We start from the raw sequence: 70,979 nt of genomic DNA on the forward strand, positions 1-70,979 counted from the left end.
ATTTATGGAGGACTGCCGTGTGGAGCGTGGGTGGTGTAGGCTTGTGGGCGGAGCTTTGTACAAAATCTTACAACTAACCATAATTTCAGACATTTAAAACCTCTTCAGACATGTTTTTGATGAAGGAACAGCGTTAAAAAGTGGGAGACATTTTTCAGAATACCTCCTCCTCTTCACCGCCTTTACACCGCCCATGGTCCGAGGTGGAACCAGGGCGTTATCTTCATCTAAAGTCTCTTATCTCCGTGTGTCAGCGCTGATCTCATTCAGACTGATAAGAACTGAAGCCACGGCCGAAAGTGAAACGAAAGCAAACCTTTGTTTACTGAACTCTCTCCTGATCCTCAGATTTGGTCAGATGTGATTTCAGGCGGCTCTTTATATCACAGCTTCATAAAGGCCCCGAGCTGCTTTTATTTTTTAACCGTCCGATAATCAGGAAGTGCACTGTTAGCATGCTAGTTGTTGTTAGCTTAACTGTAAACTCCGCTCTGGCCTCTGAGAGTTGTGAAAAGTGCTTATAAACTCATCATGGTGAGTTTATAGAGACGCAGTAGAAAAGTCTGGTCCCTCGTCGCCGTCGTCGTGTTAAACATGTAGCGTCTTCCTCTTATGAGCGACTGTTTACTTACCCAGAATCCCCTTGGGCCTCACCCAGGACATTCCCCCTCCCTCCCTCCCTCCCTCCCTCCCTCCCTCATGGGACCTCCTCACTCTCCTCCCTCGGTTCTTCCTGTTCTCACCACCTACCTTCCGTTTTCACCTCTCCTCTTCATCCCCACCCTCTCTCTCCTCCTTCTCTTCTCCTCCCTTCGCTCCCTCAGTCCCCTCCTCTCATTCCCTCTCCTCCTCTTACTCTCTCCTTCCTTCCTCCCTCCCTCCTCTTCTCTTTTCTCCTCTCCTTCTCCTCACCTAGTCCCTCCTCTCCTCCGTCTCTTCTCCTCCCTTCCTAAGCTCCTCTTCTTTCCTCTCTCCTCTCTTCCTAGGCTCCTCCTCTCCTCCCTATCTACTCCTCTCCTCCCTTCTCCCCTCCTTAAGCTCCTCCTGTCCTCCTCTTCACCTCTCTCCTCTCCTTTCTCTCTTCTTCCTGCCTCTTTCTCTAAGCTCCTCCTCCCGATTTGCTCTTCCTCTTCTCCCTACGTCTTCCTCCTCTCCTCCCTTCTTACATCCCTAAACTCCTCCTGTGCTCCTTCTTCATCTCTCTCCTCTCCTTTCTCTCTCCTCCCTTCCTCTTTCTCTAACCTCCTCCTCTGCTTCTCCTCTCTATAAGCTTATCCTCTCCTCCTCCCTTCCTAGGCTCCTCCTGTCCTGCTCCTGTCCTCCCCTCCACTTTTCTCCTCATCTTCACCGCTCCCCTCCCTCCCCTTCCTCCTTCTCTCCTCTTCTCCTCCTCCTCTTCTCCTCTCTATAAGCTCATCCTCTCCTTCTCCTCTTCTCTCTCCTCCCTTGCTGGGCTCCTCCTGTCCTCCCTCCCTAAGCTCCTCCTCCTCTTCTTCTCTTCACTTCTCTCCTCCTGTCCTCCCTCTTTCGTGTGAGACCCAAACCAGGAGCAGAGGAGGAGCAGAGGGAGTCAGAGATAAAGACAAACACAAAGGCTGAATTGTTATGGTTCTGTTATGTAAGTGCAGATAAGAACTGACCCCTCCAGGACACCGTAGTGCAGTAAATACACTCTTTATAACACAGACTGACCCCTCCAGGACACCATAGTGCAGTAAATACACTCTTTATAACACAGACTGACCCCTCCAGGACACCATAGTGCAGTAAATACACTCTTTATAACACAGACTGACCCCTCCAGGACACCATAGTGCAGTAAATACACTCTTTATAACACAGACTGACCCCTCCAGGACACCGTACGGCTCAGTAAACTCTTTATAACACAACAAACTTGTTTTTCATTCACACAGTCTCTTTGTTTAGTCCTATAATTTAGATTTAGGTCAGGATAAAGATGGACTAGGCCAGGACTAGGCCAGGACTAGGCCAGGACTAGGCCTGGACTAGGCCTGGACTAGGCCAGGACTAGGCCAGGACTAGGCCAGGACTAGGCCAGGACTAGGCCAGGACTAGGCCAGGACTAGGCCAGGACTAGGCCAGGACTAGGCCAGGACCAAAATCAGGATCAAAACAGGACCAAAACCAGACCGTCTGTGCGTCTGTGTGTGCGTCTATGTGTGTGTGTGCGTCTGTGTGTGTGTGTGCGTCTGTGTGTGCGTCTGTGTGTGCGTCTGTGTGTGCGTCTGTGTGTGCGTCTGTGTGTGCGTCTGTGTGTGCGTCTGTGTGTGTGTCTGTGTGTGGAGATGTGATCTGAGGAGGAGGTGGAGGTGGAGGAGGAGGTGTGGCTCCCCAAAGACCCGACGCTGCGCTCTGATTGGCGCAGGTCTGCGGTGGGCGGGGTCTCTCGCCGACAATAACAGAAGTGCACATGTGAAACTCTAGAAGAGGAGGAAGAATGTGCTCGCAGGGTGGTTTCCGTGGCGACGGCGAAAAACAAGATAAATCTGGACTGTGTAACTTTCCCGTTGGAGGATCCACAACGTGCTTTTTGTGACCGGAATGTTCCCCAGTGTAGCATTAATCTCACATTATGGGTCAGAAGGACACTGTGAAAATGCAGTTACAGAAAATGTATAAAGTTTTTCTGATACACGCTGTGATCGGAGTACTGCATTCTGAATACTTGGAATACTTTTACACAGAGTTGTTTTTAAATATAATATAAATGTGGATTAAAAACAGACGTGTGTTTTTGTTTCGGAGAAGGAAAAATCGGAGTTTGATGTTTTTTTCTCACCGTTTTTTGTGTCGATTTTAGAAAAGTAACTGTACTCTGAATACTGCCAAATGAAAAAGTAACTGTACTCTGAATACTGCCAAATGAAAGAGTAACTGTACTCTGAATACTGCCAAATGAAAGAGTAACTGTACTCTGAATACTGCCAAATGAAAAAGTAACTGTACTCTGAATACTGCCAAATGAAAGAGTAACTGTACTCTGAATACTGCCAAATGAAAGAGTAACTGTACTCTGAATACTGCCAAATGAAAGAGTAACTGTACTCTGAATACTGCCAAATGAAAAAGTAACTGTACTCCGGATTACAGTTACTCAAAAATAACATTCAGAATCCGCACGAAAATATAATCAGAATCAAGAATCGTTAGACTTTTATTGTCATTTTCGGTGATAAAGTGCAACATAAAACACTGAATAATAAAAATAATATAAAAAACTAGAAATACAGCTGTTATAAATACAAATAAGGACGTGCGTAAAGTTAAAAAATATATGTTTAAAAGTAAAATAGTCGCTAAAAATGTGGATTTAATTATTATTATAATCCATTATCATTATTATTATTAATGATTTATATGTTTTGTTTTTTTAGGCCCGAGCGTAAACGCCATTAAAGGAATAAAGTGTTTTTCAAAGACAGGGGGCAGTGTGTGATCTCCACAGACCTGACTAGTCCCGATTTCTTCCTGTGGGCCGATCTTAAAGAAAAGATGTTTGTGAATAAACCTCAGACGACTTAATAAACGACTTAAAACGTGAAATCGAGGATCAAATAAGAGACATAAGCCGGAAATGATTTAAATGTGACGCAGAGTGTGTTGGATCGGGATATAACACAAAATGGCGGAATGGTTAATAGAAGAAATTTTTAAAAAAAGAAAAGAAATAAACTTTTAAAAAAATAACAAAAAAAATCTCAAAAATTGCAGAAAACAGACAAATAATAAAAATAATAAAAAACTGAAATAGACATAAAACAATGAAATAAAAGTTTAATATATATATATATATCACAAAAATTACAGAAAACAAATAAAAAAATGAAATCAAAGTAAAAAAAAATCACAAAAAATACAGAAAAGAAACAAATGATAATAATTTAAACAAATGAAATAAACTTTTTTTTAAAATGAAATAAAAGTAAAAAATGGCGGACACTTAAAAAAACATTATTTTTTAAAATGAGGTCATTTTTACCTCCTCTAGTTTAAGTCGTGATAAATTCAAGTTTAAGTGACAATTAAAACCGTTTATATCGACAAAAATCTCAGACAGTTCAGTTTATCTAAGGGTAAAATTTGGTGAGTTTAACTTAAGAATTATAGGAGCGACTGAAGATTTAAAAGTGTCACTGACTTTTGGGAAGTACAAACATTTTCTGATCAAAATGGAGCCGTAAACACGATCCACTGCTCCCACAGGTTTAACCCAGAGACACCGAGGGACGGGTCAAATGCAGAGGACAAGTCTCCCCGTGGGGACAATGCAGTGTGCCTTAATCTTCACTTTAGCCCGTGCGGTGGTTTCATACGTCGCTGTTGTTTTTAGCCCCTCGTTACATTTGATCTCATTCTTGTCCATTGTCCCGTGGAGCAAAGACACGTCCCCAGACCCACACGTCCTCAGCTGTTGACTTTGGCTCTGACTCACTTTTACATAACAGGGAACGTGCGCTAACATCATGCTAACCTCCCCCGTGTCCATCTACATCCCGAAGGTTGGAGGATCGAGTCCCACTCGGACCAATTTCTCTCCTTAGGCAAGACACTTCACCCAAGTGGTGTGTGTGTGTGTGTGTGTGTGTGTGTGTGTGTGTGTGTGTGTGTGTGTGTGTGTGTGTGGGGGTGTGTGTGGGGGTGTGTGTGTGTGTGTGTGTGTGTGGGTGTGTGTGTGTGATGATTGCTGCAGATTGCCATTAGCTAATGCTAATGATTACACATGATACACATTTGACCCACAATTAAGTCAATAGCAGAATAAACCACACTTACCGATCAGGAACAGCATCCAGTCCATCCGCACATCAGGTCCTCTGCTCCTCAGTCCACAGTGAGATCTTCACTCGGTTCCACGAACCGCTCCGGGTCCAGATGTCTCTAGTTTAACTTGTACAAACATCCACAGTGTCCTCGGTCGCGTACTTCTTTTGTTTTGTCCGTTTCGTCATGTTTAAAACGCAAAACTGCTGCGTAAAATTACGCAACACGCGTAATTTTACACGCGGATCTTTATATCCAGTCCCGCGCGCGGGCCGTCGGAACGCTAAGTGGTGAAATTGTTGGCGCTCGAGTGACGGAAATGTAACCGAGAGAATCCGGTCATTTTTCAAAATAAAAGATTTTTCAAAATAAACGATTGTTCAGACTCAGATAATAAATACATCGGAAATAATTATTTATTGGACGGCCGGTGGCCCGGTACCAATTGATCCACGGACCGGTACCGGTCCACGGCCCGGTGGTTGGGGACCACTGGGTTAATGGTCCCTAAACCGTAACCCTAAACTTTAGGGTTACGGTTTAGGGTTAGCGTCTAGGGTTTAGGGGTACGGTTTGGGGTTTCAGATCCTACATTATTTAAAAATATTCTCATGAGCGTTAAGTCGTGTTCTGATGCTGTTTCCTCCTCAAAAACAGACCTGGAGTCGTGTTTTGTTTAATTTATTATTAGTCTGTAACATCTCCAAAGCTCAAAACGCTCTGTTCCACCTTGTGATGTCATCAAGTGGCAGTTTTTCCAAGTTCCTTTTACCTTTAGTTCAGTAGAAATTGTCAGTTATTCCGGGGCTGAAATGATCCAAACGATTCTAGAAATGAAGGTGTGCGGAGGAAGACGACTTTATATCAGATCATAAAAGGCGAACAGTCCAACCGCGAGTATCATAGCAACCAAAGAGCCAATCAGGAGCGAGGATGTTGAAAGTAACCCCCTGCACCACAACGCTGGTTTAAAAGGGAGCGGGTGCTTAACAATGCTATCAATCAAACCTGCTGCTAACGCTAACGGGGGGAAGAAGGCGCCTGATTCGTCTGTTATTAACGTTCATATCTTGCGTTACGGACACAACGGCTAAATAAAAATACGAACTTTTTAAGACCAAAATGACGAGTCTGACAGCAGCAGTTACAGAGAGTCGATGGAGCAGGAAGCGTGTGCATGATCACTTCCTGTTGGGAGCGCGGCGGCGGCGGCTAGCAGGTTAGCTTTGTACATTTATATAATCAGACAAACAAAATCCTGATAAAACCTGATTCGTCCCGGTCCGTCTCTGTTATTTAGTCCTTTTTTGTTGAGACCTTTCTGTCTGTTTTGCTTCTCCTAAATCTGCTTATCTCACGAACAAAACGGCGGAGACGAGATTCCCGGAAAGTGTTGCCAAAATAGTTTATAAAAGCATCTGCAGTTCGGTCACATTTGTTACAGAATCAAACAAACTCTACCTCAGGGTCATGTGTTTACGGCTCATCGGCTCCTCGCTCTCATTTCCTCTTTGATAAGAACGAACCTTCCCGAAATAACAACCAAAAAAAAAAACGGCGTTAGAAGTGCACTTTGTAACTTTTCGCTCGTCTCCATGGAGATTTTACGTCCGCGCCTTTTCCGTGTAGCCTTGGAAAGCCGCGCAGAACGGCTTTAAACCGGTTTATCTCCGTGGAGACGAGCAAGAGACTCGACCAGACCCACATAAACTACGCGTGTTTTTCAAGGTATTTCCAACTACCTCGAGATGAGTTTAATGCCGTACTGCGTAACATTTCAGGCCAAGCTGTTGCACTAAGCAGATGGGGGACCGTCTATCAGAAAAGTAGCATAGTGCAGCTTTACAGTAAACGTAAACAGCGTCTTTCCTCTGTTTGAAAACGCCGTGGCCCTGCCTGACCCGTGCGCCGTGTGTAATCTGGTGGTTTAAATAAAGTTATGCTAAACCAGGGGGCTAGCCGGATGTTTTTGTGTATAGCATTTTGGCTAATCTGGGTAAAGACCTTTGTGAGAGCGGGCAGCGACGGGGGCTGACGACGTAAACAAACTAAGAACACTTGTAAACAACCTGCTAGCCGCCACCACGCTCCAAACAGGAAGTGATCATGTGCGCCATCGACTGTTAGCGTTAGCAACAGGCTTGATTGACAGCGTTGCTAAGTGGCCGCTCCCTGCTAAACCGGCGGTGAAGGCAAAGGATCTGTACGTGACGCTCGACGACTCATGGATAAGTTACACAGAACACAGTTACACAGTTACACAGAAGGAAAGAGGGAAAAGAGAGGAGAGAGACGAGAGTGAGAGAGGAGAGAGACGGAGGAGGGCTGAGAGAGTAGGGAAAGAGAGAGGGGAAAGAGAGGAGAGAGCCTAGAGTGAGTGAGAGAGAAAGAGGAGGATTGAGAGAGGAAGGGAGAGAGAGAGGGGAAAGACAGGGAGAGAAAGAGAAGAGAGAGAGGGGAGAGACAGAGGAGTGTTGAGAAAGGATGAGAAGAGAGAGGAAAACTAAAGAGTGAGTCAGTAAAACAAATCTGACTTTTAAACATTAGAGACGAGGTTCAGTGTTTTGCCAAAGGAAACAACAACAGCAGCGTCTGTGGGAGTCGGACCTCTGCATTTAAAAGTGTCCTGCCCAAGAGCACAACAGCAGCACGGACGGGCTCGGGCTGGACCTGAACCACCGACTTTGCGCCTAAAACACTAGTAGTATTTGAGTATTTGAACAGGGTTTCGATGCTAAAAAAAAAAAAAAGTCCATCAGAAAAGTTACGTAATCCATCTTTAACAACAACGGTAACGTAAAAAAACTGAAAAACATGACCTTACATAAGTGTTCACGAGTGTGTAGTTTTATAACAACATAATGGCATGTTTTTAAGTCTGAGAGAAGCCAGTTTAACCTCTGAGTGCTGCTCGGGGGCCAAAACAGAGCTTTGATTGACAGCTCGGGACACCGTGTACGGATCCGGCGTCACGCTAACACATGCTAACGCTAAAACAATGACCAAAAACGAAGCAAAACAAAGGATTTCCCCCCGAGATGTTGATGTTTTTCAGAGGGCAGAACGTGACGGAGCGACACGTCTACAGCCTGCGGTGAAACAACACACTTACAGCTTATTTATTTGACTCTTATTCACAGCCGTGCAGCCACAGGGTTCCTGGTTTGATTCCCAGATCGTGTTACGTTTGTCTAAGGTACATCGCCCCCAAAAACACGTCACGGCGTTTGGAGTTGTTTTGGTTCGACGGAAAACGATTGAACGCTGACAAAACAATCACAGCGAGTCCTTTTTTTACAATAACAACTCAAATCTACAAATCCAATCTTCAAATACCTCCAGTTTAAAGCTACAGTGTGGAACTTTCTGGGGGGAGGCGCGTCACCCGTATGATCCCACGTAAACGCAAAGTCGAAACCATTCGAAAATTCTCCCTGGAGATAGAATTATGCAGTTTTTTATGCTGTACTGTGGAATATTACAGCCAAAGTAACATGGCTAAACAGGAGTCAGGTTTGTGGAGATGCGAGCCCACACACACACACACACACACACACACACACCCCCACCCCCCCACACACACACACACACACACACACACACACACTGTACAGACGGACCCTTGTTTTTAAATGTTTTTCAGTGGAATAAACACATTCAGAATGAAAAAAAAACATTTTATTTTTGTTTTTTTTAGCTAAATTTTGTAGCATAAATAATAATAATAATCTTAAAAGTAGCACTTCACATAAAAAAAACAGCAAAAAACTCATAAAAAAACAAAAATCCTGCCATTCTAAAGGTAAATGTTTTCTAGTGAATTTGCATTTGACCTTTTTTGGTTTAGTTTCATTACTAATCCATTTGTTCTTTGTTAAAATGACCTGTTTGTTTTATCGTTTACCTGAATAAAAAGCACACAAAAGACAGAAAAATAGACTGACTTTTTCTTTTATTATCAAAACTATTACAAAACTTTGGCAAAAAAGAGAATCAACATTGTACAAAAATACATTCAGATGTTTGTCTTTTTCAGTGCGGACCTGATTGGCTCGGCTCCTTCTCCGGGTTCAGTCTTTGGAAGTCGAGGAGAAGCGCCTCCGGTCGGATTTGGAATGTCTTTGAGTCCAACGGTTTAAGTGGCATCTCCAGCGTAAAGCACCACAAAAAAAAAAAAAACAAGGCAAAATCGCAAAAAATCTCAACTCATTTTTGGTTTAAACTACGATCTTTCATGTCGTTAGCAGCGTTGAGAGTCCACCTGCCTTGTGTGCATAATCCACCGCCCTCCTCCATCTTTACCGTCCTATACGTCGTCATTGCGCTAACGTTTCATTAGCGACGATAGCGTAGCGTTCTTGAAACAAAAGGCAAAAGGTGTTTGTGTAGCCTGGCCAGCAATTCCCCCCCCGATTCTTACAGCAAAAAAATCGTACAAAACACAGATTGAGCTCACATTTTTTTTTATTTTGGCTTCACGATTTCAGACGTAGGACAAGAACTAGCGTACGTCAACGAGCAAGGCACTATTTTTTATAAGAAATATCCTGAAATACGTCGCTAGGCCCGGTAATTTATCAAATCCATCTGCATTTTGACTGTTTAAAATGCAAATTAAACCACTGAAATGTGACTTGTCCCCTTTTACAGCGTTATAGCACCATGTAAACGCAACCTTTTTGTACAAAATTAAGCTAAAAATCAACTATTGCCAAAATTCAAAATGGCCGACAGTAACAACTCGCGTAAAAACCAACGCATCAGGCTAACAGCATTGATTTAAAAAGAAAAAAAACATACAAAAAACGCTTCGCACTACCTTCACTTCGCTAGCGAATGGGTCCGGCTGGCCAGGCTATGCCATGCTACACTAGGCTAACTCATTTAACTCATTTTTTTGTTCGTTACATTCATCTCTCCGCGTCATGCAATCTCGTCTGCAGACTTTAAGGCATTGAGTAAAATTTCCCTTTAGCATAAAACATGTGTTACTCCATTAGCATAACGACAGGTAAATTACTCCGTAGCTCTACCTTCACATGTTTTCAAAAATGTGCTTACGTAACAGTAGAAAAATCATCTTTACTCTTACGATGCATAGCGAAGAACGGTTGTTAATGTCTACTGCGTGTCGTCACGGTTACAATTGCACCATTTAACGCCTTCAAAGTTGCCAAAACGAATGACAACTCATCAACAGCGCTTTGAAAAACAACCCTAACATCAACTCTTAGTGATTTTCCCCCCCACCGACGTCCGTAGAAACCTTGATTGGGAGAATGCTAATTTTAATCGGAGCCCAGAGTTTTAAATCACTTTAAGAAGGCGGGAGAAAGAAGTCGCCGCTATCCTCCACTCTCGGACGAAAAATCCTTCGTTCCTCCGCGAGGCCCGGCTTATCCGTAGGGGGCGCTACAGCGCGGTGCCCACGTCCGTCTCGCGTTCCAGATCCAGAGGAGAAGGCAACTCTCGCGTGATTGGTGTGTTTGAAATCAGCTCGTCTCTCGGAGCGGCGCCGCGTGGTTCAACAGGTCATGCAGCGAGGACGGATGTTGTACGGCTGTGGGTTTGGGTCAATCTGGAAAAAAACAACAAAAACACAAAACATAAATATAAAATAAGTCTTAATAACTCGTAAAATAGTAGGTTACGAGTAAATTGGCTATATCGTGACGTAGGAGTGAGCGATTTGGGGGTTGGGTTATGTTCAAAGTTCACATTTTAAACACGTAAAAAACAAAAAAAAAAACCCAAAAAACGGAAATCCGACGTGACAAACTAAAACAAAAATGACGTTTTAGAACAAGTTTGTACAAATCTAAACTATACTGAACTTGGAGAATAGGATTTAAAAACTGCTAATTCGTGTAAACTACTGCTAGCGGATGTCGTCGTTACTTACCACGCTGTAGACGGGCGGAGGTCTGAAGCGGAACTCCTGCACAAAGGCCTGCAGGGGGCGCTCTAGGATGCCGCTGAGGTCCTCCGCGGGCTGAGGGGGGGAGGCGGAGTTCCTCTGCTCGGCCTCTTCATCGCTGACCACGGCGCTGTACTCTGGAGGAGCTGCGGGCCGAAACACAAGAGGCACGTTAGCTTTAGCACGGTTAGCTTTAGCGTCATTTCAAAAACAATTTAAAAAAGACACGTAGCTTTGTGTTATTATGCCAACGTGCAATAGAGCTTTGTTCAGGAGCAGTTGGTATTTTAAAAGTAGGATTTTGTTTAAAGTTCACATTTTAAAAACCGTCCGGGAAGATTAGCATTCGTTTCTTTTTGCGTCAGATGCCCTCCCTGTGCGTAGGATGTGCGTCTCTCAAACACGAATCCGCTTGGACGGGTTTGAAATGTTGCACCGTGAACCGATTCTTGATTTGTAAACATTAACAGTCATTTAGCCTTTAGACATGTCCTAGCTTACGCCCACGCTAGCACTTAGCCTAGCGGTGATTCATTTGCCGACATGAGTTTCATTAGGTTTGTTTAGGCTACAGGGCTGAGTTTGGAGCCAGTGGAACTTTGGTCAATAAATGATTTCCATCCGTTTTCTTCCGCTTATCCGTGGGTGCGATGCTAACTGAAAGCACTGCTCTGTCAGAAGCTGATTTGTGCCGTTAAACAAGTCTCCCGCACATAAAATTACAGTCACGAGCTAGCTAGCGTTAGCCAACAGTTTTCCACTTAGTCTCTCTGGCCTTTTCGTCTCGTTTAAATCCATTTTCTATTTTTTTTTCCTTGAGTTTTCAGATCTTAAAAACTTTTTTTTTTTTTTCCCCCCCAGACAACGTTTGCTAATGTGTGCGGCGCGTTTCCGTGGTAACTGCTGAACTTTCTACCATAGACGCGCACGTAGATCACGGGTCGAAAAAGCAAAAACCAAAAGCGAGACTGGGAGACTGTTTTTCCCAAGTTATTTTTAAAACAGAAAGTGAAAATACTGGTTTATACGGGGGATTTTTGAAACAACACGAGGAACGACGCAAACTAAATTAGTCACCCAGAGAAAATGAATCATCAAAACCGACAATTTTGAATCCGATTTTCATCTGAACAAATAAATATCAACAGGAAAACTTGGGATTTTGGAACATTTTCTTGCTTTTAGTTATATTTTGTACAGGATGATTAAAATGTGCCCATGTTCTATCCATTAGGACCGTTGCCATAGTGAATTTCAAACTGAACATCATACGTTTGTCGGTAAAAAGTGACAGATAAACAAATATAAACTCACGCTCGGGCTGTTCGGGGATGGCCATGCGGAGCCAGTCCAGGTTGACGCTGTACTGACTGGACACGCTGGACGTCCTGCTGCCGAAGGGGTGCAGGGGGATGGTCCCGATCACCAGGGGGAGCTCCAGGCACAGCTTAGAGGTGCCGGGTACGTCCACGCACACCTGAGGAAGAGAAAGACGGGTTTGTGAAGCGTAAAAAAAAGAAAACCGGGAGAGTACGTTACATTTAAACCCGGGAGCATCGAACCGTCAGAAATGACCGTCGCGAATTTGAATCTAAAAACGTTGGAACGGAAAGAACGGGCGCGTCGACTTCCTGTTATAGTTTGGATATTATAAAAATACAGTGTAAATAGGAAAAACAACTAAAACGGCGTATTTTCTGCACTATAATTCGCACTTTTTCATAGTTTGGACATGTTTTTTCCTTCATTATTATGCATTTTTTGGCTGGTGCGACTTCTTATACGCCGGAAAATATGGTAAGTGTCGTCTAACCTTATATACACAGACATATACACGTTAAACGCAGATTTAAAAAAAACACATTATTACTCAAAACGTGCAGGCTAAAGACGAGCCGCACCAAAACTGAGACGGGAAAACAGGATTTTAGCCGTTTTGCTTCGGAAAAATGTAACACATTCTCAAACAAAAACAAGCAAAACTGGAGATTTTCGTGACAAAAATCGCAATTTAATAAAGCGTTAATGAACTTTTATCCACAAACCCGCTTCTGTTTTTGAAGTTTTATGCGGACGTTTTGTTTTTTTTCCCCCTCGACAACAGTAAAACAAAACACCAGTGACCGTCGTTGGGTTCCTCTGTGTAAATAAATCTTGAAATTGTGAATTGACGGACCCAAGAACTCGCCGAAATGCAACAGAAATCCGCCTTTTAGCTTCCGCCGTACGTCTCAAATATGATTGGCCAATAGAATATCATGATGTCATGCGAAACCGAGCCGCCGCAGCGTACTCGAGTATCAGAGTCGGCCGTTTTGACCCCGTCTTTACCTTGAGCATGTACTCCACTTTGATGATGCGGCACTGCAGGATGGAGGGCCCCAGCGGCGGGATCTTGATGGCGCGTCCGTGCCACGTCTCTCGGCTACGGGCGCCCACGATGTCGCCGCACAGGGTCGCCACCACCGACCGCTTCTGCTTCATGGTCCCCCGGGCGATGAACGTCTGCGTCTGCGTGATGTACGCCTTGGGCACGATGGACCGCGAGGTAGAGTTGTCGAATTCGGCGAAGACGGGGATGACCTCGCCTGGGGAAACGAGACAGAGATGAGGATTTACAAGAGTTACACGCAGGTAAAGACGCACTGCGGAACTTTACGGGTTTGTTTCTAGGGAGAGGTGTCTGCGGGGAGGTTATATACGTTTCTGTTAATGCAAGAAGCTATTGCCGTGGTAAATTACGAATCAGATCTGTGGAAGGGCCGCTCAGCTCGCAGTAAGAATCCACGTTTTCAAAGTATTTACAGCATTTTTAAGTATTTAATAAACCTGAGACGGAAGACAATTTATCACGATACTGTTAAACGTTTCAAACAAAGCAACAAAATCTCCACGGAGACGAGCAGGAGACCAGAAAAGTTACACAGTGCAGCTTTAAGAAACTACTTAACGAAGTGTTGGAAAATGGTCAAAATGTTGATATTGTTGTTATTTTCGGGGCCATGTTCTGTCCGTGGCTTTCAGCGTGGGTAAAAATTAGGACCGTTGCCGTGGCGATTAACAAAATACTAGCTCTTTTGTAAAAGTCATCAAAATGTTGCATGTAACAGGAAAGGAATTAAGCCGAAACTCGTGAAAAGCATAAATAAAAATCTGAATCAGAATCCTTTTATTGCCATCAGTGGTGAAAAATACAGCTGAATGGATTTTAACGTTTTTTTTCTATCGAATATTTGAACTGAAACATTGTTGACGCTCACCTGGCGTGTATCCTTTGCGGTCGATCTTTGCCGTCACGTTCACTTGACCGAAGTTTCTGTACCAGGCTCGGGCCATTTTGTCCTTGGTGCCGGCCTGAGGCGCCTGAAAACACAGAAAATCTCATCAGCGCCACATGAAAAAAAGACCAACGCGACGAAACACGTCCGGGTACAACCGTCGTTTATACCGCGAGCCGCACAGACGCACGCTTCTGTAGAAAGTTTAAATATCGTTTGGAAGATTACAATTTTTTTAATTATTTGTTTACAGCTGTTTATTCCTGATCTAACTCGCTCTAAAACTAATACTTTTTTGTTTTTTTTAACCAGTACTGCAGGTGTGTTTTTTTACCAAAGACTGTATAAATAAATGGACAAAGCTAACCTGCTAGCCGCTGCGTTCCAAACAGGAAGTGATCACGGTTCGGTTTTGGTCTTAAAAGTTCGTATTCACCCGCTCTACATGATCCTGCGCATTTTTTAAAATTTCACTATTGCGTCCGTAACTCAAGATATGAACATAAACAACGAACAAATCAGGCACCGTCTTTCCCGGAAGTCGCTCCCATTAGCGTTAGCAACAGGTTTGAGTGACAGCGTTGCTAAGTGCCTGCGGTGCTGGTTTAGTAAGGCGCTCCTGATTGCTCCCGATTGGCTCTTTGGTTGCTATGATACTCGCGGTCGGACGTCCTAATACGTGACTCTGCTTCAAATTAGCCGCTATAACTGCTAGCCTCGATGCGCTTCCTTCGTCTACGGTTATTTCTGCCCTCGTTTTCCTCCTGATTTACCAGCAGCGCCGGCGTGTTGATGTCGATGGGCTCGATCACCGTAAACTCCTTCTTGATCTTCTTGACCGTGGACCAGGGCCGGTGCAGCTTCGCTTTGACCCAGTATCTGATGCTTCCGTGTTTTCCTTCGAACGACGTCACCAGCGTCTCCTCCGGGAGCTGGAAACTGAAGGGGAATTCGTGTCTCCCGGCCATAAGCACGGTCAGCTGTCCGTTATCTGTAAAGACACGAAAACACATGGAACACATCAGGATTTGAACTGCGGGAATGAGGAGCTGCATAGAGATTCTGGACATTTAAAAGTAAAATTAATCACTTTGGAGGAAAAAAAATAGTTTAAAAATGTTCTATACTGTATAAAAAAAGTAGATTGGCCAGTTCAAGTACGGTTTGCTCATCTTTTATCTATAGTATTGCATCTTAGCATCTGAATTATAATCACGTGACCTTATAGGGCTCTTTTCAAAAAACATTAAAGCGCGTCACATGATCCTGTAAAATCAGACTTAAAGGGCCAGTACTCCATTTATTCGTGTGTAATGGAGTAAGAAATAAACTGTACGAGCAGCGATTCAGGTTAAAATAAGTCCACCGTGTGCCGTCTGCATCTGATTACAAAGCGTTCCATTGTCCACAAACCAGGAAGTGCACCGTTAGCATGTTAGTTGCTGTTAGTTTTACAGTTCTGGTCTCTGAAAGTTGAGAAAAGCGCTTATAAAAACTCATCACTGTGAGTAATTAATATGCTCAGAATGTAACTTTGGACACTTTGAGAGTTGGTCAAGTTTTACCATCACAGTTAAAGTTTAAATAGACCAAAAAAAATCCCTTTGAAATTCCCATAAAAGGTGTTGGACTGAACCGGGACTGAGCCGGGACCGAACAAGGATTTCAAACAAACTTAAACCAGTTCTGAATTAGGACTAAACTAGGTCATGGACTAAATCTGGAACTAAAACCGACCTAAATTCCAAGTCTTCTTAAGCAGTTATGAGATAGTACTAAACCAGGTCCAAACCAGGTCCAAACAAGGTCCAAACCATGACTAAACCAGGTCTAAACCAGGTCCAAACCATGACTAAACCAGGTCCAAACCAGGTCCAAAAACAAGCGTTAATCTGTCACCTTTGTCATTTCAGAATGGATTGGTATTTGGATTCTTGTGAAGTTACAGAAACAGTTTCAGAAAACGATTGCACAACCTCATCTAATGTTACGCGACGCCTTGTGATGCAACGCCAGCGTCATCTTAAACATATCAAAAAAAAAAAACACACACAAGGGAAGTCAGAACCTGTTTGGGGAAAGCGGGTTTAGACCAAGGACCCGGCGCACTGGAAAAATATTCAAGGCTGTGGAAAATACAGGGAAAGAATAACAATGATAATATACGGCCATTTTCCACATTAAACGGTCCATCTCGTCTGTGCGTCTTATACGTGTCCTGAGCTCAAAGATCGTTCTAAAAGGTTCACTTCTGTCCTGTCAACGGGACTCTTTTCGTCCTAGTTGAAGTATCGTTTAGCGTCCTGACTCCTGACACCCGTCGACGCCGCTGCAGGACGTACAAAAGCTGTTGAAATTGGGTCTTATTGAGCTTGGCTCGGCTCCAGGGCGCAGAGATCACATGGCGTTCCTTTTGGCTCGGGGTGGGCGGGTCTCCCTCCATTGAAAACATGTTTTTGCCCGGATCAGTTACACGTCGTCTCAGCCCTGCCTCCTTCCAGCCCTTAGCACGTGTAGCCAGCCGAGCGCGCTAGCCCGGCTCTGCTGCCTTCACTGGGGAATTAGCTCGATGCTAAGACCCCTGCGAAAACGTTCTGCCTTCTCTCTGTCTCCACGGCGTCTTGTTGTGCATAAAAGCCGCTAATCCTGTAGTTTAAAGCTTTACAAACATGTTCTGAAATGCAAGGGATTCTGGGATTAGTTTGGCACTTCAGATTTCAGTTTTTAATGCTGTTCGAGGTCTGCAAATGTGTCAGAGAAATGGCATTTTTACAAGTTTATGACCTAAAGCGTGTGCGTAAGCTGGTTCCTTATAGCGTCTGCGATTCCAAAAATATCACCCCGTTTTGCGTTTAAATTTGCCTGTAAATAAACGAGCGAGGAGACAAAAGGAGGCTTGGCCGTGGGCTTCCTGTGAGCGCGGCCCAGCTGCACAAAAACAACTTTCTTCGAAGGAGGAAAAGCAGAGGGAGGAGAGTGAAAGAGCTGAGCGAGCAAAAGAGCAACGTTTCCACAGGAGCAGCCAGGACTCTGTGTGCCAGGGCTAAAGCAGGACTGAACCGGGTCTGAACCGGGTCTGAACCGGGTCTGAACCAAGGCAGAACTACGTCTAAAGGAGGACTAAACTAGGTGTAAACCAGGGCTGAACCTGGTCTAAAAGAGGACTAAACCAGGACTGAAACAAGTCTAAACCTGGACTAAACCAGTTGGCAAAAGTATGTTTCCATTCAACACACCTAGAACTCTGCACCAGATCAAAACTGGTTCTAAACAAGGACTAAACCAGGATTTTACTGAAACTAGGTCTAAACAAGTTCTGAACTTGGACTAAACCTGGATCTAAAACCAGCCTCAGGTCCAGGTCTTAGCAGGTTATGAGCTGGTACTAAACCAGGTCTGTGAAGTAGGACTATAGGGTCTAATAAGGACTAAACCAGGACCAACTCGGGACTAAAACAGGTCTAACCCCTGGTCCTGAACCGAGTCTAAACTTGGTCTTAACAAGGTCTCAAGTAGATCTAAACCAGGACTCCCACGCCCACTCCAAAGCTCATAAAACTTTTCCTCATTAGCTCAAGCGCTTCGACGGCCAAAATAGAAAAAATAAAAACATTTTGTGCGTTTGTAAAGTGCCAAGATTTCAAATGCAGTTTAGAACAAAAAAAACTCAAACTCCCATGATTCTTAGAGCCGAGTCCGAGCTCAGAAACAGCAGCTGCAGTTGGACTGGCCCAGACTAACAAAAGGCTTGTTTTGACACATCCACAAAGACAGGAAGCTGTGTTTACCGCAGGTTTAAAAGGACAGTGAAGTATCTCGGGGTTTTAAATGAGAAAGTGAAAGAAAATAAAGCAGCGTAAAAAAAAACAAGTCAGACCTAAAGACGTCGTTTTACTTCTACAAAAGATGAACTCAGCATCTTTGAAAATATTTAAAAGCAACGAAACTGGATGCAAAAGATGAACACAACACGTCAAATAGGTCGACTGTGCAGGACTAATGTGGGACTAAACCAGGTCTAAACTCGGACCAAACAAAAAACAAGGTCTTGACCCGAGTTTAAGGAGAAGAAACTGAAACCAGGACTTAACCCGGACTATTAAAAACAAAAAGTAAACCAGGATTAAACAGAAGATAAAGGAGATCTTAACCAAAACCCCAGAAATGCACCAAAACTAAGATTAAACCAGAACTAAACCAGGTCTAAACCAGGACTAAACCAGGTCTAAATGACATCTTTACCAAAACTATTCAGAGCCAATTTATATCAACCAAACTGCATCAAAACAAGGACTAAACCAGGACTGATCCAGGACTAAACCAGGACCTAAAATGGGTCTTAATAAGGACTATAACAAGAACTAAACCAGCTCTAAACCAGGTCTAAAGTAGGTCTGAAGTAGGTCTGAAGTAGGACTATAAGAGCCAAACCAGGTCTAGATCTGGTCTAAACCAGGTCTAAAGTAGGTCTAAACCAGGTCTGAAGTAGGACTATAAGAGCCAAACCAGGTCTAAACCAGGACTAAAGTAGGTCTGAAGTAGGACTATAAGAGCTAAACCAGGTCTAAACCAGGACTAAACCAGGTCTAGATCTGGTCTAAACCAGGTCTAAACCCACCATTTGCCCACCCTGGCTCCATAAAATACCCTTGCAGCTCCTGCAGCTCTCCCCTCGCCTGCTGCGCCTGTTGCGCGTGTGTCCCGGGACAGGCGGCTCTCCTCTGGACTGACCTGCCTGCAGGAGCACCTCTCTGCGGTTCAGGTACTCCACCTCGTCGCTGTAGTTCTGGGTGTAGGCGGTGCTGGAGCCCGCAGACCGTGACTCGGTCCAGTGCACTTTGGCGAAACCCTCCGCGTGAAGCTTCAGCGACTCCACGCGCATCACCCCCGTGACCTCCAGCAGCACCCTCCCGGACACCACATCCCCGCTGCTGAACACGGGCGGACAGTCCAGCTCCGGGGAGTCAAACAGCACGTCAAACTTCCGCAGTTTGTCGAAAATCATGTCTGCGCTGCGTAAAACCAAAGTCCTGCTGTTGTGTTCAAAGTCCTGGAGCTGCGTCTGGCTCCTCTCGTGCGTCTTTGTCCGCTCTGAGCGTGTTGTTTGTCTCTCCGGAGGTGGGAGGCCCCTTTTTGGAGGCTGAGAGAAAGTGGGCGGGGCGCAGAGGTTATGTAAGCGGTGAAGGAGCGGGGCGAGCGCGGCCTGGGACTCTGCGGGGCCCCGGGGACGCGCCACCGCCGCCGCGTTCAAGGCCCCGCCCACTGCACTTTTTCCGCTGTTTATCAAAGCGCAGACACTTCTACTGTTTCAAGTCGGATTTGGAAACTTGAAGCTTTGTTCACGCCAGATGCCCTCCCTTGTTTTAAGTGTTAATCCTCCGGACAGGCTGGAGGCGGATAAAAGCACAAACAGGCGCAGAAAAGTGGGTTTTTCAGAGTCAAACTGCACAAACATCACAAACTCTGGATCTGTCTCATAGCAACAGCTGGTTTATAAGATTATAATGAAGAAATAATGTAAAATACTTCACCCCCGCGGCTCTGAAAAACGGACAATCCACAAATGAAGCCGTTTAAAAGGTTAAAAAAATCACACGATATTTTCTCTTTTGAGCTTTGACTCATGTTCTAATGTTGTTACGTCATCAAAAACAGACTGGAGTTGTGTTTTGTTTTATTCACATGTTTGAGTCACACTTTATTATTAGTCTGTAACATCTGCAAAGATCAAAACGCTCTGTTCCACCTTGTGATGTCATCAAGTGGTAGTTTTCAAAGTGAACAGAGACATTTTACCTTTAGTTCAGTCGAGATAAGTGTCAACTCCAGATTCACTGAAATGATCCAAATGATTCTAGAAATGAAAGTGTGTGGAGTTTAAAAACACATGATGTCATCATGTTTCACCACATGATGACATCACCAGGTGGAACAGTGTGTTTTCAGGGTTTGTGTGTTAAACGTGTGAAAATGAAACAAAAAACACAACTCCAGGTCTGTGTGTGACGAGGAAACGACTTTAGAACAGATCAGAAAATAGAACAACATGGGCCCTTTAAAATAAGACTCAAATAGAACAACTGGGACTAGACCAGGACTAAACCAGGACTAGACCAGGACTAGACCAGGACTAGACCAGGACTAAACCAGGACTAGACCAGGACTAAACCAGGACTAAACCAGGACTAAACCAGGTCTAAACCAGGTCTAAACCAGGACTAGACCAGGACTAGACCAGGACTAGACCAGGACTAGACCAGGACTAGACCAGGACTAAACCAGGACTAGACCAGGACTAGACCAGGACTAGACCAGGACTAGACCAGGACTAAACCAGGACTAAACCAGGTCTAAACCAGGACTAAACCAGGACTAAACCAGGTCTAAACCAGGACTAAACCAGGACTAAACCAGGTCTAAACCAGGTCTAAACCAGGACTAAACCAGGTCTAAACCAGGTCTAAACCAGGACTAAACCAGGTCTAAACCAGGACTAAACCAGGACTGAACCAGGGCTAAACCAGGACTAAACCAGGTCTAAACCAGGACTAAACCAGGTCTAAACCAGGACTAAACCAGGACTGAACCAGGACTTACAAAACCAGTAAACAAGAGAAAACAATGGCTCCAGACACGAGTCCAGAGACTTCAGTTCAAACACGTCCAGAGGCTGCAGCTCATGAACCTGTGTGTGTCATATGTGTGTGTGTGTGTGTTACACGTGTGTAATATGTGTGTGTGTGTGTCATATGTGTGTGTGTTACACGTGTGTAATATGTGTGTGTGGTGTGTGTGTGTGCGTGTTTCTTCGTCTCTGTGTCTTAAACTTGTGAATCACTTCAGTCTAAACAGATTCAGTAAAGACTCATTTCTGTGACTTTTTTCGTATCGATTCCTGTGAAAAACCAGGATCTAGTTTCGATATTAGCTTTAGTATCGATTCGTATCTGATCTTCGATACTTCGGACAGCCCTAGAATTGGGTAAAATGAACAAAAATGTTGATTTAAAGACGAATAAATGTAACTTTAATATTAAATTCACGGATCAAGACGGAACCAAAAAAAAAAAAAAACACTAAAAATGATTAAAAATAGTTTATGTCTGTGCTTTAGTTTTAAGTTTCAAAAATATTTCAGGTTTTTTTTGGCCAGTTTGAACATTTTGGGGAAAGAAAACAACAACAACAACAACAACAAGTTTTTTTTTATGTAATATTTGATTTAAAAAACACACAAAAGTCCTTAAACGTTTCCTTTTGAAGCACAATCCTCGTCTCGTTGTAAAATCCTGGACACACTTCCGTTCTGTATATTCCGTATATTCCGTTTAATCTCGGTTCTTGGCTAAAAAAAACAGCGTCATTCTCAATAACAAACGCGGGACGAGCCGGGGCAGGACTTCAGAACCGGTTTGACTTTAACCTACTTTCAATATTTACACCTAAAGCTCCTGCGGCGGCTGAAACCGACCTGGGTCTGTTTTGACAACAACTCCACAAATCAGGGAAGTTTCAACCCGATCAAGTTCGTGTCGGATTCATCGATTATGTAAATGACGAGGGACGGGTTTTTTAACGCCTGAACCGGTGTGATCTGGGATTTTAATCAGGACTAAACCAGGACTAAACCAGGACTAAACCAGGACTAAACCAGGACTAAACCAGGACTGAACCAGGACTGAACCAGGACTAAACCAGGTCTAAACCAGGTCTAAACCAGGACTAAACCAGGTCTAAACCAGGACTAAACCAGGACTAAACCAGGTCTAAACCAGGACTAAACCAGGACTAAACCAGGTCTAAACCAGGACTAAACCAGGACTAAACCAGGACTAAACCAGGACTGAACCAGGACTGAACCAGGACTAAACCAGGACTGAACCAGGACTAAAGCAGGACTAAAGCAGGGCTAAACCAGGACTAAACCAGGACTAAACCAGGACTGAACCAGGACTGAACCAGGACTGAACCAGGACTAAACCAGGACTGAACCAGGACTAAACCAGGACTGAACCAGGACTAAACCAGGACTGAACCAGGACTAAACCAGGACTGAACCAGGACTAAACCAGGACTGAACCAGGACTAAAGCAGGACTAAAGCAGGGCTAAACCAGGTCTAAACCAGGACTAAAGCAGGACTAAAGCAGGACTAAACCAGGACTAAAGCAGGACTAAACCAGGACTGAACCAGGACTAAACCAGGACTAAACCAGGACTGAACCAGGTCTAAATGTGTGTAAATGTGTCGTTTAAATCCCGTTCTCTTTTTTCAGTATTGGACAAACATAAAGCGCCCGTCCCTTTAAATGAGCCGCAGGTTAAACTCGTGAGCGACGCTGAGATTTCCCGAGTTTCCCTGAACGCGCCTCCGCACACAGACCAGGGCGTGGAGTCCAAGGAGCAAAACAAGTCCAGCGCTGATTGATAGTTCCAGGTTCCTCGAGGAAAAACAGCGCTACTGAGCATGCTCAGTGCAGACGGCGGCGCTGCTATAGGAAACAGTTTACGCAAAGATTTAGGTTAAAATAGTTTTCCTTAAGGCTAAACTGTTAAATATCCAGGACAAATTGTTAAAAAAAAAAAAAAAAAACTTTGCGAAAAATAACAGAGCAACATTAAAAATTATTCAAATTTTATTCCTCACAAAAACAAAACGTCTGAGAGGTAAAAGTTTGGTAAATATTTGAAATTCAAGGCAAAATTTCAGCGATTTTTGATGTAAAACATGAAAAGAATAAAGTTTTAGAGGAACTTTAATAATACTGAAAAACAACACGGCGACTTTAAAAGTTTCTGCCCCAAAAGAACAAAGTATTTTTTAAATTTTGAGATAAAAATTGTGAAAAAAACGTGAAATTTTAGGCAAAATGTGGCAAATGTTTGAGTTAAAGTTGCATTAAGTAAGAGATAAGTGTTAAAAAAAGGGGGATTTGAAAAAAAGTAAAAATAAATTGAAATTCCTTGAAAATTTGTCAATATCTGACTATTTAATTTAAAGCCACAGTGTGTAACTTTCCAGCCAAAAATAGTTTAAAATAAAATAATGTTTACAGTTATAATTACTTTTTATTCATGTATTATTATTATTGTGTTTATCATCGTTGTTGTTGTTGTTGTTGTTGTTGTTGTTGTTGTTGTTTGTTTCTCTGTACATTTCCACACTTACAGGACTGGGCTCGCATTTCCACAGACCTGACTTATTTGTCCTGCTCCTGTTTGTTCATGTGGAAATTTCCCTTGAGCTAAAATCTTCCACTGTGTGAAATAAAACTCTCTCCACACAGAATGTCCCGGACTGTGTCTTTAACGTTCTGTTTCTGTCCTGCAGGAGACGTGATGTTACAGAAAGTTACACACTGTGGCTTTAGATTTAAATGTCAGGAATTTGGACAAACGTCTGAAATTCTGGGGAAATTTTGGCTTTTAGAAAAAAATGAAGTGTAAAAAAAGCCGACGTTCACAAATTTACAGAAAAAACCCAAACTGGGTCTTTTTTTGCTGTTTTGTTGTTGTTTTTATTCTGATGATCCGTGGCAGTTTCTTTCTTTCTTTTCCGACTTTATTCATCAGGAAAAACCAAAACAGGAAGCGACAAAATAAACTTGTTTACTCCTTTTGCTCAGGCGTCTCTGCGGTGCCACACTGCCCCCTCCTGGACACACACAGGCACTTTAAATAAAACATTTAAATAAAACATTTAAATAAAACATTTAAATAAAACATTTAAATAAAACATTTAAATAAAACATTTAAATAAAACATTTAAATAAAACCCTGCGACGGGACGGTCACAGGTTTGGTTTTCACACTCCACAGGTCATGACCTCATTCTGCCACATGTACTACATTGTACTTCATGTTGTACTTCATGTAGTATACATTGTACTTCATGTTGTACTTCATGTAGTATACATTGTACTTCATGTTGAAATATCCAAAAGTAAAGTAACAACTGGCACAAACTTCTTTATAAAAATACTTTGTGAATGGACTCGGGGACAGTACACAGTGTTTCAGGTAGACAGTGTTTCAGGTACAGTGTTTCAGGTACAGTGTTTCAGGTACAGTGTTTCAGGTACACAGTGTTTCAGTACACAGTGTTTCAGTACACAGTGTTTCAGGTACACAGTGTTTCAGGTACACAGTGTTTCAGGTACACAGTGTTTCAGTACACAGTGTTTCAGTACACAGTGTTTCAGGTACACAGTGTTTCAGGTACAGTGTTTCAGGTACACAGTGTTTCAGGTACAGTGTTTCAGGTACAGTGTTTCAGGTACACAGTGTTTCAGGTACACAGTGTTTCAGGTACAGTGTTTCAGGTACAGTGTTTCAGGTACAGTGTTTCAGGTACACAGTGTTTCAGGTACACAGTGTTTCAGTACACAGTGTTTCAGTACACAGTGTTTCAGGTACACAGTGTTTCAGTACACAGTGTTTCAGTACACAGTGTTTCAGTACACAGTGTTTCAGGTACACAGTGTTTCAGTACACAGTGTTTCAGTACACAGTGTTTCAGGTACACAGTGTTTCAGTACACAGTGTTTCAGGTACACAGTGTTTCAGGTACACAGTGTTTCAGGTACACAGTGTTTCAGGTACAGTGTTTCAGTCTCTCCAGTTTCAGGCCTGTTCTGAAACTGGAGAGTGTCTCGTTTCAGCTCTGAGGATTATGGGTAACTGAGTACACAGTATTTAGTGTATATTTCACTACAAGAAGCAGCAGTACTACAATCCATGGAAGTACTAGGATGATGGGAAGTAGGCAGGAGTAGTTGTAGTAGTAGCCTTAGTAGTAATTGTAATAGTAGCAGTAGCAATAGTAGTAGTACCAGTAAGAGTAGTAGTAGTAGTAGTAGTGGTGGTGGTACAAGTAATAGTAGTAGTAGTAGTAGTAGTAGTAATACTAGTAGTAGTAAAAGTAGTAGTAGTAGTAGTAGTAGTAAAAGTAGTAGTTGTAGTACTGGCAATAGTACTAATAGTAGTAGTAATAGTAGAAGTAAAAGTAGTAATAGTAGCATTAGTTGTAGGATTAGTTACTAGAAAGGGTGGTAGTAGTAGTAGTAGTAGTTTTTGTTGGGCAAAACAGTAAAATACAACTACTACTACTACAACTACTAGTAGTACTATTACCAGTACTACAACTACTACTTTTACTACCACTACTACTACCTCTAGTACTATTACCAGTACTACAACTATCACTTTTCTTACTACTACTACTACTACTACTACTACTACTAGTACTATTACCAGAACTACAACTATCACTTTTCTTACTACTACTACTACTACAACTACTACAACTACTACTTTTACCACTACTACTACTTCTGCTGCTGCTGTTTGTCCTCTCAGTTCAGTGCAGCTGTTTCCTCACAGACTCCTGTTTATTCCTCAGGAGGACAGTGCCCCCTGTTGGCCCCGTGTGTCCCTGCAGGTGATTTCAGATGGAGAGTATGAGTCGGGTCTGCGGAGCGTCCCGATGTGAAAATCTGTGTCTTTTTTAAAAAACACTTCACTTCCTGTTTGTGGCTCAGTAAAAACTCAGGTTTAAATAAAACTAAAGATTTTCTGACCCAGTTTATCTCATGACAGAGTTTCCGCTCCATTTTCACTATTTAACCCTACAGATATTCACTTTACGACGGAACATTCTCTGGGGGCGTGATGCTAACTGAGGCACTGCTCTGTCTGAAACACTCTCAGACTTTAATCTGAGCTTTATTTTAACACAATCTGAACACAACGAGCTGATTTATCTGAACTACAACACATGATTTGTCCTTTTAAATGAGTCCCTCTAACATTAGCATTAGCATTAGCATTAGCCAAAAGTCCCATCCCATTCATTTCTTGTCTTTATTTTTACTACTTTCTACTTACTTTTTACACACCTACAGCAGACATCTCCCTCTCTTTGCTCTCCGTGCTACGCCCCTCCCCCTTCAGAGCACCATCACAACACAATCAGCTGCGTCGCACTAAACTACTGCACATCACACCAGGTTTGTGAAGTCGTAGTGCACAGTTTGTATCATGTTTTTCTTGTTATAAAAAAAACAGATATGAAAACGAGAGAACACACGACAAGAAAGAGAAAAAAACAGATGTGAAAATGAGAGAACACACGACAAGAAAGAGAAAAAAACAGATGTGAAAATGAGAGAACACACGACAAGAAAGAGAAAAAAACAGATGTGAAAATGAGAGAACACACGACAAGAAAGAGAAAAAAACAGATGTGAAAATGAGAGAACACACAAGAAAGAGAAAAAAACAGATGTGAAAATGAGAGAACACACAAGAAAGAGAAAAAAAAACAGATTCTAACATTACAGCCACAAGCTAGCATTAGCATTAGCATTAGTATTAGCCAAAAGTCCCATCCCATTCATTTTTTGTCTTTATTTTGACTACTTTCTACTTACTTTTCCCTCTCTTTGCTCTCCGTGCTACGCCCCTCCCCCTTCAGAGCACCATCACAACACAATCAGCTGCGTCGCACTAAACTACTGCACATGGTACTTGTGGGTTTCATTTATTGCGGGTTATTTTTAGAACGTGACCGTCGAGATAAACAATGGAGCGGCGCTGATAAAGACGAGGCAGAGCTGTGGAGCTGCGAGGCGGCGCGGCTGCGGGGCCGATAAGAGCCGAGGTGACGTCAGACTGAATCTGAGACAAACACAGACCCAGAACAAACTGTTTCTCCAACAAGAGCACGGTTTAGATTCAGTCAGCACAAAAGAGAAAGAGGAAGAGAAAGAAAAAGAGATGTGAGAACGAGAGAACAGACGACGAGAAAGAGAAAAAAACAGATGTGAAAATGAGAGAACAGACAAGAAAGAGAAAAAAACAGATGTGAAAATGAGAGAACACACTGAGGAATAGACTCGATATTCGATACCGATACCGATACTACGATGAAAATAATAAAAACTCTTTATTTAGACGATACGTGTGATTTTCTACTTTAAAAAGGAGAGGAAAGAGAGAGGAAGAGGAGAGAGAGAGAGGAGGAAGAGGAGAGGAAAGAGAGAGGAGGAAGAGGAGAGGAAAGAGAGAGAGAGGAGAGGAAGAGGAGAGAGAGAGGAGAGGAAAGAGAGAGGAAGATGAGAGGAAAGAGAGAGGGAGAGGAGAGGAAAGAGAGAGGAAGAGGAGAGGAAAGAGAGAGGGAGATGCTGCTGCTCTGCCTGTTCGTGTTCCACAATGTGGCATTAAACTTAACCATGGAGACAAGCAGGTGACACGAGCAGGCCTATTTACAGGTCAGATCTGTGGAGAGGAGGGTGTCATTCTATTAAATCTAAAGAAAGTGTTTTTATCATTGTGGAATCGGTATCGTGTATCGAGTATCGAGTATCGAGTCTGTTCCTTAGTATCAAACCCGGGTTTGATTTTTTTTTTTAAATCATCAAACTGAAATAAAGGTTAAAAGTCTCATTCTCTCCAAACAAACGAGGAGCCTGTTGTTTTATCAGATGAATGGAGAGAACCGGTACCAGCCGCAGAAGAGAGAGAGAGGGGGGGAGGAGGAGGGGCTGCAGAGAGAGAGAGAGAGGAGGAGGAGAGGAAGAGGAGAGAGAGAGGAAGAGGGGCTGCAGAGAGAGAGAGAGAGAGAGGAGGAGAGGAGGAGGAGGGGCTGCAGAGAGAGAGAGAGAGAGGGAGAGGAGAAGGAGAGAGAGAGAGAAAGAGGGGCTGCAGAGAGAGAGAGAGAGAGAAAGAGAGAGAGAGGAGGAGAGGAAGAGGAGAGAGAGGAAGAGGGGCTGCAGAGAGAGATAGAGAGAGGAGGAGGAGGAGAGGAGGGGCTGTAGAAGAGAGAGAGGAGAAGAGAAGGAGAGAAGGAGGAGGGGGGTGGTCCAGCTGTTTTCCTGTCGTCACGGTAACTGGGCACTGCATTTTTCAAACAGAGTTCTTTCCCTCTCCTCCTCTCCTCTCTCCCTCTCCTCCTTCTCCTCCTCACTCTCCTCCTCCTTCCCACTCTCCCCCTGTTGCTCTCCTCCTCCTCCCTCTCCTCATCTTCCCCCTCTCTCTGTGCTCTCCCTCTCTCCTCCTCCTTCTCTTATTTTATTTTTATTTTAAAGAAGTGAAAGTGTTTTTCTCCGTTTCCTGTCGACAGAAACTTAAATCTGTAAAATCAAAGTCTAAACTGGAAAAGAAAGAAGCGACCACAACCGTGAGCCGTAAGAGCTGCAAGAGCCACAAGAGCCGTGAGTCTGAAAGAGCCGCAAGAGCCGTAGGAGCCGCAAGAGCCGTGAGTCTGAAAGAGCCGTAAGAGTCGCAAGAGCCGTAGGAGCTGCAAGAGCCGTGAGTCTGAAAGAGCTGTAAGAGTCGTAAGAGCTGCAAGAGCCGTGAGTCTGAAAGAGCCGTAAGAGCCGCAAGAGCCGTGAGTCTGAAAGAGCCGTAAGAGCCGCAAGAGCCGTGAGTCTGAAAGAGCCGTAAGAGCCGCAAGAGCCGTGAGTCTGAAAGAGCCGTAAGAGCCGCAAGAGCCGTGGGTCTGAAAGAGCCGCAAGAGCCGTGGGTCTGAAAGAGCCGCAAGAGCCGCAAGAGCCGTGGGTCTGAAAGAGCCGCAAGAGCCGCAAGAGCCGTGGGTCTGAAAGAGCCGTAAGAGCCGCAAGAGCCGTGGGTCTGAAAGAGCCGTAAGAGCCGCAAGAGCCGTGAGTCTGAAAGAGCCGCAAGAGCCGCAAGAGCCGTGAGTCTGAAAGAGCCGCAAGAGCCGTAAGAGCCGCAAGAGCCGTGAGTCTGAAAGAGCCGTAAGAGCCGCAAGAGCCGTGAGTCTGAAAGAGCCGCAAGAGCCGTGAGTCTGAAAGAGCCGCAAGAGCCGCAAGACTCTTACTCTTTAGGCATGCAAAAGAAATATTCATCTTATTTTTTTTCAAACATGCATTCTTCAAGGAGTTGGTGACGTGTCCACTAGGGTGGACAACGCGCATTTGAACAATGAATGAAATATGTGTTTGAGAAAACAAATATTTAAAAAAAAATACTGAAAACACTATAAAACATGTTGTTGTATGCTCCCTAACATTGTGTTTATATATTTGAGCCTGAATAAGTGGAATGGCGCAAAAGAAATTGTCAAAAAACACCTTGTGATTCTTTTGCTGTATGTCATCACAAAGGTGCATGACAACATCTGCAGCCATTCCCAACCCACTGGCCACACCAGGCCCAGCCAAAGCCTGACACACTTCAAATCTGAGCATGTATCCAGAGCTCCCTGCTCTAACCCACACTTTCACACCCCAGGGTTTGGGTTTCTTTGGGATGCACTGCTTCAGAGATAAAAGTCCCTTGAATGGAATGATCTGTTCATCAATTGGTTAACAGAATTCTTTGGGATCCACAGCTAAACGGAAAGTTCTTTTTAGTGTATCCAACACTGGCCTGATTTTGAATAGCTTATCACTATTTCCCTGCTCCTGTGAGAAGTTATCAACAAAGTGAATGTATCTCAGAATCTGCTCAAATCGATTCAGTGGCATGGCATTTGCAATCAAGACGCAACCCTTCCTCTGATGACCAGTACATTCTTGATCTTGGGTATCTGAGGTATGACATGACCAAAATGATCCCTAGAAACTGACTCATTTGACCATTTGTAATGGCCAGATTTTCTTTGCCTTTTTGCAATGCATAGAGGTTTGATCTGAGCACTATTTCATCTATCAGCTCCTCAGGAAATAGATGCATGAAGAAATCTATTGGTTTTGTTCCTTCAATATTCACCTTCCACTCTCCTAAAAAGGAGGCAAGTCTTCCTCAAACTCATTATCTTTGGGGTTTTTTTTTAGACATGTCTGCTTTTTTGTGTTCTTGAGCTCTGTCAGGTAGGACATCCTGAGCACCCTCAGCTTCTTCCTCAGCCTGAACTTCCTCAGCATCCTCTGCTCCTTCCACATCCTCAACTTCACTCTCACTACTGCTGCCATTTGCCAATTCTCTTTTCTCTAGTAGCCATTCATCATCACTGCCACTAACATCATCTTCACTTGAGTCAGATGGCATTTGCTGGACTATCCTGTAGGTTTTGGTAGCATGATCTGCACCTGACCTCTACATAAACACAAGGACAAAGATAATTACTCTCATGCTAGAACTAATATCCACAAATTATTGCTATAATATAAATTAAATTGATTTTCATCGAAAACATTACTGCAAATGGTGAATTTAAAAAAAGAAAAAGAAAAACAACAGTGACAGCAATACTATGAATTGTAGTCTAAATATAGCTAGCGATGCATGATGTCCAATTTAGTGGACACATGATTAATCACAATTTCCTCAAATCACAAAATCAAAACTTGGATATTTTAACAATTATATTGTTCCTTAGTTGTTGCTTGATGTCCTCATATTTTTTTTACCTGCAAGGGTCTCCTAGAATAGAAGGAATTGACAGAAATTGCTCCCCTGCGAGGCACATGTGCTCTTCTGTCGGCCATCTTGTTTTAGAGATTTTTTTTTTACTCTTGCCAAAGTTCACCAGTGGGTGGCAGTGTATTGTGTGACACATAAGCGTCCACTGTAGTGACTGATGTGCAACTGTGATATTCAAACTCACTTATATAGGAGAAAACAACAATTGAATAGCTGTCCACTGTAGTGACCACTATGCATGAAAGGGTTAAACACTTCCACTTCCTCCTTCCACAGAATCACGTGACGCAGTTTTAAATATCACACGTTTCAGAGAGATGTGAACTGTGCGTTGTTGCCGTGGCATTTAAGGATTAAAAAAAAACATCATATTTGATACTTTGAAAGGGTGAAAAGTCCTCAAAATGGCGCCTTTAAACACAAAGATGAAACTCCATGTGCTGCTGAAATAATCCTGTGTTTAACGTGGTCAGACCTGCTCCAAACGCTTTAAAGTCTCACACGCCGCCCCTTTAAGGTCACACAGGCGCGACCTCCTGACCTCCTCCTGACCTCCTCCTGACCTCCTCCTGACCCGTGAGGTCCCAGAGGTTCACCTGGGGCCGGTCTCTCACACTCTTTACGTTACATAATAGCTGTGTGTTTGGAGCCGCCCGTCATTAAACTCTGACAGCAGCTGCACCGCCCCGGGCCCCTGGAGCGGAGGAGGGGCCCCTGGAGCAGAGGAGGGGCCCCTGGAGCAGAGGAGGGGCCCTTGGAGCAGAGGAGGGGCCCTTGGAGCTGAGGAGGGGCCCTTGGAGCTGAGGAGGGGCCCCTGGAGCTGAGGAGGGGCCCTTGGAGCTGAGGAGGGGCCCCTGGAGCTGAGGAGGGGCCCTTGGAGCAGAGGAGGGGCCCTTGGAGCTGAGGAGGGGCCCCTGGAGCTGAGGAGGGGCCCCTGGAGCAGAGGAGGGGCCCCTGGAGCTGAGGAGGGGCCCTTGGAGCTGAGGAGGGGCCCTTGGAACTCAAATGATGCGTGTGGTCAGTGGGGTTTACTCAAATTTGGCTCAAAATAAAATATATATCACAATAATTATTAAATCGAGGTTTACAGTTTTTTAAAAAGTCACTAAAACATCAGTTAGCTTAAATTTCCGACCGCTCACCTGAACATGAGCCGCGCCCGCTAAAGTTTAACAGAAAAATACATTTTATTCATAAATGAGCCGCGGGTTTTATGTCGTAACACGAGAAATTTACGCAGAAAGACGCGACATTACAGTTATTCAGATTAATTCATGACGTTGTAAAACCCTGCGCCGCTGTTAGCAAACTGCGCTAACACCTGTGCAAAACGCTGCTCAGCTAGTGCTAACCTAGCGATAGCAAAGTCGACACAAACACAGATTCAAACAAATCCAAACTAACACAAACTACAGTCGATAGTTTATTTCTCATGGTGTGTTATTTGTGATGGAGATTTTCAGCTTAAGTTTGGACGTTTGTGTCGTAAATGTGCGTCTGGAAGTTGTCGCTCATGTAAGTTTTTCATGTTTTTCAAATCCATAATAACTCCACACATCAGACTTCACCTTCTTCAGTGGACGATAGAAATGAGACCCACTGCCCACGAGCCACAGGAGCAGAAACATGTGTCACTGCTATGACAGAGCGCCCCCTTGTGGACAAACACCAGAACTAACATTTAAACATTGAAACCAGAAAACTGAGTCAGTCTGTGCAACGATCATGATTATTAAAAAATGCCACAAACAATTAGATGGTCCTGGTTTGGTCCTGGTTTAGTCCTGGTTCAGTCCTGGTTTAGTCCTGGTTCAGTCCTGGTTTAGTCCTGGTTCAGTCCTGGTTTAGTCCTGCTTTAAGTTTAATGCCATACTGTGGAACATTCCAGGTAAAGCAGCTTTAAACAGCAGATGTTTCCAGTGATTCCATCTCAAACCGACCGGATCAAACATGAAACAACAAACTCCAAATATTTATCGACAATATTACATCATCACCAGGATCCAGAACACAATTCAACACTTTAACACTTTAACACTTTGACACTTTAACATTTCGACACTTTAACACTTTGACACGACTCTGCTGAATCCACCTATTCAGATGGGAGTGATTGACAGGTGGATCAGCCAATCAGGGACAGGCGTCGTTGGACATGTCATTTTCACAGTGTTAGATTTAAAATGCAGTAAACTCTGTGTCCACTGGGGGCGCTGTTCACTCAGGTGTTTGATCAAATATTAACAGTATTTCACCCTCTGCTCTGAGGGTTTGTGTTACCGCCGAGAAGAAGAAGAAGAAGAAGTGTCCAAAAACATCACAGTGAAACAAAACGCTCAGACGTGTTTCCTCCCCAGAAGCACGAAGCTCCTCCCACTGCGGAAAACTCTAAACTCAAACTCTAAACTCTTTCTTTCTTTCTCTCTTCTCTCCTTTTTTCCTCTTTCTCTCTCCTCCCACCTCACTCTCTTCTTTCTCTCTCTCTCTTCAGTGTCTCCATGAAACAGTCCAGACAGAGCCCAGCACCTCCTCCTGTCACTGCACCTCCTCCTGTCACTGTACCTCCTCCTGTCTCTACACCTCCTCCTGTCTCTACACCTCCTCCTGTCACTGCACCTCCTCCTGTCTCTACACCTCCTGTCACTGCACCTCCTCCTGTCTCTACACCTCCTCCTGTCTCTCCTCCTGTCACTACACCTCCTCCTATCATTCCTCCTGTCACTGCACCTCCTCCTGTCACTGCACCTCCTCCTGTCTCTACACCTCCTCCTGTCACTATACACCTCCTCCTGTCTCTACACCTCCTCCTATCATTCCTCCTGTCACTGTACCTCCTCCTGTCTCTACACCTCCTCCTGTCTCTACACCTCCTCCTGTCTCTACACCTCCTCCTGTCACTGCACCTCCTCCTGTCTCTACACCTCCTGTCACTGCACCTCCTCCTGTCTCTACACCTCCTGTCACTGCACCTCCTCCTGTCTCTACACCTCCTCCTGTCACTCCTCCTGTCTCTACACCTCCTCCTGTCACTATACACCTCCTCCTGTCACTGCACCTCCTCCTGTCTCTACACCTCCTCCTGTCACTATACACCTCCTCCTGTCTCTACACCTCCTCCTATCATTCCTCCTGTCACTGCACCTCCTCCTGTCACTGTACCTCCTCCTGTCTCTACACCTCCTCCTGTCACTGCACCTCCTCCTGTCTCTACACCTCCTGTCACTGCACCTCCTCCTGTCTCTACACCTCCTCCTGTCACTATACACCTCCTCCTGTCACATTATCAGGAGGTCGACTCCGGAGGTGGAGTTTAAATAAAATGTCACAGCTGCAGAACAAACCACAAACTGATCCACAGGAAACAAAACTCACGTCTGCTCAGAATCAGACTAAACTCAAATGACACCATCAAATTCTCCACATGATTCTAGAAACGAAGGTGGAGTTTAAAAACACGGTGGAGCACTTCCTGTATCGCCACATGATCACGTCACAAATCACAAAACCTGGAGTAGTACGTTTGTTTCATTAATCCACAAATCCAAACTCGTCTTCTCTGAGCCTCAAACATTCACTGCATTTTTCCCGGATTGTTGCGTCACAGACAAAACTCCAATTGCCTCCTGCTCAGTTTTAAGCCCATAAACCATCACTGGACTCTGCGGTCAAACTGTGTCCACAACAAACGCATAGCTCTGTTAGCATAGCATCCACGGACTCCATTTGTTTACTTTTTAAATGTTCATTCCTGTTGCTGACAGCAGAGGGCGCTCCAACGCTCACACGCCTCATTGGAAACAGAGGCGAAGTTTATAAAGTAGATTTTATAATATTTAAAGCCAGAAAATGTGAAGTACTGAAACCAAAGAGGCTAAATTAAAGCCAGAAGATTTGCGTACATGTTCTTTAAGTCGAAAAGTGTGTTCAAACGTGTGTGCGGCAGTGACCTCTGACCTCTGATCAGGTGCTGTCTCTTCCTGAAGTAGGTGACTTTGGAGGTGTAGTCGTTGTAGACGGAGTTCATCCCTCTGTTCTCCAGCCAGTGCGCCGTGGCCACGCCCCTGCTCTGGGCCTTCAGAGAGTTCACCCGAGTATCCCGCCGAAGCTCCAGCACCACCCGCCCGCGCACCACCTCCCCCCCGGTGAAGGCGGCGTCTCCGGGTCGGTCCAGCTCCACCGAGAACGAGCGGATGGAGCTCAGCGACATCTCAGCTGCAGACGACGCAGACGGGACATTACAAACAGGCATATCTGAACCCTTCTTACAGTCAGTCGGATGATCCCGTACGAGGCTCCGCCCACGAGCCCACGTCACCCACGCCCCCACACGACAACCCTCCACAAATCTACAAAAAACATGACACAAAACTGTACACTACGACTTCACAAACCCGGTGTGACGTGCAGTAGCGGCTTATTGTGTTGTGATAGTGCTCTGAAGGGGGAGGGGCTTAGCACGGAGAGGGGAGTAACAGCTGAGTTATAATCTTAAAAACCGGGACAAATCAGGAACGATTCTTAAATATAATTATGTTTTATATTTTGCGGTGAAACGTCCAAACTGTCACAAGTCATAAGTTTCAAGGAGCGCTCCTCCGTCGTCATAGCGATTAAGCAGATCAAATATTCTGTCTATTTTTTGTTTTCTGTTCTAATGTTGTTTCCTCGTCACAAACAGACCTGGAGTTGTGTTTTGTTTGTTTCATTCCCACATGTTTAACACAAAAAACCTGCAGAATTAGACTGAGTTCTTCTCTCAAACTGAAAACACTCCGTTCCACCTTGTGATGTCATCATGTGGCGATACAGGAAGTGCTCCACTGTGTTTTTAAACCCCACGCGTCTTCATTTCTAGAATCAACCGGATCATTTCAGCTCCTGGAATTGCCGCGTACCTCGACTGAACTAAAAGGCAAAACGTAGCCGTTCGCTTTGAAAACGACCACTCGATGACATCACAAGGTGGAACGGCGCGTTTTTGAGCTTTGGAGATGTGGACAGATTAATAATAAATGAAACAAAACACCACTCCGGGTGTGTTTTTGACCTTCACGGTGTGAAGTCCAGCCGCGGAAACGTCCCGTCGTATTGTCGTACAGTTTATCTGCGTTGTGTTGTGAATAACTGGCCGGTACACGGTGCGGTTCTTCGTAGTTTAATCTGTCCAGCCAACGTAAATACTGTGTAATAACTCGTAAACTGTACAAATAGTAGCTCGTAAATGTCCCAGATTATGTAATTAATGTGGCAGTCATTATACAACGAATAATTAAACAAAAAAACACAATTTATAATGACAGAGCTGAAGTCAGTGACCCCCTCCTGCCCAACGCTCATCAATTTATCACTGTCACCACCAGAGGGCGCTACTCAATCACAATAAATCTGCCAAATTAAAAGTAATGACAAGTGGAATCAAAAAAACATTTAATCTCTGCCACAACAGCACGTGACACAACAGGATTATTTCGCGTTTTACTGTTTAAAAGTCGCACGGCTCTGATTCCTGACGCAGGACACGCGGGACATCTGGATCCTGCTCTAAACATAAACAGTCTGGTATAAACGCGCCTTTGGTGACAAGATCAGGTCCGGGTCCCGGTCCAGATCCAGGTCCAGCTGTGGATGGATGTTTTTTTATTCTAGGAGACGTGTCGTTTGAGCAAAGGGAGGAGGACAAAGGCGTAACATTTAAACATGTCTTATCTTTAAAAAGTCTCCGCACTCACCCTGTGCGTCGGGCCAAACGGAGCAGCTGCTTTTGTTTAAACTTGAGATAAATCCACGCGCCGTTTGACACGTCCTGCTCTGGTCCTGCTCTGGTCCTGGTCCTCCTCTGGTCCTCCTCTGGTCCTCCTCTGGTCCTCCTCTGGTCCTCCTCTGGTCCTCGTCCCGTTCTGTCCCCCTGCGCGCTGGTACGGCTGATTACGCACAGACGCTGCTCTTTATAAAGGCTGACGTCCTCGCCCGCGGCTCTGGTCCAATCAGGGACGTCGCCCGGAGACAAGCCCCGCCCCCTGCCAGTCGCTCCGGACCGCTGCGTTGTCATGACGACGGCGGAGTGACGTGAGGACGCCTCGTGCGCAGATGTGTACAGTGTAAATACTGAGGCTTCAACTGTTCACAACAAAACATAAACACGAGGGATGTTTGAGAGAGACATGTCCCAGAGCACCCACAGGGCACCCCAGAGCACCTCCAGAGCACCCCAGACCACCCCCAGAGCACCTCCAGAGCACCCCAGACCACCCCCAGAGCACCTCCAAAGCACCCACAGAGCACCTCCAGAGCACCCACAGAACACCCACAGAGCACCCACAGAGCACCTCCAGAGCACCCCAGACCACCCCCAGAGCACCTCCAGAGCACCCACAGAGCACCTCCAGAGCACCCCAGACCACCCCCAGAGCACCTCCAGAGCACCCACAGAGCACCCACAGAGCACCTCCAGAGCACCCCAGAGCACCTCCAGAGCACCCCAGACCACCCCCAGAGCACCTCCAGAGCACCCACAGAGCACCTCCAGAGCACCCCAGACCACCCCCAGAGCACCTCCAGAGCACCCACAGAGCACCTCCAGAGCACCTCCAGAGCACCCCAGACCACCCCCAGAGCACCTCCAAAGCACCCACAGAGCACCTCCAGAGCACCTCCAGAGCACCCCAGACCACCCCCAGAGCACCCCAGAGCACACACAGAACACCCCAGAGCACCCACAGAGCACCCCAGAGCATCCCCCAGAGCACCCCAGAGCACCCACAGAGCACCCACAGAGCACCTCCAGAGCACCCACAGAGCACCTCCAGAGCACCCCAAGAGCACCCCAGAGCACCCACAGAGCACCCCAGAGCACCTCCAAACCCCCCCCAGAGCGCCCTCAGAGCACCCCAGACCACCCCCAGAGCACCCACAGTGCACCTCCAGAGCACCCACAGTGCACCCCAGAGCACCCCAAGAGCACCTCCAAACCCTCCCCAGAGCGTCCCCATGGCACCCACAGAGCGACCCCCCAGAGCGACCCCAGAGCATCCCCAGAGCACCCCAGAGCACCCACAGAGTACCCCAAGAGCACCTCCAGAGCAATCCCCAGAGCGCCTCCAGAGCGTCCCCAGAGCACCTCCAGAGCACCCCCAGAGCGTCCCCAGAGCACCTCCAGAGCACCCCCAGAGCGTCCCCAGAGCACCCACAGAGCACCCTCAGAGCGCCTCAAGAGCGACCCCCCAGAGCACTCCAGAGCACCCATAGAGCACCTCCAGAGTGCCCCAAGAGCACCTCCAGAGCGCCCCCAGAGCGACCCCCCAGAGCGCCTCCAGAGCACCTCCAGAGCACCCCAGAGCACCTCCAGAGCGCCCCCCGTCTTCTCTGCAAGGACAGAACCCTCCTGTGGGCTGAGACACATCCATTTGAGATCATAAAGCTGAGATCTGAGTCCACTGCAGACAGAGGACGGGGGTCGTCCAGCTGTGAGGACACGGGGGGTCACAGGACGGGCAGTGGGAGGGCATCTGACACAGCTGCAGTCCCAGAGGAGAGGGGCACAAGGAACGACATCCAGGTGAGCGGGACGGTGACTGTAGGTGACGGGGAAAGCGACAGGACACAGAGGGGAGTGTGTTACCATGACGACCGCACCTCCTGAAGCAGCTCGGGTAAAACTGTGGGTTTATTTCTGCCCCAAACTGGACTGGACTTAAGTTCATTCAAAGAGGAAAGTTTTAAGACTGTTCTTTAGTGTAGAGACTCTTTATTTTATTTATTAATTCTGTATTTAACCAGAGAAAACTTTAAATGTAATTCTAAACTTGACAGAAGCCAGAGACTCCAGCTCTGGGGCGATGTGTTTTCCTCTTCTTTTACTTCCTGACGTACATTTTGAACCAGTTAAAACCTTTTATAGACATTTTTTGTCCACGAGGCTCGAGGGGACAGACAGTAATCGAGACTTGATCTAACAAATGTATGGATGTGTTTTTCAGTGTCGCTTTTGGGGGAGACTTTTCTGACTTTGGTGATGTTACTCGGGCGTGTGACGTCTGTTCTCCAGGCCTGGTTTGTGCGGCGAGTCTGTTGGTCAAAGACTCTTGAGGTTCCTCTCGGTGGAGCTGGAGGCCACGCTGACCCTGTCCAGTGTGACTCTGGTCAGATGGAGAGTCTCACAGACCTTTGGGGCCTAGAACAGTGACCTTTGACCTGATGAGTGCAGCTCTGTGTCGTCAGCCGAGGAAGTTAACGCCGTGTTTTCTAATGATAAAACCTAAAGTGTGAACAGGACCGGACCCAGTACAGAACCCTGTGGCGCCCCACAGGAAACAACATGGAGAGGAGCTCTGGTTTACAACAACACACTGGTATTTATCTGATTCCCTCTGACACCTGAGTAAATAATAATAATAATAATAATAATAATAATAATAATAAAATAAAAGAGTGTTCTATGTCACATTCTAACCTCTGCAGTGGAGTAAATAATAATAATTAAAAAAATAAAATAATAATAATAATAATAATAAATACACAATAATGTACACAATGAAAATAAAGACAAAAAATAAGCATATAAATTAATACAATGTAATAATAATAATATAAATAAAATAAAAGAGTGTTCTATGTCACATTCTAACCTCTGCAGTGGAGTAAATAATAATAATAATAAAAAAAGATAATAATAATAATAATAATAATAATCATAAATACACAATAACATGAAGATAAAGACAAAAAATAAGCATATAAAAATAATACAATGTAGTAATAATAAAAATATTAATAAAATAAAAGAGTGTTCTATGTCTGTCACATTCTAACCTCTGAAGTGGAGTAAATAATAATAATAAAAATAAATCAATATATACAATAATAATAATAATAATAATAAATACACAATAATGTGCACAATGAAAATAAAGACAAAAAATAAGCATATAAATTAATAAATTTATTTTACAGATATTTCACTTTTTTAAGCCTCATAATCACAGAGAGTTTCATTGTTTTGGCTCTGAGTCTCGTGTGAATCACTGACCTGGAGTTTGCGGTTTATGTGTGACAACATTTCAACATTTCAGCGGCTGAAGAAGGTCAAGGCTGTTTCACTTCCACAACTCAACGTGATCTGTGCTGAGGCAGCACAACACAGTCTGCTCAGGTCGAGAGGAAAACTCAACATCGCACAGTCAGGTCACGACGAAAACTGGAAAATACGACGATAACGACCCTTTTCCCACCGAATCACTTAAAATTATTCATCGCTACGGCAACAATCCTAATCTGTCGCTGTGCAACTTTTCTGCTAAACTGCCCGCTACCTTCTCGTCTCCACGGAGATGCTGTTGTTCTTGTTCATGTTCCACAGTACGGCATTAAACGTATCCAAGGAGACGCCGCTTTTTTGTGTTAGAAAAAAGCTCGCACTGTAATTGACATAAATCTAAAATAAATGAGTGTAATACTTTTCGAACATTTCAGGTCAAAACACTAACACCTCTGCGGAAACATGCAGAAAAGTTACGTAGTGCGCCCGTGTGAATCGCCATGGCAACAATCGCTGTAGCAACAACACAAAAAGCACATATTACGTGTCGGTTTTTAACTCTTTTAAATCCTTTCTAATCATTCTCAAACTCATGGATAGTCAAAGCTGCGCCGTGCATCTTCTCCGGTCGATTGTCTGTCGTCTTCTTGTCTCCATGGAGATATTGTTGTTTTGCTAATGTCCCGCAGTATGGCATTAAACTTACCCGTCTCCATGTCGACAATCACCAAATAAAGTGTCATTTTTGCAAACATGTCATTTAAGTCGGTGTAAAATAGATGTGAAGCCTGCATTTTTGAACATTCCAGGTAAAAAATAACAACATCTCCATGGAAACAAGCAGAAAAGTTACACAGTGCACCTTTAAAAGAGTAAACGTGTCTGGTCGTGGGGTCAAAAATCACGAATAATCACACAAATGTGCCGTTTATTTTCGCAATAATCTTAACACTACAGTTCAACCCGGTGACCTCGCTGTAGCGGCTAACGCTAGCTGTCCCGGTTAGCGTTAGCTTTAGCAGAGCAAACATGTGGAAGTGGGACAGAGCCGTGGTGAATGTTTAACTGTCCAAGCTCACAGTCGGATGGAACATTTCGCACTGTCACGTTCTCAGAAAAAAAAGTGGATTCATGTTTGAACGAGGTCACGAGCAAAGAGGTTAATGAGGAGAAAGCAGCGTTTGATGAGCTCCCGTAAAAACTGAACGCGAATTGAAGGGTCAACGCAAAACGGACCTGAACAACACGTTTATAGGGTTTATATCACACAAACATGACTCTGCTGAGCTTTAAATCATGTTCTAACGCTGTGTCCTCCTCAAAAACGCACCTGGAGTTGTGTTTTGTTTTCTTTATTATTAGTCTGTCACATCTCCAAAGCTCAAAACGCTCCGTTCCACCTTGTGATGTCATCAAGTGGGAGTTTTCAAGCCAACATCTACCCGTTACCTTTTGTTTGATAGAGATTGACAATTCCAGGACTGAAATAATCCAAATAATTCTAGAAATGAAGTTATGTGGCGTTTAAAAAACACAGTGGAGCACTTCCTGTATCGCCACATGATGACATCACAAGGTGGAACAGAGTGTTTGTGTGTTAAACATGTGAGAATGAAACAAAAAAAACACAACTCGAGGTCTGTTTGTGACGAGGAAACGACATTAGAACAGATCAGAAAATAGAATAACATGGGCCCTTTAAAGGTCTACTGTGTAACTTTTCTGTAGGAGGATCTGCCACCTGCTTGTCTCCATGGTGATTATGTCGCTTTGCCCTGAATGTTCCACAGCATTATTAAAGTTCATGTCCTGCATTTAATAGTGCTGAAAAAGAATGCAGCGATAAACATCCGTTCTTACTGTGGGCAGGGTCACCTCTCCACAGATGTTACCTGTAAGTTGGCCCGGCGGCGCCTTCTTCGTTCTCCATGGAGATTCACAGGTTCAGTGCCGTGCTGTAGAACATTCCAGACAAAGCTCGTTCGGTGAATCGGGGGCCGAGTTCCAGATTTGAAATTCTGACCGCGAGTGTCATAGCAACCAAAGAGCCAATCAGGAGCAAGGCTGTGGAAGGTCTCTCTCTCTCTCTTTTTGTTTCTCTCTCTCTGTCTCACTGTCTCCCTCTCTCTATCTCTCTGTTTCTCTTTTTGTTTCTGTCTGTCTGTCTCTCTCTCTTGTTTTTCTCTTTCTCTCTCTCTCTCTGTCCGTCTCTCTCTCTCTTTTTGTTTCTCTCTCCGTCTCCCTCTCTCTGTCGTCTCTCTCTCTGTCCGTTTCTCTCTTTTTGTTTCTGTCTCTCTCTCTTTTTCTCTCTCCGTCTCTCTCTCTCTCTTTTTGTTTCTCTGTCTCCTTCTGTCTCTCTCTCGCTGTCTGTCTCCCTCCTTGTCTCTCTCCCTCTCTCTCTGTCTGTCTGTCTCTCTTTCTCTCTGTCTGTCTCTCTTTCTCTCTCTCTCCCTCTCTCTCTGTCTCTCTCTCTCTGTCTCTCTCTCTGTCTCTCTCCCTCTCTCTCTCTCTGTCTGTCTGTCTCTCTCTCTCTCTGTCTCTCTTTCTCTCTGTCTGTCTCTCTTTCTCTCTCTCTCCCTCTCTGTCTGTCTCTCTCTCTCTCTCTCTCTGTCTCTCTCTCTCTGTCTCTCTCTCTCTCTGTCTCTCTCTCTCTGTCTCTCTCTTCACAGACACACTAGTGAAATAAAACCTCAGGCTCATGTCGAGTTAATCTGAACATTTCAGACCAAATTGAGTCTGAAGCAGCAGAGACAGAGAGAGGAGAGACAGTTTTTCAATAGAAACTGAACTGGAGCCAGAGTCGTTGGAGCCTTGCGCACACTCATGATCACTTCCTGTTTGTAGCGCGGCGCTAGCAGGTTAGCTCTGTCCGTGGTAGTTCATCGTGTTCTCGGTCGGACGCAGGTCACACGGGGAGAGTTTTGTAACTAAACTTCTAGGTAAAAAGGTTCTAGGTAATGTCTGATAATGAAGAACGTCACTGTAACCGTCTTAAAGAGCCAGAACAGAGACGTATATTGTTTGTTTTTTTATCGTTTCATCGTCGGCGTTGGTCACATGCTCATAATCTGATCACTCGAGTTAAAGATTAAAACCACATGTAAACAGATTTCTCTCTGATCCTGGTCACTCAGTTTGTGTCATTTTAAATCATGTTAAAAGTCCAGAAATGAGAAAAGTCCAAAATAATTCATAAAAACAAAACACTTCTTTAATACTTTATAAAGATGAGTGTGCTTTTCAAATGGCTGTGATTGACAGGTGGATTAGCCAATCAGGGACAGGCACGGAAAAAATATCACAGGAGGATGAAAAACATGGTGGATTTCTGCAGAATCGACTCGACTCTGTTAATCTGAGGAAAAGGAAACGTTATTTATATTTGAGGATAATGAGTCTCGTTAAAATAAATACAAAGTGATGTTGAATCATGTACTTTACTGGAGCCTCGTCTCTCCTCCCTCCTCTTATCTCTCCTTCCTCTCCTCTCCTCTCTCCTCCCTTACCTCCTCTCTCCTGTCCTCTCCTCTGTTCTCTGCTCTCTCATCTGTTCTCCCCTCCCTCCTCTTCTCCTCCTCCCTCGTCCCCTCTCCTCTCTCTTCTTCCTCTTCTCCCTCTTCTCCTCCTCCTCTCCGGGTCTGGTTGGAGGGCCTCAGGTGGAGCTGGGTGGAGGTCTCAGTGCACGAGGATGTGGCTGGTGAACTGGTTCTAGGAGGGTCTCTTTTCCTCCTCTCCTCTCTCTTCTCCTCCTCCTCTCTGGCTCTGGTTGGAGGTCCACAGGTGGAGGTCCACAGGTGGAGGTCCACAGGTGGAGGTCCACAGGTGGAGGTCCACAGGTGGAGGTCCACAGGTGGAGGTCTCAGTGCAGGAGGACGTGGCTGCTGAGCTGGTTCTCTGAGGGTCTGGGTGGTTGGGTGTGTTTGGGGGTGTAGGTCTCCCTGTGGGTGGTGCTGTAGAGCGCAGCCTCCACCGGGAGCCTGATGTGGGTCTGTCCAACACAAATGTGCAGCATGAATCATGGAGTAAAACGACAACCAGAAACGAATCAAACAGAGAAATGTTCCTGTGTATAACTTTATGTCACTAACACAAGTAAAAGGTTCATTGTAAACACGTTTTAAAATGAACAGAATCGTTAAAATAAAAGTGACTCAACTGCAGCTCAAAGTCTCATCTTATTAAAAAAGGAAAATGTCCCACCACTGCAAAGAAAACGAAATATAAAACAAGATAAAAACCATGACTGTTACCATGGAGATTAACTATTTATTTATGATTTATTATTTTAATGATCTTTTTATTAAAGTTTTTAATAGGTAAAGTAAAAATATAAAATAAAATAAAATGAAATAAAAATAATCTATATACAAAGTGATTATATAAATAAGACATCAGACATAAAAAAATAAATCAATTAATAAAAAAAAAATTAATTAATTTAAAAAATAATATAAAATAAATAAATAAATAATACATAAATAAATAAAAAATAATTAAAAAAATAAAAATAAATAAAAAATAAATACATACATTAATTAAAAAAATAAATTAAAAAATAAAAATAAATAAAAAATAAATACATAAATAAATTTTTAAAAATAAATTAAAAAATAAAAATAAATACATAAAAAATAAATACATAAATAAATTTAAAAAAAAATAAATTAAAAAAATAAAAATGAATGAATAAATAAAAAATAAATGCATAAATAAATAAATAAATAAATGAATGAATGAATGAATGGAGGGGGCGAGGTTCAGGTAACTCTATACTTGCATATTCACCTGTTTGTCAGAGCACTCCAGAAACAACGGACTGAACTATTTAAAACTTTTATTCTTGTGACTGAGAAAAAGTCGTCAAAGCCGACGGTCAGATCTCAGTGCATTTGTTTTTATGATAAGAGAAGTCTGGACGTTCAACGGAGAGAGAAAAGAGTAGCCGCGAAAGTGAAAAAAGACGATGAAGTACAAAGCAAAGACGTCAAGAGTTTAAAATACCACGGTGATAACGGTGAACGCGGTAAACATTATGTGTTTGAATTTATTTTAAAAGTTATTATATGCATCAGAGCTGAGAATCTGTAGTTTATTTTTCACGATGTTGAAGGTGTGGAAAGAGCGAGAGGGAATATGTTAAAGAAATCACGTAATCCTCACCCTCAGACCCAAAGCAAACAGGAACAAAGAGAACAATAAAAGCTGAACAGGGTCGTTAACACTGAAACTGGAGACAAAAGCTGTTCACAGTTTCAGTGCAGTTAGCCCCGCCCTTCAGACAGATATAAGGCCGGAAGTGCGCTCACGATCACTTCCTGTTTGGAGCGTGGCGGCTAGCGGATTAGTTACGTCCATTTTTATAAACGGTCTATGCTAGCAACCAGGTCACGTACAAAAGCAGTGACGTCAACAAAAAAAAAAAACTTCATTAATAATGAACAAACACTTAATTAATAATGAACAAACACTTAATTAATAATGAAGAAACACTTAATAATGAACAAACACTTAACTAATAATGAACAAACACTTAATTAATAATGAACAAACACAAACAAGTAATTATGTGGTTATTAAGCATGAATCATTATTAATTATGTGCTTGTTCATTATTAATTAAGTCTTTGTTCATGCTTTATTAAGGCTAAATAGGGTGCAGTTATTATAATGTGTTAAAAAAAACAAAAACATGATGATAATATTCAAACTAGAGGGCGCTCTCACCGTTTGCTGTGACTGTGAAGACGGCTCTGCTCTGGTCAGAGGTAAAGAGACAAAGTCGTCCTGAGCTGTGGTCAGAGCTGGACCGTGATCTGTGAGAAAAAAACCCCAAAAAAACAATATGAAGAATCAAAAAACTAAATCTATATTTGGTCAAAAGTTTTCTCCTGGTTTTTAAAGATCCGATTTCACACTGTTTTCTGATCTGCTCTAAGGCTGTTTCCTCGTTGTGTTTTTTTGTTTCATTCTCACACGTTTAACACACAAACAAACGCTGCAGATTTAGCCCGAGCTCTTCTCTCAAACTGAAAACACTCTGTACCACCTTGTGATGTCATCATGTGGTGATACAGGAAGTGCTCCACTGTGTTTTTAAACTCCACACACCTTCATTTATAGAATCATTTGGATCATTTCAGCGAATCTGGAATTGCACATTTCTACTGAACTAAAGGTAAAAGGAGCTGTTCACTTTGAAAATTGCCACTTGATGACATCACAAGGTGGAACAGAGCGTTTTGGTCTTTGTAGATGTAACAGACTGATACTAAAGTGTGACTCAGACATGTGAGAATGAAATAAAACACAACTCCAGGTCTGTTTTTGAGGAGGGAACACTACAGAGTCAGTTTTGCGTAACACACGACCTTTAAACACTCATTTGTTAAAGGGGTTGTACCAATTTTTTTATTTCAGGAAGTAGCGCTCTGTTAGCATGCTAGCTTTGACGTATAAACTCATCTCCGTGAATAATTAGGACGCTCAGAATGGAAGACTGACGGCGGGGAAATGAGTCGGAAAAATCTCTGTTATTATGAAATGAAACGACCTCTAGGGGGTGGGGTTTACCTCACCTGGTCCAGTCAGGATGTTAGCGGGCGGGTAGGGGGCGGGTCTAGGACGTGCCCCGCCCCCGTCCTTCGCTCCGTACTCCTCGGAGGCGGTGGTGCTGTAGTACGAGCTCTGCAGGTTGGCCGGGCCGAAGTGGACGTTACTTTTGGTCATCAAAGCGGGCTCGGGCTCTGGACGCGTCGCCGTTTTTACCTGAAGCAACAAGTTTAAAGTGAAACTAAACATTTAAAAAAAAAAAACAGCTGCTAAACTGGGCAGAACCCGGAGGAGTAACAAAGTGATGAGGAGGGGGCGGAGTCTAGAGGTATAAGAAACAGCGAGCCAGGTGTTTGTAAACAGAAACACCTGGCTGTGATCGGGGCAGTCCTGTGTGATGTCACCAAGTACCTGAAATAGCAGGGGACACATCTATTTTTATACTTTTTTTTTAAACCAGGAAGCTGCAAATGTAGTAGGTTTGGACTAAAATTGACAAAAAAGGGACTAGAAACAGTAGACGATGCTGTTCAAATGCCACGTACACAGTTAAGTAGCAAAAAATATGAAGAATCCAGTTTAAACTTTATAATATTTTTGATGAAGGAACAATATTATAACATGACAGAAAGCTCCAAAAAGCAGATTTTGCGTGATAACTTCTCTGTGAAGACTACACCAGGGCCAAAACAAGACAATGTTAGAAGGAAATTAGAAAGATTATGATTATTATGACTCCACCTGCGACTTTTAGAGTTTGTAATTTAAAAAAAAAGCAGCTTGGTAAATGCTTAAGACGAGTAAATATGTAGATGTTTGTTGTTTACTTTGGTGTAGGAGGAGCTGGTGATGGTGTAGGACAGTCTCTCTCCATCTCTGTCTGGGTCCCTGTCTTCTTTCAGCAAAGAGCTGAAGTTTTTGTTCTTCGTCACATGGACCACAGGATCTAAAACGCAGAAACAGAAATACAGAATAGTCCAAATATGAAGTTTAAAATTAAAATTCAACTTATTATAAACGGAGGAAGTAAGAATAACCTCTGTCCAAACGTCTTAAACATTTCTATTTAGCATTTATTCAATTAAACATGTTTTATTTTGCTCAAAAATCCCTTGAAAAAACACACGCCGCCGCTGCGATCTGACGTGTACTTTGGCTCGGTGACGTCTCCATGGAAACAGACACCGGACCCGTCATTGTGCAGCTTTAATAATGATAAAAAAAAGTGCCCCTGACCTGCGCAGAGTGGCCTGTAGGTGTCGCTGGAGGTGGTGGACCAGAGCGGCGAGGACGTGTGACCCAGGCGGAGCTGAAGGGGGCGCTGTTTCAGCACAGGGGGACTGCAAATGTAGAATTTAAGGTTAGCGTGTACTTTAGCGATCCTTTGTGAAAGTCACGACCTGTTCTCCGGCGTCTCTAGGTTTTTAATTTACGTCTGTCCTTGTGTTTCTGGCACCGCCCACTCCACACCTGTAGCCCGTGAGCGATCGAACCTCCACCCTGGACGACAAAAGGGGCTGAGGATCCTACGCGCTCCACCGGATCGTCCGCGTATCCCCCCGTGGTACAGTTCCGCTCGGCTCGGTCTAGTTTTCGCTCTGTACTCAGCTGTTTTTTCTCGCTTTTTTTTTTTTTTGCCAGATCCTGCTCCTCGAAACTACCCCACACCTTTGAGCGTCAGACTCATCATCAATGTGAGATCTGGGTGGAAATAAATCTTGCGACGTTGCAGAAGCGAAATCGAAAACCTACGCCCCAAATTTATACTCCGGCGCACACTGAGGTCTGAGGGCCAGCTCCAGCTCGTGGGGCCTAAGACGAGACTTAAAACCAGAGGAGACAGAGCCTTTTCTGTGGAATGTTCTGCCTCGTCACGTCAAAACGGCTCCACTGTGGAGAGTTTTAAGTCTCGTCTTAAGACTTTTACTCTGTGGATTTTAACTCTGCGTGAGTCGTATGGTCCTCTGTCTTTTATGGATTTGTTCCTTTTGATTTTATTTGCTTGTTTTATTTGATTTTATTGTTTTATTGGTAATTGTTTTATCACTTTTATATACATATTTATTATTTAATTTTTACTATTTGACTTTAGTTTAAATGTTGATTTACTTAATTAGTTGTTTTTATTTATAATGTATTTGTGCAGCACTTTGGAAACTGCATTTGTTTGTGAAATGTGCTGTTTAAATAAAGTGGATTACATACAGTTAATACGCAGCAATAATGTGTCACACACAACTCTGCAGACGAGTCAGATCTATGTCTCACTGCAGCAGGTGAATCTGGACCAGTGGATTCACTGCATCAACAGATCAGTGTGTGGATGTGAAACAACTTTCTCCAGATAAACTCAGACAAGACTGAAGTCACAGAACCATAGAGAAAGTGTCAGTCACCTCCAGTCTCTCTCTCTAAAACCTTCAAATCAGGACAGAAATCTAGAGGCAATAATGGACTCAGACTTGAACTTTAACAGCCACATCAAATCAATAACATCTGCAGCTTTTTACATCTAAAAACATGTCAAATATCAAAGGTTTACTGTCCAAACCAGACTTAGAGAGACTTATCCTGCATTTGTGTCCAGTAGATTAGACGACTGTAACGTCCTGCTCACTGGACTCTCCACACGAGCCTTAACACAGAACAGAACATCCAGAACATCCAGAACATCCAGAACATCCAGAACATCCAGAACACTGCTGCTCGGGTCCTGACTAGAACCAGGAAGTTCTTCACACATAAGTCCTGTGCTCAGGTCTCTGGCTCCTGTAGCTCAAAGAATAGACTTTAAAGCAGCTCTGCTTGTGTATAAGTCTCTCCATGTCCTAGGTCCAAAGTTCATCTCCCACATGTTAGTGCCATATGAACCATCTCACACTCTGAGGACTTCAGGGACTGGCCTCCTGCTGGTCCAGAGTCAGGACTAAACATGGAGAATCAGCGTTTAAGTTTTATGCAACTAAAGCCTGGAACATTCTTCCTGAAGATGTGAGACAGGCCTCGACTTTGACAATGTTTAAATCCAGACTCAAAACGGTTCTGTTTATCTGTGCAAACGACTGAAAGGTTTTTATTCTGCACTCTTCTCTTTTAATGTTAATTTATGATGATTATTTGTGATTATTTATGTTTTGATTTGTGTGATTTTAATGTCCTTCTTATTCTAAAGCACTTTGAATTACTTTGTGTACGAATTGCGCCTTGTCTTGGAAACGATGCCACAATCAAAGCTAAAGACGGAACAACCAAATATTACAGTGTGTGACCTTTTTTTTTTTCATTCATTCATTCATATTGTGTTTGTTTTGGATCGATGGGGAAACGGGAGGAAACCCACCCAGGCACAGGCAGAACATGCAAACGTGTGGCTTACCTCTGCGCTTTGGGTCGCTCGAATGAGGCTGAGTGAGTGGTCTGTCGCTCTTTAACCTCGTCTTTGTCTCCCAGAGAAACATTAGACAAGTGCAGATTCTGAGCCACGGAGACAGAAGAGAGAACGTTACACAGATTTGAGCTTTTCCCGTCACGATAACACATTTTTAAGTGATATATCGCTTAAGTAAACGCAGACGATAAACGATAATATTGAAACCAAAACATAAAGCGGAATTATCCATTAAAAACTACTCGAAATGACCAAAATTGTAAAAAAAAAAATACGTGAACTTCTATATTTAAGTGCTTCATGTTCACAATTCAACCCCCTACAGCTCAGATCTTATTATAAAACATAAAAATAACAAAACAAACGCTCCCACTACTGCAAAAAAAAAAAAAAAAAAACGCCCACGAGAAACACTGACCCGCAAAAATGTGTGTTCCACCTTTTATGTATTAAACGAAAAGTTAATTTCAAGTCAGACAGTTCAAATAAGGGCAACAAAAACCAGCGAAAGGAGCTTTGTTTTGCCCTTTTGACCTCGTTACCTTGGCGACAGGCGCAGCGTCGATCAGCGGCTTCGGGTCAAACGTCGCCTGGTGGTGGGTTTCATAACTGCGGCGTTGTCCGTCTCCTTTTAGAGCAGGGACGGTACGATCTGAGGAAATGTATGGACTCAAATCACAAAATGCATTTATAGCGGCTAATTTGGAGCAGAGTTTCATATTAGGAGAGTATCATAGCAACCAAAGAGCCAATCCAGAGCGAGGATGTTGAAGGTAGCTACGCTGTCAATCAAACCTGTTGCTAACGCTAACAGGAGCGACCTCGGGGAAAGAAGACGGCGCCTGATTTGTCTGTTATTAATGTTCATATCTTGATTTACAGACACAATAGTGAAATAAAAAACCCCAGGATCATGTAGAGGGTTAATACGGAACATTTAAGACCAAAATGATTGAGTCTGACAGCAGCAGAGACAGAGAGAGGACACAGTTTGTCAAAAAAACTAAAAATAAACTCAAAATAACAAAAAAATAAAATAAAAAAAAACTAAAAAATGAAAAAAAAAAACTAAAAATAACAGAAAAAATAAAGAAAATAAACAAAAACTCCTAAAAATACAAAAAAAAGAATAATATAAAAAATAATAATAATAACGCAGGAAAAAAAAAACCCTTAAAAAGTAAACTCAAAAATGAACCCCAGGATCATGTACAGGGTTAATACGAACATTTAAGACCAAATTGACGAGTCTGACAGCAGCAGGTGCAGAGAGAGGACACAGTTTGTCAAAAAAAACTAAAAATAAACTCAAAATAACAAAAAAAAAAAAAAAAAAAGAAAAAAAAACCCTAAAAATAACAGAAAAAATAAAGAAAATAAACAAAAAACTCCTAAAAATACAAAAATAATAATAATAACTCAGAAAAAAAACAAAATCAACAACTTAAAAAGTAAACTCAAAAATGAACCCCAGGATCATGTAGAGGGTTAATACGAACATTTAAGACCAAAATGACGAGTCTGAAGCAGCAGAGACAGAGAGAGGACACAGAGAGACACAGTTTTTTAATGTAAAGTGGAGCCGAGAGTCGATGGAGCCGGAGGCGCGCCCATGATCACTTCCTGTTTAGAACGTAGCGGCTAACAGGTTAGCTACGTCCATTTATATAAACAGTCTATAGTTTATTCACATGTCTTAGGACTGAATGCACAGGTGAAATGAAACAACAACAAGTACATCTAGTTTACGATACTATATATACTTATTATTGTTGTTTATGTTGTGTTTTATCAAATCAAATTCCACTTTTATTGACCCTTAAAGCTACTCTCTGTAATTAGACTGGCCGACCCACCCCTGTTGCATTCTCACTTTTCACCACTAGAGGAGCAGGAAGGGGGGGAAAGGTTTTACATCTGCCATCTACCGCTTAAAAAACAAAAAAAACCCTAAAAGCGACCATCTCTAAGTTTGTATATTCGATCATCTTAGAATAGATAAATTATGTTATTTATTTAATATTCTTACCGGGCCCTAAAGCCGTGCGTCTGTTCACACTGGAGCCGTCTGGTGCAGTGTACGACTCCTGATGCGTTGACCGGGGAAGCCTCTGTCCTGCCCCTAACCTCCGCAGAAACGCCCCTCCTCGGTCCCTCCGCGCCCGCTCCACCTGCACCGCTCCGTGTGGTCCGTACGCGCTCTGAGCGGTCACAAAGGCGTCCTCTTCGGAGCTCGTCGGCATCTTAAAACTGGTGCCGAGCTTGGTCCAGCGTGAGATTGGGGGTCTCCGGTTCAGCGGGTGAGGAGTATACGAGGCCATCGATTCAGTCGTCTGCTCTCGGATAAACCTGGCGTCTCCGTGTGTCACCGGGGCGGGAGCAGGTACACGCACTGGATCGGTTTTCCTGATGCTAAACGCTGTGTAATCCCTCTTATAAGTAGGAATATTCTCACCCGGGGCGATCTTGTGTCCAAGAGAGATATTTGTTGTAAGGAGAGACTGCTGTTTCTCTGCTGTCTCGGCCATGTTCAAATGCCCCAGGTGTTTTCTCCTCTGTGGTAGGTAAATGCAGGTGAGAAATGCCGCGATGATCTCCATGGAGACGCAGAGCAGTGGAGCGTGGTGACGTTGATACTGTTCCAACCTGGAGTCATGTTACAAACACAATGGAGATTCAGTGAGCTGCGTTCAACACAAATGCTACACTTAAAGCTCAAGAATGGGCTGTTGTTACTGAACAGTTTCATTGTGCTTTTTTTCAATGAATAACTTTTTTTTCTACATTATGGTACAACCAGAGGTGGGAGAGTAGCTATAAACTACACTCAACTAAGAGTAGCATTACTTCAAAATAATATTATTCAAGGAGAAGTACAAAGTAAGAGTAAAAACGTACACAGAGGAAACAACTACTCAAGTAAGATTAGTTTACAGAGTAACTGTCGGGGAGTAACATCTGATTTATATTTATAATTTGAAGTTAATATAAGGTAAAGAACAAAACTTAAAACGAATGGTCGCCTCGCTCCCAGTCCAGTATAAATTGTAGCTGCTCAGACCAGTACCTTCAGATTGAAGTCGCTCAGTCAGACGGAAGGAGCTCGGAGTAGATCCGTTGCTCCTCCACGTGGAGCGGAGCACCTGAAGCAGCTTGGGCATCTGTTCTGGATGTTTTCTGGACGCCTCCCTGGACAGATGTTCTGACCATGTCCCACCGGGAAAAGGCCATGGGACACGCTGGACGGACTGTCTCTGTGTCCTGGGAATGACTCAGGATCCCCCATCCTGGGGTGAGAGAAGTCTGGGAGTTTCTGCAAAGCAAAACTGTGAAAAGAAGGTGGTGGGTGGAGTGCTTTTTTACTGTTATATATTGACAATATAAATTTAGAATAATTTTGCATTTATTGATTGAAGACTTCTTTAGAAATCAAAAGGCTTAGACTGTTCCCATCTCACTTCCCTCAGTCCTTATTAGCTCTGTGAAAGCGCCTGCAGATAAACAGCCTTTAGTAGCTGCTAACTGAAGCTAACAGTTTATTGGCAAAGCTAGCTTCACTGCTTCCGTGCTCAGTGCACGTGCAGCTCTCTCTCTCTGTAAGATTAAACTTTTTCACCTCTGATTCACTGATTTGTTGCTGTTGATTCAGAAAAACAATAATATATACGCATTTATAAATAATTATTTCTTTTTCTCTTTCTCCACGTCGCTGTTTTCCCCTGAGCGGATGTGACGTCACAGCGCCCCGCCTCTTCCTCTCTCTTTTCATCGAGGCTCTGCGCGAGGCCGGTGAGTGCGCGCTGCTCCGGGACTATTTTACACTTTAAACAGCACAACTGCCGTTTAGGACGCATCTTAAACATTTATATCCGTCACAGCGAACCTTCGACATTTTATTGTAACTGTTATTTCAACCTACGTGACGTTTAAAGAGACGGAAACGTAAGAATCCTGACGCACAGAGCCGCATGTGGCCAGGCCTGTTCTGTGATGCCTCTGATGCTAACTCTGCTAGCATTTACTCTCCTCTCTATAATACATGTTAAAGTGTATATTACCGTGACAGTCTGCTCTGTGAAATACGTGCTCGCTGATTTTTATTGAAAAGTGACATGTTGAAGGTGTTATAAAGGCTGTATTTGTCTTGATTTATTCATGTTCCGCCCCGGTGTGAGCTAACGGAGCTAACAGAGCTAGCCCTGCGCACGCCTCGGACATGTCTTCACGCCTCTGACATCTCTTCACAGCTCAACATGCAGATCTTCGTGAAGACTCTCACGGGGAAGACCATCACCCTCGAGGTCGAGCCCAGCGACACCATCGAGAATGTGAAGGCCAAGATCCAGGATAAGGAGGGTGAGGACAGAGTTTGTGTGAAGAGGGATGCACTGTGACAAGGACTCAGACTCAAGGACCCTTTTAAGAGAAGTGTGCTCAGATCTGTGTAATCTCTGTGGTCCAGGAAGGTTTCAATTCAATAGAAAATGTAATTATGTGAACTGCAAATGTTTTGGAGTGAATCAGTTCGGTTTAGTTCAAGAGGCTTTGCAGAACTGACCACATCAAAACGACTTACCCCGAGTCTAAACCCCCCCACCCCCCGAGTCTAAACCCCCGACTAGAGCAGGACCCAACAAAGTCCAGATCAGATCCAAAATGGGTTCACTGTGGGACCAATAAAGTGGCACCGTGCCCTTGGATGAGTGGACAAACATATTTATTCCAAAACTTTTGTCCAGTTGATGGGACTTAATTTTCTTTTCACATTGGACTTTTTCATCTCCATGGAGATGAGCAGGTGGTGGCGCAGTTGTGCTCCATTTAAACGAGGGAAAACTCGTGCTAATATTGTATCTTGGTTGGGCCCAGTTTCATCCTCTCAGAAAATAAAAAAAAGCCTGTTTTGTTTTATTTCATATAAAGTCCTGATTCTTAAACCTGTGTCCTGTTTTAGGAATCCCTCCTGATCAGCAGCGTCTGATCTTCGCCGGCAAACAGCTGGAGGATGGACGCACTCTGTCCGACTACAACATCCAGAAAGGTAAAGGCTCCCACTAGGGGGCGCTGACTTGCCCTTTTCTGATCATAAGTCAGTGTTAGTTCATCCCAGTTGTTTTCTGTACTGATGGTACATGATGGTGACTGTTTCTAATGTTTTGTGTTCACCCTTTACCAGAAGCTGATGTTTGGTGTTTCTGATCATGTTTTTGTGTTTTCCAGAGTCCACTCTTCACCTGGTGCTGCGTCTGCGTGGAGGCATCATCGAGCCCTCGCTCAGGCAGCTCGCCCAGAAATACAACTGCGACAAGATGATCTGCCGCAAGTACGTCCACTTTAATATTTCACTGATGTGTGCTTGACATGTTCAAATCAAATAACATTTTTGTTAAGACTCAGTTATCAATACAATTAAAATGGAAATATCATTTTGTATTTTGCTTCTCAAGATAATTATCCAATCAGAAAACAGAATGAGCCTCACGTGACTCGTTTGTTTAAACCTAAAATGCCTCACTGATCTGAATGGTCACTACCTAAACCCCAACATCTGCAGCCAATCAGGACTCAGTGCTAGTGCAGCGAGCTGCAGAGGCTGCACTAGCACTGAGTCCATTGGGTTCCCCTGTATAAAGATTTATTACAGGCTCTGTTGTGACTGTAGTAGATTGTGACTTTTGAACAAAAACACTTCATAGTTGTATTTTTATAAATCTATTAGCGTTGTCCTAACAGTATTGTGTTTCCTTCAGATGCTACGCTCGTCTGCATCCGCGCGCCGTCAACTGTCGTAAGAAGAAATGTGGACACACAAACAACCTGCGCCCCAAGAAGAAGCTGAAGTAAACTGTGGGCCTGACGCGGCTTCATCTGTGTCAAATAAATTTGTAGAAAGTCTCTCGTCTCATTGTCCCTTATTCACAAAGTTCTGTTGAGTGAAGTGATGGGACTTTAGGCTCTTTTATGGGATCTGAATCTCTTGGAGCTGTTCAAACGTCTGGCTCTTTTTATATTTATGACCAAAGCCAAAGTTGGAATTCTTTGCTACAAACTCATCAAAAGGAATAACCAGGGCTCAGATGTGTTTAAAATGTTTTAAACAGGACGAGTGTGATGTTTATGAACAAGTGCTGATGGAACAAATGTGAAGTTAATAATTTAGTGTAGGGATTATGAAATTTTTCAAACTGTCTTCTGAGAAAAAGTTTGGCCTTTAACCAGGTCTTGACCAAGTCTGAACTTGGTCTTTAAAGGTCTTATGTAAAATGAGCTCCTGTGAGATTTAAGTCGTTAGAATGTTTCCTCAAAAACAGACCTGGAGTTGTGTTTTATTTCATTCACACATGTTTGAGTTACACTTTATTATCAGTCTGTCACATCTCCACAGCTCAAAATGCTCTGTTCCACCTTGTGATGTCATCAAGTGGTAGTTTTCAAGTGAACATCTACTTTTTACCTTTAGTTCAGTAGAGATTGGCAATTCCAGTGCTAAAATGATTCTAGTGAAGGTGTGTGGAGTTTAAACACACAGCGGAGCACTTCCTGTATCACCACATGATGACATCACAAGGTGGAACAGAGTGTTTTCAGTTTGAGAGAAGAACTCAGCCTAAATGTGCAGGGTTTGTGTGTTAAAGATGTGAGAATGAAACAAAAACAAAACAAAAAAACAACACAACTCCAGGTCTGTTTGTGACGAGGAAACGACATGAGAACAGATCAGAAAAAGAACAAATGTCCTTTAAAATATTAAACCAGTGACTCCTAAACATTTAACAACCACCAAAGTAACATCAGAACTAAACCAGGTCTATAACGGGACTATTCCAGGTCTAATCCAGGTCTAAACCAGGTCTATAACGGGACTATTCCAGGTCTAATCCAGGTCTAAACCAGGTCTATAACGGGACTATTCCAGGTCTAATCCAGGTCTAAACCAGGTCTATAAAGGGACTATTCCAGGTCTAATCCAGGTCTAAACCAGGTCTATAACGGGACTATTCCAGGTCTAATCCAGGTCTAAACCAGGTCTATAACGGGACTATTCCAGGTCTAAACCAGGTCTATAACGGGACTATTCCAGGTCTAATCCAGGTCTAAACCAGGTCTATAAAGGGACTATTCCTGGTCTAATCCAGGTCTAAACCAGGTCTATAAAGGGACTATTCCAGGTCTAATCCAGGTCTAAACCAGGTCCATAACGGGACTATTCCAGGTCTAATCCAGGTCTAAACCAGGTCCATAACGGGACTATTCCAGGTCTAATCCAGATCTAAACCAGGTCCATAACGGGACTATTCCAGGGCTAATCCAGATCTAAACCAGGTCTATAACGGGACTATTCCAGGGCTAATCCAGATCTAAACCAGGTCTATAACGGGACTATTCCAGGGCTAATCCAGATCTAAACCAGGTCTATAACGGGACTATTCCAGGGCTAATCCAGATCTAAACCAGGTCTATAACGGGACTATTCCTGGGCTAATCCAGATCTAAACCAGGTCTATAACGGGACTATTCCTGGGCTAATCCAGATCTAAACCAGGTCTATAACGGGACTATTCCTGGTCCAATCCAGATCTAAACCAGGTCTATAACGGGACTATTCCTGGTCCAATCCAGATCTAAACCAGGTCTATAACGGGATTATTCCAGGGCTAATCCAAATCTAAACCAGGTCTATAACGGGACTATTCCAGGGCTAATCCAGATCTAAACCAGGTCTATAACGGGACTATTCCAGGGCTAATCCAAGTCTAAACCAGGTCTATAACGGGACTATTCCAGGTCTAATCCAGATCTAAACCAGGTCTATAACGGGACTATTCCAGGTCTAATCCAGGTCTAAACCAGGTCTATAACGGGACTATTCCAGGTCTAATCCAGATCTAAACCAGGTCTATAACGGGACTATTCCAGGTCTAATCCAGGTCTAAACCAGGTCTATAACGGGACTATTCCAGGTCTAATCCAGGTCTAAACCAGGTCTATAACGGGACTATTCCAGGTCTAATCCAGGTCTAAACCAGGTCTATAACGGGACTATTCCAGGTCTAATCCAGGTCTAAACCAGGTCTATAACGGGACTATTCCAGGTCTAATCCAGGTCTAAACCAGGTCTATAACGGGACTATTCCAGGTCTAATCCAGGTCTAAACCAGGTCTATAACGGGACTATTCCAGGTCTAATCCAGGTCTAAACCAGGTCTATAACGGGACTATTCCAGGTCTAATCCAGGTCTAAACCAGGTCCATAACGGGACTATTCCAGGTCTAATCCAGGTCTAAACCAGGTCCATAACGGGACTATTCCAGGTCTAATCCAGGTCTAAACCAGGTCCATAACGGGACTATTCCAGGGCTAATCCAGATCTAAACCAGGTCTATAACGGGATTATTCCAGGGCTAATCCAGATCTAAACCAGGTCTATAACGGGACTATTCCAGGGCTAATCCAAGTCTAAACCAGGTCTATAACGGGACTATTCCAGGTCTAATCCAGATCTAAACCAGGTCTATAACGGGACTATTCCAGGTCTAATCCAGGTCTAAACCAGGTCTATAACGGGACTATTCCTGGTCTAATCCAGATCTAAACCAGGTCTATAACGGGACTATTCCAGGGCTAATCCAAGTCTAAACCAGGTCTATAACGGGACTATTCCAGGTCTAATCCAGATCTAAACCAGGTCTATAACGGGACTATTCCAGGTCTAATCCAGGTCTAAACCAGGTCTATAACGGGACTATTCCTGGTCTAATCCAGATCTAAACCAGGTCTATAACGGGACTATTCCAGGGCTAATCCAGATCTAAACCAGGTCTATAACGGGACTATTCCTGGTCTAATCCAGATCTAAACCAGGTCTATAACGGGACTATTCCAGGGCTAATCCAGGTCTAAACCAGGTCTATAACGGGACTATTCCTGGTCCAATCCAGATCTAAACCAGGTCTATAACGGGACTATTCCTGGTCCAATCCAGATCTAAACCAGGTCTATAACGGGACTATTCCTGGTCCAATCCAGATCTAAACCAGGTCTATAACGGGACTATTCCAGGTCTAATCCAGGTCTAAACCAGGTCTATAACGGGACTATTCCAGGTCTAATCCAGGTCTAAACCAGGTCTATAACGGGACTATTCCTGGTCTAATCCAGATCTAAACCAGGTCTATAACGGGACTATTCCTGGTCCAATCCAGATCTAAACCAGGTCTATAACGGGACTATTCCTGGTCCAATCCAGATCTAAACCAGGTCTATAACGGGACTATTCCAGGGCTAATCCAGATCTAAACCAGGTCTATAACGGGACTATTCCAGGGCTAATCCAGATCTAAACCAGGTCTATAACGGGACTATTCCAGGGCTAATCCAGATCTAAACCAGGTCTATAACGGGACTATTCCAGGGCTAATCCAGATCTAAACCAGGTCTATAACGGGACTATTCCTGGTCCAATCCAGATCTAAACCAGGTCTATAACGGGACTATTCCAGGGCTAATCCAGATCTAAACCAGGTCTATAACGGGACTATTCCAGGGCTAATCCAAGTCTCTAACTACAGTGGAAATGATGTCCACTTTTAAACGAGAATTGATCCAAATGAGGACAAAAAGTGGATAAAATGAACTCAAAACGACACAAACCCTCGAACTGAACGAGCTTGTGTACCGCAGCTTGAGAAACACCAGGGAACCACGGGGATTCTTGAGAAACCAGAGGAATGGACATTATTGTGGATAATTAAACTAGACCTGCAGAGTGACCCGTGTTTCCAGGAACTCGGAACTCGGGTTTTTGGTAATTCAGTACAAAATTCACAGAAGCAGTTTAAGCTTCAGCTGAAGTGATTTGGGACACGCTCCGGTCTCCACGTCAGCTGCAGACCTGGTGGTGCAGACGTGGTGGTGCAGTGGACAGCGACTAAAACAACTTTCTCTTTAATGCATTGGTTTATGTGGAGTGCTCTCTGCTGCCACACTCCATTGAGATCAATTCAGTGGTCAGTCGGTGTAACTGCAAGTAAATTTCCTCTGATTGGTTTTCTTATTCAGGCCTAAACGTTGCGTCTAAACAGTGCAAAAAAAAAAAAGTTGAGCCACTTGAACTGGAATAGACACGACTGTATAACCTTCTCTTAGACGTGTGTTCTGTCCGTGTCGTTTGTTTCCGTTAGCTCCAGAATTACCTCCAAAAAATAGTTTTGAGATAAAAAAAAAATTGTACATAAATGTTTAAAGACGCGGAACTGACGGAAAAACCTGAAAATGATGTTTTTATCTTTGTAACGAGGGTTTGAAAAATTAAACTAAGTCAAAAGGCAAATAAACAATGTGTCTTTATTTGGGCGGAACGAGCCGAGGAAAAAGAGCCGAGGAAAAAGAGCCGTGGAAAAAGAGCCGAGGAAAAAGAGCCGTGGAAAAAGAGCCGTGGAAAATAGAGCCGGGGGTAGGTTCACAAGTCTCAGGTGAGTCCGAGTGTTTGGAGTTTGATCCAGCGCCTTTAAAACACCCAGAAACACTTGACACGAAGCCACAGCTGCCCTGGGACAGACTGACAGAGGCGAGGCTGCCAATCTGCACCATCGTCCCACCACCCACACTCACACTCCACATCCAGACTAAGCAATGTAGGTCAAGTGCCTTGCCTAAGGACACAACAACAGTTTCCACTAGAGCCACCGCTGCCCCCTGTGGCCCCTGGTGTTCACTGCAGTCTCCCATCCCAGGACCAACCAGGACCAACCAGGACCGACCAGGACCAACCAGGACCAACCAGGACCAACCAGGACCAACCAGGACCGACCAGGACCGACCAGGACCGACTCATCTGAGAGAAAGAGACGAGATCAGGCTTTGACACGTCGGCCACAGTTACATGTCAGATCTGTTAAGAGGCGAGCCCACTTTCATACATTGTTTTATTTTGATTATTTTTTCCTCCTAAAGCAGCAATTTAAACATCCAAACATTGATTCAACAACTTATTTTGTTCAAAACATAAACGTCACATTTTGGAAAGATCTACTGAATGAAGTACAGTGAAGTACAGTGAAGTACTGTGAGGTACAGTGAAGTACTGTGAGGTACTGCGGTGTGAAGTACTGTAGTATGAAGTATCTGGGATCATGTGCTTGATCATTACAGTAGCTCTTTAGCTCCCTCTTCTGGTCAGATCTATGTACTCCACCTCCTGCAGAAGTATGTTTTTTAAAGTTTTTAAAAATGGGACTGTGTTTACTGCCTCCTCTTGAGTATCAGTGCATTTATTTGTTCATTTAAATAAAAATAGACTGAATTGAAATGAGTTCTTTTTTTTACTTGTAAAATTGTCACTTTTATTATTTTGAGTTTGTAAAAAAGCAGGTGTCAGTCTCACCATAGGGACGTCATGGAGCCTCTCAAAGCGGGACATGGATCTGATGTGTTGGACACACTGCACCAGCAGCACCACCAGACACAGCGCCACCACCAGGCAGAAGAGAACCAGCACAGACACCAGACCAGGGCTGTGCTCCAGGCCCGACTGCCAGCTCTCTGCAGGAGGACACACGATAAAACATCAAACATGTGCTTTAAAGCTGCACTATGGAACTTACACGTTTATTTGTACAGCACAGGTCACACACAAAGTAACGCAAAGAGCTTTACAGAATAAGAGAGAGAATCACAATACAACAAATCTAAACCGAAATAGTCACAAATAATCATCATAAAATCAACATTAAAACAGAAGAGGCAGAATAAAAACCTCTCAGTCACAGAAAAACAGAGTCTGGATTTAAACCTTTGGTCTGAGTCACATCTTCAGGAAGATCAGGTTTTAACTGCACAAAACAAACACTGATTCAACATGTTTAGACCTGGTCTAGTCCTGGTTTAGACCTGGTCTAGTCCTGGTTTAGACCTGGTTTAGACCTGGTTTAGTCCTTGTTTAGACCTGGTTTAGTCCTGGTTTAGACCTGGTTTAGTCCTGGTTTAGACCTGGTTTAGTCCTGGTTTAGACCTGGTTTAGACCTGGTTTAGTCCTGGTTTAGACCTGGTTTAGTCCTGGTTTAGTCCTGGTTTATACCGGAATAGTTACAAATAATCACTTTCTGTGTCTGCGTGCTCTTACACCCGTGAAGAGCTCTTAACTATCAGAACAACAAAAAGGGACACTTTATAACACCGGTCACTTTAATAAGCCATGTTTGCACTGTTGTTCTGATGCTGCTGTTGTATATATTTTCTCCCTTTAAGTATTTCATTTGATTTTTTAAGCATATCTTTTTAACTTTGTGCATGCCCTTATTTGTATTTGTATTTATTCAGTGTGTTTATGTTGCACTTTTTCACCGAAGCAAGTTCCTAGTTTGTGAACTGTGTTCACAGACTATGGCAATAAAAGTCTGATTCTGATTCTGATTCTGGTTATGTCTTTATTTATATACTCAAACTCTGCTACACCTGTCACTATAACACCTGTCACTTTAACACCTGTCACTTTAACACCCGTAACACTCCTGCTCCTGTCCGCTCCTCCTCATCGAGCCTTTGAGCTGCTCGGTGCTGAGGAGCTCCATCCAGTCCACAGCCCCCTTGATAGACCTCCTGGGTCTATCAAGGGGGCTGTGGACCCGCTCTTGTATTAGACGTCACTGTTTAAGTCTTGAAGATGGTGCGGCGCACTGAGCGCAGGAAAGAGCCCAACCTGCTTCTCTTCTTCACCTCCAGGTGATAGCGGATGGTGTTCAGGACTTTGTCGCTGAAGCCTGTCTGGAACAGAGCAGCGGCGTGCACATCCATCTTCCTCCGGCCTTCACACGGGTCTTTGTACACGGCGGGGACATACTGCTGGGGCTGAGGGGGGAGGGCGGGGACATACTGCTGGGGCTGAGGGGGGAGAGCGGGGACATACATCTTCCTTCGGCCTTCGCACAGGTCTTTGTACACGGCGGGGACATACTGCTGGGGCTGAGGGGGGAGGGCGGGGTCATACTGCTGGGGCTGAGGGGGGAGGGCGGGGACATACTGCTGGGGCTGAGGGGGGGAGGGCGGGGACATACTGCTGGGGCTGAGGTCTTGGTGTGGTCTTGCGGTGTCTGGACATTCTGAAGACCAGTCTGCGGATCCTCCAGAGAGATCTCCGGACCGGGTCGGGCCGGGTCAGGGTGGGTAGCTGCATCTGCATGTGCAGCCACATAGACATTTGGCGCAGAAAGGTCCGCACCTCCAGCCAGACGCCCTTCCTGATCGTTCTCTTGCTTTGATTGACGAAGACGCGGGTCGTGATGATGTCAGTGAGGTTCTCGCTGAGATCACTCAACTCTCCCTGGCTGATGGACTGGGCCAGAGTTTCGTACACGTCCCCCTCCACATGGACAAGCTCCTCCAGAAGAGGAGAGGCCTGCTCCATCACCTCCTCTGGGGACACTCCAGGACGAGCACCAGGGCTCCTGCAGAGGCAACACAATGAATCTCGCAGGACAGTTTTAGCGCGGCATAACGCGAAGAAAGATTTCACCCTATTGGCCTGTCCTGTCAGACATGGCCGGCGGGTGAAGCAGTAGCCGTCCTTCTCTGCGAAAATGCAAGACCCTCCCATCTCAGACTCGATGAGGCTGAGGTCGTCCGTGATGGAGTTGACGATGGCGGAGGCCGCCCTGAGGCTTTCGTCGCTCAGATTCCTCTCCTCCGCTCCGCTCAGCTCCATGGCCTCGGCCAGCAGGATGTCCCTCACCTCTGCTGTGGCATCTTGGACGCTGAGGCTGGAGCTTTTTGCCAGTACCACTGACCTGCCTGAAGCAGAGTCAGGACTGAGGATGTTAGAGGCAGCACTGGTGGTTTTCAGAGCGTCTCCACAGCGGGGACACTCTACTTCATCAGAGAGTTCCTTCTGGCCAAAGCATCTACATGACATATATGTGCCCAGCGTCTCTCTGAGCTTCTTGCACCTGCTCCTGGGCTCTGCTTTCTCCTCTGTGCTCTGCTCCGTGGCCTCAGGGGTCAGTGGTGTGGATCTGAGCCTGGTGATGCTGGGGGCTCTCTGCTCTTCCTCTGTCTCTTCAGGCTGAGGGGGGAGGGCAGGGACATACTGCTGGGGCTGAGGGGGGAGGGCGGGGACATACTGCTGGGGCTGAGGTCTTGGTGTGGTCTTGCGGTGTCTGGACATTCTGAAGACCAGTCTGCGGATCCTCCAGAGAGATCTCCGGACCGGGTCGGGCCGGGTCAGGGTGGGCAGCTGCATCTGCATGTGCAGCCACATAGACATTTGGCGCAGAAAGGTCCGCACCTCCAGCCAGACGCCCTTCCTGATCGTTCTCTTGCTTTGATTGACGAAGACGCGGGTCGTGATGATGTCAGTGAGGTTCTCGCTGAGATCACTCAACTCTCCCTGGCTGATGGACTGGGCCAGAGTTTCGTACACGTCCCCCTCCACATGGACAAGCTCCTCCAGAAGAGGAGAGGCCTGCTCCATCACCTCCTCTGGGGACACTCCAGGACGAGCACCAGGGCTCCTGCAGAGGCAACACAATGAATTTCGGAGGACAGTTTTAGCGCGGCATAATGTGAAGAAAGCTTTCACCCTATTGGCCTGTCCTGTCAGACATGGCCGGCGGGTGAAGCAGTAGCCGTCCTTCTCTGCGAAAATGTAAAACCCTCTGGTCTCAGACTCGATGGGGCTGAGGTTGTCCGTGATGGAGTTGACGATGGCGGAGGCCGCCCTGAGGCTTTCGTCGCTCAGATTCCTCTCCTCCGCTCCGCTCAGCTCCATGGCCTCGGCCAGCAGGATGTCCCTCACCTCTGCTGTGGCATCTTGGACGCTGAGGCTGGAGCTTTTTGCCAGTACCACTGACCTATCACTGCTCCGTGCCGTGTTATTTTTATTTTCCATTTATATAACTGCGGGAAAGTCGTTACACAAATTTAATAATATATATACTTAATATAATAATAATTATAAGAACTTCTAATAATTTGTAAAAGTCTTGTGTGGACGTTTAAAGCTTGTCTCTCTTTGAGTTTCTATTGTTAAATGACTCTGTGTCTGTTTGAGTCTGGGATACAAACTCAGAGGTGCTTTGAGTCACATGTTCTGTGTGACATCAAAGCTTTGACTTTGACTTTCAGTCACCATGGCAACACATGGTCATGTGACCATGTGTTGCCATGGTGACCATGTGTTGCATTTGTTTGTGAAATGTGCTGTTTAAATAAAGTGGATTGGATTAACATTTGTACATTTATTGGGTCATTACATTCAAATCAAACATTATTGGACTTGTATAAGGTCGTACGTAACATCTCTGTCATGACCGAAAGGGTTTAGGCTGAAGTAAAGAAAAAAAATACTTATATTGCCTCACCCATTTTAATAATAACGCACAAGAATTCAAAGAAAAGCAGCGTCAGTTCCACAACATGTGACTAAATATGTAAACAAAAGAAAAACTACAAACCAGGACAGTCACTCCTGAGTCCTGTAATGTTCAAAAAGTCATGTTTTATACTGTACGTCTTTTTAAACACTTCTATTGTGCAGGAGCTTTTTAATTTATCATCTTAAAATGTCATTTTATCAGGAGATACACAGTTACACAGCCATATTTTTACATCTAAGAAAATGCATATGTCATATTTGTAACTTGAATAAGTAATAAAAACAGAAAGTTAATTAACAAGTTTAAAAAGTAGTGAGATTTATTTTACATTTGGCCCTTTGACAGATGTGTTTGAAAATGTGTTTGACGCCCCTGATTTATGTCATTAAGTCCAGCTGTGATTTGACGGCTCAGTTTATTTGTAAAGACGTTTGTGTCGGTGCAGTCGTGTCGTTTGTGATTCTCGTTGGTTTAATAATAAGTGGAAATAGATTATTATTATTATTATATATCCCTGAGATAAAGTCTGTTGTTTTTGTTTAAATTGTTCATCAGTATAATATCCACAATTATTAATTAATCAGAAAAAAGTGACCGTCCGGATTTATATCATTTCCAAATTCATTAGTTTTATAATCCAGAGTTTCATGTGTCTTTAAGTTCATTTACATTATAACAGTCTGATCTAATTCATCATCATCTATTTCTCTATATTTAAAAACTCATTTTCACTTAGAGACATTTATTTGTTATTAACCTTAAGTCCTTTTTTTCCCTGTTCATTTTTCTCTCCAGTGTAAAACAGCACAGTCTCCAAAATCAGGGTTATCAAGTAACTTTCCCTCTGTCCAACAGAAAAAGAAAAAAGGAAGTAAAAGGAGGAGGTCTGGAGGGCTAAAGGGGAGGAGGGGGCGGGGTCTGGAGGGCTAAAGGGGAGGAGGAGGGGGCGGGGTCTGGAGGGCTAAAGGGGAGGAGGAGGCGGGGTCTGGAGGGCTAAAGGGGAGGAGGAGGCGGGGTCTGGAGGGCTAAAGTAGAAGTAGTAGTAAAATACACCGTCTTTAATGCTACACGGTGGAACATTCCAGAAAAACACCTCAATGGAGACGAGCAGGAAAAGCTCCGCAGTGCATCTTTAAAGCCACTTGAACTGGAATAGACACGACTGTATAACCTTCTCTTAGACGTGTGTTGTGTCCGTGTCGTTTGTTTCCGTTAGCTCCAGAATTACCTCCAAAAAATAGTTTTGAGATAAAAAAAATTGTACATAAATGTTTAAAGACGCGGAACTGACGGAAAAACCTGAAAATGATGTTTTTATCTTTGTAACGAGGGTTTGAAAAATTAAACTAAGTCAAAAGGCAAATAAACAATGTGTCTTTATTTGGGCGGAACGAGCCGTGGAAAAAGAGCCGTGGAAAATAGAGCCGGGGGTAGGTTCACAAGTCTCAGGTGAGTCCGAGTGTTTGGAGTTTGATCCAGCGCCTTTAAAACACCCAGAAACACTTGACACGAAGCCACAGCTGCCCTGGGACAGACTGACAGAGGCGAGGCTGCCAATCTGCACCATCGTCCCACCACCCACACTCACACTCCACATCCAGACTAAGCAATGTAGGTCAAGTGCCTTGCCTAAGGACACAGCAACAGTTTCCACTAGAGCCACCGCTGCCCCCTGTGGCCCCTGGTGTTCACTGCAGTCTCCCATCCCAGGACCAACCAGGACCAACCAGGACCAACCAGGACCGACCAGGACCGACCAGGACCAACCAGGACCGACCAGGACTGACCAGGACTGACCAGGACCGACCAGGACCGACTCATCTGAGAGAAAGAGACGAGATCAGGCTTTGACACGTCGGCCACAGTTACATGTCAGATCTGTTAAGAGGCGAGCCCACTTTCATACATTGTTTTATTTTGATTATTTTTTCCTCCTAAAGCAGAAATTTAAACATCCAAACATTGATTCAACAACTTATTTTGTTCAAAACATAAACGTCACATTTTGGAAAGATCTACTGAATGAAGTACAGTGAAGTACTGTGAGGTACTGTGAAGTACTGTGAAGTACTGTGAGGTACTGTGAGGTACTGCGGTGTGAGGTACTGAGAGGTACTGTGGTATGAAGTACTGTAGTATGTAGTACTGTGGTGTGCAGTACTGTAGTATGCAGTATCTGGGATCATGTGCTTGATCATTACAGTAGCTCTATAGCTCCCTCTTCTGGTCAGATCTATGTACTCCACCTCCTGCAGAAGTTTGTTTTTAAAGTTTTTAAAAATGGGACTGTGTTTACTGCCTCCTCTTGAGTATCAGTGCATTTATTTGTTCATTTAAATAAAAATAGACTGAATTGAAATGAGTTCTTGTTTTTACTTGTAAAATTGTCACTTTTATTATTTTGAGTTTGTAAAAAAGCAGGTGTCAGTCTCACCATAGGGACGTCATGGAGCCTCTCAAAGCGGGACATGGATCTGATGTGTTGGACACACTGCACCAGCAGCACCACCAGACACAGCGCCACCACCAGGCAGAAGAGAACCAGCACAGACACCAGACCAGGGCTGTGCTCCAGGCCCGACTGCCAGCTCTCTGCAGGAGGACACACGATAAAACATCAAACATGTGCTTTAAAGCTGCACTATGGAACTTACACGTTTATTTGTACAGCACAGGTCACACACAAAGTAACGCAAAGAGCTTTACAGAATAAGAGAGAGAATCACAATACAACAAATCTAAACCGAAATAGTCACAAATAATCACTTTCTGTGTCTGCGTGCTCTTACACCCGTGAAGAGCTCTTAACTATCAGAACAACAAAAAGGGACACTTTATAACACCGGTCACTTTAATAAGCCATGTTTGCACTGTTGTTCTGATGCTGCTGTTGTATATATTTTCTCCCTTTAAGTATTTCATTTGATTTTTTAAGCATATCTTTTTAACTTTGTGCATGCCCTTATTTGTATTTGTATTTATTCAGTGTGTTTATGTTGCACTTTTTCACCGAAGCAAGTTCCTAGTTTGTGAACTGTGTTCACAGACTATGGCAATAAAAGTCTGATTCTGATTCTGATTCTGATTCTGGTTATGTCTTTATTTATATACTCAAACTCTGCTACACCTGTCACTATAACACCTGTCACTATAACACCTGTCACTTTAACACCTGTCACTTTAACACCCGTAACACTCCTGCTCCTGTCCGCTCCTCCTCATCGAGCCTTTGAGCTGCTCGGTGCTGAGGAGCTCCATCCAGTCCACAGCCCCCTTGATAGACCTCCTGGGTCTATCAAGGGGGCTGTGGACCCGCTCTTGTATTAGACGTCACCGTTTAAGTCCTGAAGATGGCGCGGCGCACTGAGCGCAGGAAAGAGCCCAACCTCCTGCTGTTCTCCAGGGGCGCCTCCAGGTGATAGCGGATGGTGTTCAGGACTATGGAGCTGAAGTCTTTGTCGGCCAGAGCGGCGGCGTGCACATACATCTTCCTTCGGCCTTTGCACAGGTCTTTGTACACGGCGGGGTCATACTGCTGGGGCTGAGGGGGGAGGGCGGGGACATACTGCTGGGGCTGAGGGGGGGAGGGCGGGGACATACTGCTGGGGCTGAGGTCTTGGTGTGGTCTTGCGGTGTCTGGACATTCTGAAGACCAGTCTGCGGATCCTCCAGAGAGATCTCCGGACCGGGTTGGGCCGGGTCAGGGTGGGCAGCTGCATCTGCATGTGCAGCCACATAGACATTTGGCGCAGAAAGGTCCGCACCTCCAGCCAGACGCCCTTCCTGATCGTTCTCTTGCTTTGATCGACGAAGACGCGGGTCGTGATGATGTCAGTGAGGTTCTCGCTGAGATCACTCAACTCTCCCTGGCTGATGGACTGGGCCAGAGTTTCGTACACGTCCCCCTCCACATGGACAAGCTCCTCCAGAAGAGGAGAGGCCTGCTCCATCACCTCCTCTGGGGACACTCCAGGACGAGCACCAGGGCTCCTGCAGAGGCAACACAATGAATCTCGGAGGACAGTTTTAGCGCGGCATAACGTGAAGAAAGCTTTCACCCTATTGACCAGTCCTGTCAGACATGGCCGGCGGGTGAAGCAGTAGCCGTCCTTCTCTGCGAAAATGTAAAACCCTCTGGTCTCAGACTCGATGCGGCTGAGGTCGTCCGTGATGGAGTTGACGATGGCGGAGGCCGCCCTGAGGCTTTCGTCGCTCAGATTCCTCTCCTCCGCTCCGCTCAGCTCCATGGCCTCGGCCAGCAGGATGTCCCTCACCTCTGCTGTGGCATCTTGGACGCTGAGGCTGGAGCTTTTTGCCAGTACCACTGACCTGCCTGAATGTAAGCGTTTCCACCGGATGTCCATGAAGAGGACCGAGCTGCGGGAGCTGAGGACCGAGCTGTGTGGCCTGGTGATGGAGCGCGGTGGAGCCCTGTTTGTCCGGTGGCGGTAGGTGTCTTCCAGTGGTGGTCTTCCGTCTGAACTGTGAGTAATTCCTTTATTTTTATTGTAAAGTGTGTCTGTGTGGGGTAAAAAGGGTGAATTTGTTGTTTAGCCTTTGTAGCTAGTGACTGTTACTGTGACAACGGTCAGTGTAACGGTTACTTCCAAGGCACAGCACGGGTCTAATATGTGTATATATACATGGATATGTGTAACTAAAATGTCACCAACGCTTACATTCACGCTCACATTCATCCACCAACGGATAACAAAACCTCTATTTGTCTTCTCATACTCAAAAAATGCACGAAACTCAAAAAATACACAGAAATAAACACGCAACTCCAGACGTAACTCCACACTCACAGCAGCGCGCACATATGTATGTATCCATGGATATATGTAACTAAAATGTAAAAAGTTTAAGTATTAAGTGTAAAAATGACAATATGTTTCAATGCCTCTCACATTCAGGTAGGTGTACTTGTAATGATGTAATGTATTACAGTGAAATGTAAATTACTATGCTTTAAAAGTGATATTTGACCTCCGTGGAGTACGGAGTTGTCGAGGGTGGGTGTCCGAGTTACGACGCTTCTGAGCGGATAGCGTGCTCGGGCTCCCCGCTGTCTGAGCTCCAGCATTCGGAGCAAATGCACGTTCTCGTACGAATGGTTTCGTGTAAAGCTAGTTTAACTTTGATGCTGGTGCTTGTTAGTGCCTCACATCTTCAGGTAGATGATGCCTTACTTATCGATGTATATTAGTTAAATTGCAATACTTTAAAAAGCCCGTCCACGGACTTACGTCCACCCCCAGGTACCTCGCTGTCTCCCTCTCCGTCAACCACTTGACCGGCTTCCCCCTTATCCTCCACTACGGTCCACCGTTCAGTACCATTCTTCTCCCCTCCTTCATCAGGCAGAACCCGGTACATTTGGCGGGGTTCGCCGCCAGTCCAGTCCTTTCAGTGAAGGCCTCCGGGATCAGCAGATTCCTCGCCATCCCTTCATAGCCGCTACTTACAAGCACCAGATCGTCGGCATAGGCCATGGAGGTGACGCTCTGGTCCTGCCCAAACTCCAGGCCTTCCCCGTACTTGTCCAGGGCATAAAGGAGGGGATCCAGCGACAGATTGAACAACAATGGTGAAAGAGGGTCCCCCTGCTTCACCCCCACCCTGATCTCTATAGGAGGAGAGGGGCGACCTGCCGACATCACCGTGGTACGTGACCCCGAGTACGCATCGGCGATGAGCCTCACAGTCATCGGGCTCACCCGCCTCCTCTTCAGTCTCCTTTATGAGGCCGTGAGGGACGGTGTCAAAGGCCTTCTCCAGGTCAACAAACACCACCGCCAGGTTAGCCTTGTTCTTCTTGCTGTTCTTAATGAGCCCATCAAGTACAGTAATGTTCTCTGAGGTCCCCGGTCCTTCTATGAATCCCCTCTGTCTCGGGTGCACCGGGCAGGCCTCCGTCGGTCCTTAGTCACCAAATGTGAAAAGAGGTGTAGTAGCACTGAACTCAGAGTCAGGGGTCACCAGTTCTGGATGTCCGAACTATCCCCTCCCCCGGATTTCTTGATTAGGGTTGTCCGGCTATTCTTCACCACTCTTGGAACCACCCCGCTGGCTATCCACTGATTGAATGCTGACGTCTTCTTTGCGCCCATGGGGTCGATCAGAGTAAGATGGCACCTCCCCACGCCGTCCGGCCTGGACTGCTGCTCTGTTTCATCTTGCCCAGTGTGGCCTGGACCTATAAATTCACAGAAACCTTTTAGATACAAGCTGAAATAATCTTCACTACCACTGAGCCTAATGTAACGACTTG

General features: G+C 44.4%; 4 protein-coding genes across 5 annotated transcripts; 2 read left to right on the top strand and 2 right to left on the bottom strand.

The window, feature by feature from the left end:
- Window positions 1–8,719: 8,719 nt before the first annotated feature.
- Window positions 8,720–36,282, bottom strand: arrdc2 (arrestin domain containing 2). Of its 2 annotated transcripts, XM_033965104.2 has the most exons (8): window positions 36,095–36,282; window positions 34,320–34,577; window positions 14,754–14,971; window positions 13,963–14,065; window positions 13,034–13,290; window positions 12,017–12,179; window positions 10,688–10,848; window positions 8,720–10,363 (listed from the first exon to the last, which is right to left on the bottom strand). In XM_033965104.2, exons 2-8 carry the CDS (start codon window positions 34,570–34,572, stop codon window positions 10,310–10,312), a joined length of 1,209 nt encoding a protein of 402 aa, XP_033820995.1. In that variant the 5' UTR covers window positions 34,573–34,577; window positions 36,095–36,282; the 3' UTR covers window positions 8,720–10,309. The 2 variants fall into 2 exon arrangements, with proteins under 2 accessions (XP_033820995.1, XP_033820994.1); XM_033965103.2 differs by lacking the exons at window positions 34,320–34,577; window positions 36,095–36,282 and adding an exon at window positions 18,712–19,083.
- A 229-nt stretch (window positions 36,283–36,511) lies between these two features.
- On the top strand, window positions 36,512–37,780 carry LOC117369930 (uncharacterized). The gene has a single exon (XM_033965274.1). The coding sequence runs from the start codon at window positions 36,512–36,514 to the stop codon at window positions 37,778–37,780; it is 1,269 nt and encodes a 422-aa protein (XP_033821165.1).
- Window positions 37,781–42,592: 4,812 nt separating this feature from the next.
- Window positions 42,593–51,976, bottom strand: LOC129456223 (uncharacterized). The gene is made up of 8 exons (XM_055221569.1): window positions 51,366–51,976; window positions 49,879–49,988; window positions 49,325–49,422; window positions 47,185–47,288; window positions 46,776–46,894; window positions 45,975–46,164; window positions 45,124–45,212; window positions 42,593–43,387 (listed from the first exon to the last, which is right to left on the bottom strand). Exons 1-8 carry the CDS (start codon window positions 51,934–51,936, stop codon window positions 43,259–43,261), a joined length of 1,410 nt encoding a protein of 469 aa, XP_055077544.1. The 5' UTR covers window positions 51,937–51,976; the 3' UTR covers window positions 42,593–43,258.
- uba52 (ubiquitin A-52 residue ribosomal protein fusion product 1) lies at window positions 51,535–55,231 on the top strand. Its single transcript, XM_033965536.2, has 5 exons — window positions 51,535–53,125; window positions 53,584–53,692; window positions 54,291–54,377; window positions 54,557–54,659; window positions 55,087–55,231. The coding sequence occupies exons 2-5, from the start codon at window positions 53,590–53,592 to the stop codon at window positions 55,178–55,180; spliced, it is 387 nt and encodes a 128-aa protein (XP_033821427.1). The 5' UTR covers window positions 51,535–53,125; window positions 53,584–53,589; the 3' UTR covers window positions 55,181–55,231.
- The last annotated feature ends 15,748 nt before the right edge of the window (window positions 55,232–70,979 follow it).

This window comes from Periophthalmus magnuspinnatus, chromosome 4 (assembly GCF_009829125.3).
Source record: "Periophthalmus magnuspinnatus isolate fPerMag1 chromosome 4, fPerMag1.2.pri, whole genome shotgun sequence".
Taxonomy (NCBI): domain Eukaryota; kingdom Metazoa; phylum Chordata; class Actinopteri; order Gobiiformes; family Gobiidae; genus Periophthalmus; species Periophthalmus magnuspinnatus.

Coding starts and splice junctions, on each gene's coding strand:
- arrdc2 (XM_033965103.2), bottom strand. CDS start 18,985: ATGATTTTCGACAAACTGCGGAAGTTTGACGTGCTGTTTGACTCCCCG. Junction 14,972..18,711: donor AGAGGTGCTCCTGCAGGCAG/GTCAGTCCAGAG, acceptor GTGTCTTTACAG/ATAACGGACAGCTGACCGTG. Junction 12,180..13,033: donor AAGTGGAGTACATGCTCAAG/GTAAAGACGGGG, acceptor TCTCTTCCTCAG/GTGTGCGTGGACGTACCCGG.
- LOC117369930 (XM_033965274.1), top strand. CDS start 36,512: ATGTTTGAGAGAGACATGTCCCAGAGCACCCACAGGGCACCCCAGAGC.
- LOC129456223 (XM_055221569.1), bottom strand. CDS start 51,936: ATGGAGATCATCGCGGCATTTCTCACCTGCATTTACCTACCACAGAGG. Junction 46,895..47,184: donor CTACAGGCCACTCTGCGCAG/GTCAGGGGCACT, acceptor TCTGCGTTTTAG/ATCCTGTGGTCCATGTGACG. Junction 46,165..46,775: donor CCAGCTCCTCCTACACCAAA/GTAAACAACAAA, acceptor TTGTTGCTTCAG/GTAAAAACGGCGACGCGTCC.
- uba52 (XM_033965536.2), top strand. CDS start 53,590: ATGCAGATCTTCGTGAAGACTCTCACGGGGAAGACCATCACCCTCGAG. Junction 53,693..54,290: donor CAAGATCCAGGATAAGGAGG/GTGAGGACAGAG, acceptor GTCCTGTTTTAG/GAATCCCTCCTGATCAGCAG. Junction 54,378..54,556: donor CGACTACAACATCCAGAAAG/GTAAAGGCTCCC, acceptor TGTGTTTTCCAG/AGTCCACTCTTCACCTGGTG.